At 43.8% G+C, this 71,337-nt stretch overlaps 2 protein-coding genes across 4 annotated transcripts; both read left to right on the forward strand.

The window, feature by feature from the left end:
* Positions 1-2,432: 2,432 nt before the first annotated feature.
* Positions 2,433-9,131, forward strand: PEX26 (peroxisomal biogenesis factor 26). Its single transcript, XM_058559182.1, has 5 exons — positions 2,433-2,910; positions 3,993-4,133; positions 4,594-4,889; positions 6,144-6,290; positions 8,784-9,131. Exons 1-5 carry the CDS (start codon positions 2,681-2,683, stop codon positions 8,885-8,887), a joined length of 918 nt encoding a protein of 305 aa, XP_058415165.1. The 5' UTR covers positions 2,433-2,680; the 3' UTR covers positions 8,888-9,131.
* Positions 9,132-10,255: 1,124 nt separating this feature from the next.
* Positions 10,256-43,058, forward strand: TUBA8 (tubulin alpha 8). 3 transcript variants are annotated; one of them, XM_058559180.1, is made up of 6 exons: positions 10,256-10,984; positions 11,857-11,936; positions 35,683-35,905; positions 37,701-37,849; positions 39,303-39,983; positions 42,747-43,058. In XM_058559180.1, the coding sequence occupies exons 2-6, from the start codon at positions 11,901-11,903 to the stop codon at positions 43,038-43,040; spliced, it is 1,383 nt and encodes a 460-aa protein (XP_058415163.1). In that variant the 5' UTR covers positions 10,256-10,984; positions 11,857-11,900; the 3' UTR covers positions 43,041-43,058. The 3 variants fall into 3 exon arrangements, with proteins under 3 accessions (XP_058415163.1, XP_058415164.1, XP_058415162.1); XM_058559181.1 differs by lacking the exon at positions 11,857-11,936 and having other exon boundaries at positions 10,935-10,984; XM_058559179.1 differs by lacking the exons at positions 10,256-10,984; positions 11,857-11,936 and adding an exon at positions 25,001-25,451.
* The last annotated feature ends 28,279 nt before the right edge of the window (positions 43,059-71,337 follow it).

Consider the following 71,337-nt stretch of genomic DNA (forward strand, 5'->3'; position numbering starts at 1 on the left):
ATGTCATACCTGTTCACTTTCCCTCAGGGGAATAAATTTACTTATGTTTAGGATTGCTGTGTCTCAGCTTGAGAAATTCTGGGTACATTCAGACATAGAGGAGACGGTGGAGAGCCACAGATGATGTGTTGAGGAACCAATTTGTGGGCACAACAGTGTGCTAAAGGTAAAGTGGTGACATTCAGACCACTATGAAGCCCTGGATAGTCAAAACTTGGGTGAAACACAGAAATAGAACACAATCATATTTTTATATGATTTTTTAGCAACCTCTCACTTCCTTAAAAATCTTGACCTTATTCTGGCAGCCACAGCACTACGTAGGCAAATTTGTTTCCGGCACGTCTGCTTCTTTTAAGGCTGTGCTGCCATCTCCTGGAAAAATTTGGGAATAGCAAGAAACTTCTTTGGGATTAAGGAAGGAGCCTTCTCCAGGCAGCCATCACTTAGAGGGGGTCTTCCTGGAAGTGAAGTGATGTGGTCCTGCCAGTCTCAACTTGCCCAGGCCTGGTCAGGTCTATTTTCTGACGCTCCTACTGCTTTCCTGGTTTTTCAGGAAAGATTTCTAAAGTCAGTTCTGAGAAACAGTTTTTTCTTTTTTTTGCAGTCCAATAATTATGTTATTACTAATGATCACCATCTGATGTCAAATCTGAGGCAGAACTGATAAACTATTTTGGTACCTTCAGCCTTAGACTCATTCACATTTTCCAGAGGTCTCCACTTGCTTCTGGAGTCTGCTGTGTGGGATGAATACTGCCTGGTGAGGAAGAGGGACTTAGGGTACAGCTTCTCACAAATGACACTGAGAATATGTTGGTCCCAAGGGCAGTGTTCCCAAATGAATAGTGATCCTACTGACAGAGGCTAGTCCTGAGCAGGAGGGCTGCATTTTCTCTCGTCTCTGTCCCCAACCCTGGATTTACTGTTAGAAAACGAGGTCAAATCTAGATACCAACCTTATCCCTCCACTGTTGTCACTCCTAATCTCTCTTCTCTACTTTATTTCTCCTTAGTATTTATTGCCATCTGACATATTGCTGTATGTATTTTACTTGTTTATTTTTTATTTTCTGTCTCTTTTCACTATGATTTTAAGCTCCACCAAGGCAGACACTTTTGTCTCTTGTTCACTATGGGATCCTCAGTGCTTGGAACAGGGCCTGGCAGCTAGCAGGTGTTCAAAAAATATCTGTGGAAAAAGTGAAGTCCTGGCTTTATCACCTTATATTGATGACAGTGTCCGTATTTTTCTTTCCCCAGAGTCTGATGGGTTTGATGTTTCTGCCTCAGCTTTCCATGAGGACTTTCTGCAGCGAGATGAAAGCCCTGCAGCTGGGTGTGTCTGCTGAGAAGGGAATGTATGGGGTGAGCAGCCACTCACCTGTGCCTGGCCTGTCTAATCTAATCCCAGGGGGGTAAACAATTCTAGGGAACCTTTGGAGAGAGTTCAAAAGGTAGGGAACTGGGGAGAAGGTAAAGCTGAGAGGGTTTGGTATAAACTTGGAAGGCACGGCAAAGCCCGAGTGAAGCACAGAATATAATAATAAATGTAATTTATGTATGTGTACAATAATTTACCAATTATTACTGTAGCTATAATTTATCGAATAATTTCTCTGCTCCAGTACTTTATTATAAATTGTGATACACACTGTCTGGCCTCGGTTTTCATACTGTCTCTATTTTATATGAGACCACGAGGGCCCAATGAGCTCGTGTCACCTGCTTGTGCGATGCTTGCGAATGCCCCAAATAGGAAGGATAGACTTCGTCCTGTCCTGATAACAGAATAGTGGTTAAATATATGCCTTTGAGCCAAAAGAGCCTTGGATTGACCTCGTTTTTGTCACTTACTAGTTGTGTGACCTTCAGCAAATTATTTAAAACAGCCCTAATTTCCTCCGTCGTAAAGCGGGGCCACAGTCGTCCTTAACTCCCAGGGCCGAGGCAAGAACGAAAGGGGATGGCCGCCCCGCGCCAGGCCCGGCACGCACAGGCAGGGGAGCTGGGCCCGGGACGGCGAAGCGGCCCGGGGAAGGGCCAGCCCTGGCGTCGTCGTGCCTTCCCCGGCCGGCCCTCCGCCCGTCCTCACTGCGATCGCGGCAGACGCTGGGCCTCAGAGCCGTCACGCAGCTCCACTCCCATTACTGGGATTTCTTCTGTCCGGCCCCTGCCGGAACTGGTTAATGACGGGACCTCCTCGTCTCACCACAGCCTCCGCTTTGCTGTCGCCCGATGCCGAAGCGGTTGTGCCCGCTTGTTTTCTCCCGGGACGGTGACGGTTTCTACGGCGCGGCACCGTCGGGGCAGTAGTCCGAACTCCGCCATCGGCATCAAGAGGTCTGCCCCCCGGGGAGCGGGGAACTACAACTCCCAGACTGCCCCGCGCCGCCGCGCCTGCGTTGAGCGGCCCTGTTCGTAGAAGGAACCCGGGGCGGCGCTCCCGGGGCTAGTGGGTATCGGTCTGTGTCGTGAGCCAGAGGTGCTAGGGCGGGTACTGTGTGCTGTGGCTGTTCCGCAGGTCCAGGCTGAACCGTAGACACAGTCCCCTCCTCTTCCTTCCCCGGACGCGGCCTCGGGGAACGCTCGACGAGGAATGAGAACTCCGGCTTTTGTCCTAGGCCGGCGCGGCGGCCGCTCCGACGCGCGGGGAGACGGGGCCTGAGCCCCGGCCGGCATGAGGAGCGACTCCCCGACCCCTGCGGCCCCGCCCAGGGCGCTCGGGGGGCCCCTGCGGAGCAGCGAGCCGGTGCGCGCCGCCCCGGTCCCGTCGGCGGCCGCGGCCCTGCTGGAGGAGGCGGCCGACCTCCTGGTGGTGCACCTGGACTTCGCGGCGGCGCTGCACGCCTGCGAGCGCGCCCGGCGGGCCCTGGCCGACGGCGCCCCGGCGGAGCAGCCCGCGGGCACGTACGTGTGGCGCCGTGCGTTCCGGGACCGTGGGGAGGGACGCGGGTCCGGGAGGGGCCGTTCCCGGGCTGCTCGCCAGGAACCGTGCGCCTGGATTTCGTTAGTGGTCCTCTCGGAAAGCCTGGTTGGTCATCTTGTTTCCATTCTACAGAGGGGGAAACTGAGGCACTGCACAGTGAGGAAGAAGTGGGCAAGTCGTGTGACAGCTTAGTGGCAACCCTGTTCCAGTGTAGCATGGCCTGACGGGAAGGTAGTGTCACATTATTTCAGTAAGCAGCTGGTGCAAGTCCTCTCCTAGGTACACGGCCCTCCCCCGAGTTGTTCGCTTCTGACCTTGGCTGATGAATGGGAATGGGGTAGAGGGCAGGAGTAGTGTTCTGGTCCTGTTGAAGGATTGGATTAAAGAATCCGAAGAAAACCTTGGCCCTGCGTTGCTCTTTCTAACGCTGCTAGCCTCTTCCGGTAGTTGAGGGCATCGTTTCCCTATGGATTGTAAAGTTGCGTTAGGCCACACTAGGGAGGTGGTGGGTAGAATAGCCAAAGCTGACCCCGGAGGCGGAGGAGCTGGGGAGCCCTGGCTGTGTTTTTAGAGGTTGGTAGGGGCTGACGGGGTCAATGCTGAAGGCTGAGATGCTGGTGCCTGGAGGTGCGCACTAGGTGGCGCTGCACGGCCAGTGGTGGAGTTGTTAACCTGCGCCGGGTGCCGGCCTCGGCAGGCTCCGCTGCAGCTCGCTGCGCTCGCGCGCCGGTGCCGCACGGTGTCCTTTTCCCCTGAGGATTAAATGAACCCTTCCTGTTAATTTAAGCCCGATTTTACCTGGATACAAAGATGTGTGTTGGGCAACAGTTGTTTTCCCTCTAGAAGGTTTACAGAAATTTTTAACCCCTGGGAAAAAAGGCAGTTTTCTCTGTGTCGGGGCCCACGAGAGCAATTGAAGTGGTAAGGCCGCTTGAAGCCTGCTGGGGAGGGTAGAAGTGATGGCTGCTGAGTTGGGAGCTGGCGAGAACAGTCGCAGAGTGCAGGTGGGAACGGAAGTGGAGGGGAAACACTGCTAAACCGGAACTGGTTCTTCTGCTGGCAGCTCCTCGGAGGTGAAATGCTCCCTCTGTGTTGTGGGGATCCAGGCCCTGGCAGAAATGAATCGGTGGCGGGAAGTGCTGTCCTGGGTCCTTCAGTATTACCAGGTTCCTGAAGAGCTGCCCCCCAGAGTCCTGGAGCTGTGGTAGGTCCTTATCGCTGACTCGCTGCATCCGTCCAGGAACAAGAGCGTTTTCACACCATCTCCTGAATCAGTGCCTAATAGCTCCTCTCTTCCACTTCCCTGCCGTTTCCCTCCAAATCGAATTCTTTCCTTGTTTTTTTTTGTTTTTTTCCCCAGACCTCAAAACATAGCAATAAAGGAAGAGGAAAGAAGAATTTAAGAGTGGGGTAGGGAAAAGAGAAAGAGAGGGGACACTGGGAATAGATGTGAAGTGGGATGACAGAAGTGGAGTGTGTCAGCTGAGAGAGCTTCTTGCTACTTCTTAGGAGTTCCTAATTTTTATCAGTGTCAGCATCTGATAGGGAAGGGCTGGGGCTGGGGGAGGGGTTGGATAGGAGAAGTGTGGAGGTTTTGAGAGGTGAAGCAACTGTGGAGCACTGACTGTTCTTTTTTTGGGGGATTGTATTATTTGGGGCTGCAGTGTTCTTTTATACAGCAAAATGCAAGAGCCTGGAGCCATGCTGGAAGTGGTCAGTGCCTGGCTCCAAGACCCAGACAATCAGGGCCTTCCAGAATACAGAGCCTTGGCAGAACTTCACCTGCAGCGGGTTCTGCTGCCTCTGGGCTGCCTGTCGGAGGCTGAGGAGCTGGTGGTGGGCTCTGCAGCCTTCAGTGATGAGCAGCGGCTGGACGCACTCCAGGCCATTAGCACAGCAAGGCAACAGCAGGGACACCAATGCTCTGGCTCTGAGGAGGCCCAGAAACTAAACCAGCAAGGTAGGACATTATCCTTCCGTGGCCTCTGTAAAGTGGAGTTGTGGACTTTCCCCTGGACGTTGGGGTCCATCGTGATGTTCTGGGGAGCTTGCCAGCAATTCTTTGTATGAGTAACATCCAAATCACAGAATAGGAAACCTGTTGACTTGCTTAAAAAGCCAAGCCCTGATCCTCTGAACTTGGCATTGGAAGGAGAATCTCCGTATGGGGAGGTGGTGCCTGGTCTCAGAACCTTGACTCTTGTCTCCTGAAAGTCACCTTCTCCTTGGAATCCTCTCATTAGGTCTCTTGCCTCCACCATGCTGGCCTGGGTGGGGTGTTACTCCTCTAAATGCTGGCCCAAAGACAGACACAGCTGAGGTATGCTTGGGGATAGTCAAAGGAAGATAAGCAACTAAGATTATAACTTGACTTATGAGATAAAAAGTACTTTTCCTCAGCTTGGGCCCCCCGTCCAGCATCCTGTCTGCCTGCACTTACTAGACCTCTTGGGTGTCTTCTTCAGTGATTGGTGTCCACCCCGTTCAGAGGCAGCCCACCTCTGCCCGTTAGAGTGCAGTTTTACAAAATGGCTTCTATAGGGAAACCGCTTTAAGACCCACCACCGTACACCTGGCTAGCATCCTACCAGGGTACCTACACAGGGTTTGGTTGGGTGTGGGAGTTGTTTTGTTACAAAGAGACTTTAAAGGTCCTCTACTCCAGACCCTTCCCTGGACCTTGAATCCTTCTCATCGCTTTCCCTCGAGTGACCATATGGTCTGTATATGAATACTTCCCAGGACAGAAAATTCACCAGCTCCTGAAGCAGCTCATTCCATCTATGGATAGCTCTGTAGGGAAGTTCTTCCTGATGCTGAATTTAAGTTTTTCTCCTGGTATTTTTTACCCACTGATCCTTGTCTTTTCTCTTGGTAATGTATACAATAGGCCTAATCCCTTTTTTACATGAAAGCCCTTCAGCTATTAGGAGACTGTAATCCTGTTCTCCAAAATGTTTTCTTTTGGGTGCTTAAGAACATGCACTTGTTGAGATAGGATCACTTCTTTGCAAATAGGTTGTTGGCTTCAGGGATTCCCTGTGGCTACCCAAACCCTCTGCCCCTCTACTCCCTGGGGAGGAAGGGGAGGAAAGGGGTTTGATGCCAAGTTCTGTACCTTTTGCTCTACTCTTACCATCAAGCTCAAAGCTCAGAAGCAGGGAAGCTGATTCTCATGACTTCTTCTGAAGTTATGCTCTGTCTCCCTGGCCAGGCTCCTTCTCCCACAAGTTTCTGTCACTATTGCTGTTGCTTCGCCGGCTTTGGGACTTTGCAGTGAGCCACTTCTTTTCCCTGCCCTTCAAAAAGAGCCTCCTGGCCGCCTTGATCCTCTGCCTCTTGGTGGCAAGGTTTGATCCAGGTAAGTGAAGCCTGCCTCCCCTCCCACCTTTCCTGGGGAAGTGGCAGTTGACAGGAGCTGGGCCCATGGGAACCCTCCAGGGGATGGAGCTACCTCCTGAGTCTCTTCTAGAAGGAGCGGTTGCTGGACCCGGACAAGAGTCAGCCCCAGCCCACCTAGAAGGAGTCCGTGAGAGCAATCTGGAGAAAATCCACTCTACCCTGTTCACCCTTGAATGTTGACTCTGGGCTGTTTAGTTATCTACTGTATCCAGGGGTGAACACTGAGTAGAACCTCAGAATTTAAAAGAGAAAATCTTATCATAATGTCTAAAAAAATTTGTGTTAATTTAAAGCATATTAAATTGTAGAAATATGTATACATTTTAGAAAATGTGGAAAATATAGAAAAGTATAAAGAAGAAAACAGAAATCACCTATATGCCTGCTATTGTAATGGTTATACTTTCAGTCTTTTTCTATGGATATAGATACAATTTTGCATGTCATAAATATTCTTTAAAACGTAGCTTTAGGTGGCTAAATAATATTCCAATTTACAGAAGCTTCCATAATTGATTTAATAGCTCCCTATTGTTGGACATTTGATTATTTCTTACTGTTTTCTGCCGTGCTGTGAAGCATGAAGCAGACATGAGCTTCCTAAGTGCTACTGGGAATGACCTTGTTGTTTCCTGAGGATTAACTCCTCAGACGGGTGAGCATTGGGCCAAAGGTTAGGCCCTCACTATTTTAGGTTTTTGTGTGTGTTACTCTGTGTGAGTTATGATCTAATCTCTACTCTTCTCATGAATTTAGATTTAGAATAGAATTGTATAACTTTCAAAACTGAAGGGAAAGGGATCGGCCCCGTGGCCTAGTGGTTAAGTTTGCTGCGCTCTGCTTTGGCGGCCTGGGTTTGGATCCCGGGTTCGGACCTACACCACTCGTCTCTCAGTGGCCATGCTATGGTGGTGGCTCACATAGAAAATTGGGGAAGATTGGCATAGATGTTAGGTCAGGGTGAATCTTCCTCAGCAAAACAAAACAAAACAAAACTGAAGGGAAAACTGGAAACCCTTATTCCAGTCCCTTCATTTTTGTCTTTTGGGTGGGAAACCTCGGAACCAGAGAGAAAAGTGACTAGCCCAGGGTTACACAAACAATTTGTCTATTTTCAAAACTGCTGGTTCTTGGTTTAATCTTTAGATCTTCCCGCGTCCCCATGCCCCTCTCTCTCCTTCCATGAGCTCTTTGTGCACAGCTCACAGTCGTCTTTTAACCCCTTTGCTGAACACTGAGCAGGAGTGCCCACTGAACAGCTCTGTCTGCTTTAGGAAGAGTCCCTCATTAGCTCTCAGGAAAGCTAAGGGTAGTTTGTGTTCATTCCTGTCCACCCTCTAACTTTCTACTTTGTTCCAGAGACTTGATAAAAATTTAGAGAATTTTTTTATGGTTCTTATAAGCCCTTTAGTCTCATAAAATCTGGTCTCCTAAGTGGGGATGGCAAGGGGCCATTTGAACTTGCTGTTTCTAAGGGTGCTCAGAGCTGCTGCTTTTTTTTTTTTTTTGTGAGGAGGACTAGCCCTGAGCTAACATCTGGTGCCAGTCCTCCTCGTTTTTCTTGAGAAAGATTGGCCCCGAGCTAACATCCGTGCCCATCTTCCTCCACTTTATATGGGACGCTGCCACAGCATCGCCTGACAAGCGGTGCATTGGTGCGTGCCCGGGATCCGAACCTGCGAACTCCGGGCCGCTGAAGTGGAGCGCGCGCACTTAACCGCTGTGCCACTGGGCCGGCCCCCTCAGAGCTTCTTGAAAGTGCCCTGGCCCAACGGCCCTGACTGTTGGTGGCAGTCTTGACTTATTGCAGTGGTGGTGGCTTGGGAGTGGAGAACCCACGACTGGGCCACAATTAGAACTTGGTAGAAAGGATATAAAGAGGGCAGATTGTCAATAGCTTTCTGTGAGAAATAACATTTTTCTTTTTAGGAAAGAAAAAAAATCAGTTAAAAAAATCAGTAATTCAAATAAGGAAAACAAACAAGCCAGCTCAGCTTTAATTCCAAAGAGGTAGCTTTTGCTTCATTTTTTTTTCAATATAATTAACTTATGATAAAAATAGGTAATACTGTCACTAGCTCTAAATTTAAAAGATGCAAAAAGGAATGTAATGAAAAGTCTGTTCCCAAATTTACCTCCCAGAGGTAGCCACCATTACCAGTTTTTGTATTTCAAAAAGTTGGATTAAAACATAATAAATTTGGATCAGCAAACTTACGGTCACTGTAATCCAAGTAAAGAAAATATATCCCAGAGGATACATCCTAGAGAAAGTGAAATTCTTTATTGTTGGGGAGGGGAGGAGGAGCAACTATCATTAGGCATCAAAATACGCTTTAAAAAAATCATGCCTTCTCCGAAGGCGGTAGAGTTTCCAAGGGATGGGACGTGGGGCTGCGTGTGGTGGGAGGGAGGGAAGCACACTGACCACAGTCTTTCCTTTTCCCTGCAGCTTCTCCTGCTTCCCTGCCCTTCCTGTACAAGCTGGCTCAGCTCTTCCATCGGATCCGGGAGGCCGTGTTTCCTCCTCTCGGCCAGCTTCCCATCCATGACTGAGGGGTCTTCCTCACTCACCTCACCTCTCTGCCCCTCATGTCTGCGACGACAGAAGCAGAGTAACTCATCCGTGTCAGCCTATTTGTTTTGCTGGCTGGTTCCCTGTAGGAGTGGAGCCAGCCTGATTCTAGAAAGAGCTGATCCAGTCAGGTGAACTGTATCTTGCTGCCTGAATGCTCTCTCCCTCGCACCACACTTTGGCTTGTGTTGGTAGGTAATGTGGAAACAGAGTGGGGCCAGAGAACACAAGTCCTCCAGAAGAGTCCCCCCCCCCATATTCCCAGAGGCCCCTTGTGAAGGAGGAGTTCGGGAAAGGAGAGTGCGTTCATGAACATTCCATCTTCTTGGCAAAGGCACAGGGTGGATTTTTCAGGTCAGGGTGTTAATGAAACTGGAAGTTCAGGAAGTCCAGTCTGATGGAGTGATCCTTGGCCTTTCACTTCCTTGAAAAACTTACCTCTGAAAATCGCCCTACAGGGCAGGCACTTGAGTAGTCAGAGTGAGATCTGAGAAAGCCTCTTTCTTTTCTGTGCTCCTCTCCACAGATCTGGTTTAGCTATTTATCAGTATTCCGTTCCCATGGTTTTGCGATAGGCTCGAAGCTGCTTGGGCCCTCTCTCTGTTCAGACCAGGGCCTGGCTTTCAGAACCACCTGGGTGACCGCTGAAAACAAAGTAAGGCTGCTCAGCTCCCCTCACTGGGTAAGTGATCTTGTGTGGTGCCTCTCAGGCTTCAGCTCAGTTTTCCAGGTTGTCAGTGGCCAAGCCCTGCTCTATTACACTCGGTGTGTCTCCTGCCCTTTCCCTGCTGTCAGCCCTTTCCCCCTGCTCTGCAGTAGTAGTTTTGTACCTTGTCTGATAGCTTTTGGACCAGGTTCTGCCTGTGTCCTTGCCTCCTTGGTATGCCTCCTTGGTTGCTGGTTCCTCCCTTTCTATATCCTGTTGTTCTAGTTATATTCTATTGTTTGTATAATGCACAAGTTTTTCTGCTCGTGGGGCCTTGGAAAGTAGGCCAGCCTCAGAGGCTGATGAGCTGAAAATGGAACTGGGTAATCAGGTGAGCTAGAAGCCGTGTGCGGAGGGGTTGGGCAAAGGGGAGACATGGGTTTTGAAGGCAATGAACAATTTTATTCATTGTTGTGGGGAGGAGGCATTGGGGCTTGAGCGTTTGAGTAGCTGAATGTTTCACTGTTTTCTGTCACTGGCTATAAGAGTCTTACATGTCTCTGTGCAAGTAAATGTAGAACTGCTGTCAGGGTGTGAAAGGCTTCCAGCAGGAGCCAGCCTTTCTGCAGCTGAAGGCCAGCAAACTACCCCTGCTGGGACCTCCGGCAGTGTTGATGCCAAAAATATGGGAGGTGCTTGTTAGCTTTTCATAGGCTGAGTTTTAGGAGTTGCAAGTCAACAACTTCTCTTTAGTAAGATGGGTAGAGTAAGTAAACTTCACAGGCCCTTGGGAAATTAAGTCCCTGGGGTGTGGTCCAACTCTGTAGGAAACATATGGGCTTTTAAATAGTTAAGAACCCTGGGGAGAGGAAGGGAGGCAGGTAAGCTTTGAGATCTCTCTCCTTTAGAATGATTTCTTAAAATGAAAATCTGGTCCTGTTCACTACCCTGGATAAAACTCCTTAACGACTTCCCATGGCCTCCAGGGTAAAACCCAGATTCTTCTTCATGGAATTGAAGGCCCCTTATGCACTGGTTTGGGCTGACACCTCCACTTTCATATGGGGCCTCTGATCTGTATGCACGCTGCCCTCCATCTGCTTAGCCAGTCACAGTCTCTGAACACTGTGTGCTCCCCCACACTTCTGTGCCTTTCATACATGCTGTTCCCTCTGGAAGGTCTGGCCTCCCTTTTTGCTTGGTGAGCTCCTCAACCTTCCAGACTTACTCAAGGGTTACCTCTGGGAATCCTTTCCCCATGTCCCCTGCTTCCAGGCCCCTATTTCATATCCCTTCTGTGATAGTGACCCAGTGGCCTTATAATTGTGAAATTCTTCGTTGCCTCCAGTAACTGTGAGCCCCCTGAAGCGAGGAGTGTGGCTTGTTGCAGTGTTTGCGGTCGGGTCTGGATCCCTGCTCCGCCTCTCACAAGGTGTGTGGCTGCTAGAAAGGGATTGCACCTCTCAGCCTCAGGGTTCTCATCTGTAATTTAGTTCTTTTCTCATAGGGACTTTTGGATGAGTAAATGAGATCTTTATGAAGTGCTTAGTGTGTTATCCTGCCCCAAGTAAGAGCTCCTGTGAGGGCTAGCTGTATCCCCATTGCCCAGCCGAGTGCCTGGGGATTAGAGGTGTTCAGAGGTGTTTAAATGAATGAGTTGATATGACTGACATGACAAGAGATCTGTGTGCTTTTGGTGAGCGTGTGGATTTTGTATTGTGAAACTCGGAGGATACAGAAGACCTGGCTGCCCAGCTCACTTTTCTGTTCTCTGCCCTGAAGTTCCCCAGTACTGTTCTGCTAGGCCTCTAGGTCCTCCGTTTTACGTTTGTCTTGAACTCTTCAGAGTTGTCCTCCTAGTCAGACAAGGAACTCAGAGCCAAGACTGCTCCGATGATGGTGCCCTTTCCTGAGGATGCACGCTGGTACTCAGATCAATATCTTTAATTCTGGGCTTAATGGGGTCAGGAGCAGAGTGAGGCCTTCCTTGTTAAGACGTTTAAGTGCTGTGCTGTCCACCACGCTAGCCATTGGCCACATGTGGCTTTTGAGCACTTGAAGTGTAGCTGGTCTAAATCCAGATGTCCTGTAAATGTAAAATACACACCAGCTCTCGAAGACTTAGTGCTAAACAAGGAATGGAAACAATAATTTCTATATTGATTGCATGTTGAAATGACAATATTTTGGATATATTGGGTAAAATAAAATCTATTATTAAAATTAATTTCGCTTGTTTCTTTTTTGGTGGGCCTGCTAGAATGTTTAAAATGACATCTATGGCTTGCATTATATTTCTGTCAGACAGCGCTGTTGAACACAGCCAGTACACGTCAAGTTCAGAGCGGATGGAAATCAGAGAGGCACGTGGAATTTTGAGGATGGTAGGTCTGGAACGATCATTTGTTATAGCCCCCTTCTCTTTAAGTTAAGGAAAAAGAGATTTGCCCCAAGTCACATAGCCTGAAGAAGACCAAGGTCTGCTGACCCTCGAGTCTAGTGTTCCTTTCTCTTCTCCACGATTCTGACTCACTTGCCGCTAAAATCAGTCACTCTCTGCCTGAAGTTCATTGTTATTATGCAAGTGTGTCTGGGAGAGGTGACTTCAGCTGGAGCTAGTTGATTACAGGGTTCTGAGAGGATACAACATAGAACAGATACTTTAAAATTTAGGGATGCTAAGGAGAGCAGTAACGGGTATACTCTTCTGTGATCAGACGGGAGGCTGGGAAAGATGGAGTGAGGTGGAGAGCAGAAATTAGGCTACTGTGCGTCATCACAGGGATGGAGGTAGGCGGGCCACAGAACAGATGGTGCTGGAGGAGGATGTCGGGTTCTGCTCCCAGAAAGGGAGTTTGAAGGGACTGAGGAATGATTTCATAGCTTTGTGCAGGTGTTTGCACGTGTGTATGCAGACTGTTTTAAAAATATATTTGAGTTTTATATATATGGTCCAGAATTCATAAGTTACAAGAGGGAAGTCATGGAAAAGAAAGTCTTTTTTCCACTCCAATTCACATCTCCCAGTTTGCTGCCCAGAGGCCACCGCTGGTGCCAGTCTGTTTATCCTTCCAGAGCTAATCTCTGATATTAAGCTTTTCTTTCTCTTACACAAGTGATGGCATACCACACACTGTGCCGCACTTTTTAAAAACGTGATTAATCTTGGATGTTTGTTCCTTATCAACTCAGAGAGAGCTGCCTCTTTCTTATTAGCTACGTGGTATTCCATTGTCTGAGAGGCTCACAGGGTTTGAACCCCTGCACCCTTTCCTTTTTTATATACCGAAACCTCTCTGCCCTCTCCTAAGCTTAGAAGCACAGCAACCCTGGGTTTAAGATTAACATGTAATGGTCATGCCTCTTTACTATGCTTCCTGGCAAACACAGCAGTCTGTTCAGCCTGCCTGGTCATTACTGCAGCCAAGTGGGGAGATAAGAGCCGGCCCTTTCACGGTCTGAACACTCCATTTTTTTCTTAGTCTGGAATGGCACTCAAGCAGCCTCTGCCATCTGGTTAAATCAGCCAGAAAAAGGGCAGAAAGAAAGGCCTGAGATGAATTGCAAATAGGGCCCCTATCCACTAGCTCAGCCTCTTCCCTTGCGTGAAGCCTCTGGGCTAGTGGACTTGTACCTCTGGCACCCACAGGTGGGGCCTGCTGTCATTCTGCTAATTTTACTCTCTGGATTAGTTAGGCAAGCTTCCTGCAGGCTGGCCAAGGCCTCCCTCACCACCCTGGCGTAGCACCTCTTTGGAACTTAACACGTGGAGTGTTTATGGTAGGGCCCTTTTACTTCTCTGCCTCTAGAAACCTTAGTGTTTTGGACTGTAAGAAGCTAAATTAAAGGCAATGGGCACAATATCTTTAGCAGCCTATGAAGTCCCTGTCTGTGCCATTCCTCCAGTGATGAAGTAGGGATCCAGATATTGTTTTCCAGCCTCTCGACCTGTTGATAAATATTTTTCATGTCTTAAACCAGTGCATATATGTTTTAGAAAATACTTAAAAATTGCCTAAAAGCAAATATGGGACTTGTGATCCCACCACTCAGAGATAACTACTGCTAATATTAGTTGATTTTCTTTTAGTTTTATTTTTTTAAATATCCAACCCTCTTGGTAGCCCCGCTGCTTGAGAACCTGTGAAAAAAATGGCTGTTTGCAGATGATAAATAAATGGCAAGCGATAAGATATATTGGAGCACCTGAGGAAGCCATTTGGGGTAAAACTAATTCGGCCTGAGTTTGTGTTTCCAACAGGGCCTGTTGCCTTCAAGCATGCGTTGTGTATCTGCTTTACCATGTCCCAAAGAGAAGAGTAAATGCCCTTAAGATAATGATGCAACTTTCCCCCACGTTGGTATTTCCTTAAGGATAAGCATTTCTCCCTAGGCTAGGATTTGATTGCTGCACTCATCCTGTGACCACCCAGCTCGAGACAACAGACCTGACACCAGCCACGCCCATCGAGACAGCAGAGCTGCTCCCTGCTGTGTCCATCAATAGCTATATATAGGACAACCTGGCAGGGTGATCTTGTGGCTATTGTAAAAGGGACACTGCAATCTGATGTGATACATGCTCTTTGACGGTATATAACCGCTCTGTACACCCTACTTCTTTGGTGCCTTTCCTTCCTTAGGGAAGGAAGGCCCAGGGCCATGGTCCTCAAAAGTTGGCTCATAATAAACTCACCCCAATTTTGATTTATAGATTGGTTATGGATTATTTACATCGACACAGACAAACCTGTTTGTGCATGAGAGGGACTAACTGGCTCAGCTAGAAGTCCTCTACTAAAGAGAGGAGATGATCTAGGAGAGGGTGGGTTGGGGGACAAGAGACTGGAGCACTCTGTTCTTTTTCTGTGGTGGCTGAAGAGCTGGAGGTATAAGTAGAATGTGGAATGCCTACTGGTGCCCACTTTCCCCAACAGGGCCAGATCCTAATAGGTGGGGTTGGGGTTTTATGACCCATTTCTAATTTTTATTTTTAAGAAATGCTTTTTTTTTTTTTTGAGGAAGATTGGCCCTGAGCTAACATCTATTGCCAACCTTCCTCCTTTTTTTTTTTTTTTTTTTCTTTTTTCTCCCCAAAGCCCCAGTAGATAGTTGTATGTCATAGTTGTACATCCTTCAAGTTGCTCTGTGTAGGACGCCACCACAGCATGGCTTGATGAGTGGCGCATAGGTCTGCGCCCAGGATCTGAACCAGCAAACCCTGGGCCGCCGAAGCGGAGCACACAAACTTAACCGCTCTGCCACCGGGCCGGCCCAGACCCACTTCTAATTTTAATCCTGACCCGAGCTCCTATTTAACACTATTTCCCACCTCCTATTTTTCAGCAGTCTTTTTGAAACTTTTAACATCTCCTTGTCACTTTTGTACTATCTGAGGCAGGAACTGATAAGTATAAGATAATGTTTGGAGACTTGGTTGAAAAACAAAAGGATTTTTGCCGAAGTATAGAAAAAAGTCACTTTAACAATAACATCAACATTATATATATGGAGAAGTTCCTTGGGTAGAAAACCAAATTGTATGGTCTTTACAATGTAACCAACAGGTTCTCACCCTCAGAGATACATTAAGTTCTAGAAAAAGACATTCATCCTTTTATGTAAAAGGCTTGTTTTCCAAATGTGGTAGAGCATCATCCCTTCTTTGGCTCCTTGCTCTGTCTCTAACTTCTCTGACTCCTTTTCTGTTTCTTCAGCTGGCTTGTCTTTTTCTTTCGCCTTCAGACTTGGAGTGAGTGTACCCTTAGGGCTCTGCCCACAGCTCTTCTCTTTGTACCTGTTCTCTCTTGGCAAGTTTTTCTCGTTTCATGGATTCAACTATCTCCTTTATCTGAATGACACCCAGTCTCCAACTCCATCTCTCACCTCCAGGGTTTGTCTAATTATATTTCCAACTGCAGAGAAAACCTGGATCCACATTCCTTCTCCCCTCCTGAAGTCCCCTACCCAGAGTCTTGGCCTTCGTTCTTATTGCTGATTGGCTTCAACCCCCAACCCACTCAAGCCCTATGTTCTCCCTTGTACTTCGTGTTTCCCTAGTCGGTTTATCCTTCAGATCTCAACTTACTGCTCAGTCAGATGTCTCCATCTATGAAGCCTTCACTGGCCACTCGCACTCTTACAATGATATTTCTCTTTTTAGCCAGTCTCTTGCACTTAATAGCCAAACGTTTCATTTCACTAAGTCAGTAGATACTTGTTTTGTTCTTTAACCGTTTTAGGGGGTCATAGCTTGTCTCTCCAAATTGATAAAAGCCTTTTGTGTGGGGCAGGGACCATGTCTTCAAATGCTAATAACAATAGCTAACATTTGTAAGGTACTTACAATGGGCCAGGCACCATTCTAAGCACGTTACATATATTAACTAATTGAATCTTATAACAAACCAACGAGATAGATATTATCATATCTATTTTAGAGACAACAAAACAGACACAGAGGGGTTAAGTAACTTGCCCAATTGTCCCACAGCTATTAAGTGGTAGAGCTGGGATCTGAACCTGGGCAGACTGGCACCAGCATTCATGTTCTTATATCCCCTACAACACCTAGAATGAGGCGATGCATGTAAGAGGCCATGTACTGTAGGTTTGTTGGATGAACTTGGATTTAGCCTTGGGAATTAAGGAAGGAAGAAATAGAAGCATCAAAAGTTGGTGAGCCCAAGGCAAGTGTCAGGGCTGTGGAGGTGGAGGTTGGGGAGGAGGAAGGACACAGTGCTTTGGCATCTGTTTTAGCTGTGTCATTGCTTGGCTCATTGTGGAGGGAAAGAGCAGGCAGTGTTCGTTTTCAAATGTACCAGTGATGACAAAGACAGCCAGGTGGGTGTCCTTCGGTGTAGATATAAGTACAAGCTGGTGGTTCCATCGGATGATGCATGGTAAGACAAGCTCTTGGTTACCAGCAGCCTCAGCCAGATCCCAAGGAATGGAGTGCTTTCTCTGAAAGGAAGCCACTCTGTGTCTCTGACCCCTTTCAAAGTGTTGTCTGAGAGTTCTGCTCACCCTTCCTTGTCCATTGCAAAGCTGGAGAGCAGCTAAAATTGCCTTGTTACTCTAGAAGGGTCACTCTACCCATTCCAAGTCTCCCTGCACATTTGGGCTCTGGGAGAAGGATAGCAGCCTACTCCCAGCAGGTACCCACTGCTCTGGAACATTCTGAGGATTCTACCCCCTCTTGTCTTAGGACTAATTACTGTTCTGTCCCGTTCGCGGATTTCATGATCTCCTGGGTGACAATTAGTTGTTTCAGAGGTGCTAAAGACAATGGCTGAAAGACATGCCCTGTTAATGCTCCCAGGAAGCACATGAAGTTTTACAAGGCTTTTTTGGAGAAACAAGGTCTAAACCCAATGGAGTAATTTTGCTGTATAAGTGGGAGTGTGGACCCTGGGACCATGATGCCTGAGTTCATATGTTGGCTCCCCTACTTTGACCTTGGGCAAGTCATCTTTCTTGTGCCTTAGTTTCTTTATCTGTAAAATGAAGATAATAATTGCATTACTTCATGGGTTTGTTGTGAGGATTAAATGGTACTAACATGTGAACACTTAAAGTGCGTGGCATAGAAGGAGCAAGTGCTAGCTGTTATTATTGTTGCCTTTGATTAAGTGTGGGATGTGGGAGGGGAGAGTCAGGAGTGCTAGAATCCAGAATCACATATACATCGTACCACAAAAAAGGTAGCCTCCCGATTGCCAGGTTCTCAGCATGGGAACTAATGTTTGCAGATGACTCTACTTACTTAGAGAAGCACTAAGCCTCTTTTGTATGTTCATTGAAGAATATATTTAATTTGCTGAACATGCAGTACATTCATATAGTTTTTAGAGAAATTCTTTTATTGAGAACATAACAGATTATAACATTGTGAAATTGCAAGGGTACATTATTATTTATCCGTCACCATACATATGTGCCCCTTTATCCCTTATGCCTATCCCCAACCCCCTTAGCCCCTGGTAACCACTAACCTGTTCTCTTTATCCATGTGTTTGTTATTCTTCCACATATGAGTGAAATCATGTGGTGGTTGTCTTTCTCTCTCTGGCTTATTTCTCTTAACATCATACCCTCAAGGTCCATCCATGTTGTTGCAAATGAGATGATTTTGTCTTTTTTTATGGCTGAGTAGTATTCCATTGTATATATATACCACATCTTCTTTATCCATTCATCTGTTGATGGCCAGTTGGGTTGCTTCCACGTCTTTACTATTGTGAATAATGCTGCAATGGACATAGAGGTGCATAAGTCTCTTTGGATTGTTGATTTCAGGTTCATTGGATAGATTCCTAGTAGTGGGATAGCTGGATCATAGGGTATTTCTATTTTTAATTATTTTAGGAATCTCCATACTGTTTTCCATTGTGGCTGCACCAGTTTGCATTCCCACCAGCAGCGTATGAGTGTTCCCTTTTCTCCACATCCTCTCCAACATTTGTTACTTTTTGTCTTGGTGATTATAGCCATTCTAACGGGTGTAAGGTGATATCTCATTGTAGTTTTGATTTGCATTTCCCTGATGATTAGTGATGTTGAACATCTTTTCATGTGCTTGTTGGCCATCTGTATATCTTCTTTCGAAAAATGTCTGTTTAGGGGCCAGCCCAGTGGTGTAGGAGTTAAGTTCGTATGTTCCAATTTGGCAGCCCAGGTTTCACTGACACGGATCCCTGGTGTGGACCTACGCACTGCTCATCAAGCCATGCTGTGGCGGCATCCTATATACAAAAAATAGAGGAAGACTGATACAGACGTTAGCTCAGGGACAGTCTTCCTCAAGCAAAAAGAGGAAGATTGGCAATAGATGTTAGCTCAGGGCCAATCTTCCTCACCAAAAAAAAAAAAAATCTATTCATATCCTCTGCCCATTTTTTCTTTTTGCTGAGGAAGATTTGCCTTGAGCTAACATCTGTGCCAGTCTTCTTCCACTTTATATGTGGGTTGTTGCCACAACGTGGCCAATGAGTGGTATAGGTCCGCACCCAGGATCTGAACCTAGGCTGCTGAAGTGGAGTGCGCCGAACTCAACCACCAGGCCACAGGGCTAGCCCCCTCTGCCCATTTTTTCATCAGGTGGTTGTTTTTTTTTTTTGTGAGGAAGATCAGCCCTGAGCTAACATCCATGCCAGTCCTCCTCTTTTTGCTGAGGAAGACTGGCCCTGGGCTAACATCTGTGCCCATCTTCCTCCACTTTATATGGGACGACGCCACAGCATGGCCTGACAAGTGTGCATCGGCACGCATCCGGGATCCGAACCCGGGCCGCCAGCAGCAGAGCACGCGAACTTAACCACTACACCACGGGGCCGGCTGCTGCTTGTTTTTTTGTTGTTGAGTTTTATGAGTTCTTTATATATTTTGGAAATTAACCCCTTGTTGGATATATGATTTGCAAATATTTTCTCCTAGTTGGTGGGTCCTCTTATCATTTTGTTCATGGTTTCCTTTGCCTTGTGGAAGCTCTTTAGTCTGATGAAGTCCCATTTGTTTATTTTTTCTTTTGTTTCCCTTGCCTGAGTAGACGTGGTATTTGAAAGGATGCTGCTAAGACTGATGTCAAAGAGCGTACTGACTGTATTTTCTTCCAGGAGTTTTATGGTTTCAGGTCTGTAAGACAGGAAATGCTTTCTATTCATTCAAACAACCCTGTTAAAGAAAACCCATGAAAGTGAAATTATCTCTATTTTCTCTTCGATGTACAGTCATATTTGTTCATTATAAATCCATATCTACTACTTTGAGTTCTGCGGTTTTCCAGCTACTATCATCATCTATTCAGTGTCCAACATCGTCTACTTCCTTACTATATGTATTTGTTTCCTGTGGCTGCTGTAATAAATTGCCACAAACTGGGTGGCTTAAAACAACAGAAATTTATTCTCTCACTGCTCTGGAGGCTAGAAGTCCAAAATCACGGTGTCTCCCTCTGAGGGCACTGGGGAGAATCCTTGCATGGGGTCTTCCAGCTTCTGGTGGCTCTAAGCATGCTGGGCTTGTGGCAGCATGACTCCAGTCTCTGTCTTCATCTTCACTTGGCCTTCTTCTGTGTCTCTGCGTCTTCTCCTTGTCTGTCTCCTATAAGGGCACTTGTCATTGACTTTAGGACCCACATTAATCCAGGATAATCTCATCTTGAGATCCTTAATTACATCTGCAAAGACCCTTATTCTAAATAAGGCGACGGTCTGAGGTTCTGAGTGGACATATCTTCTGGGGGCCACACTTAAACCCCTAACTCCCTGTGCAGTATTTGTCAGCTGTTTCAGTTTTTTTCCAGCTTTTTGCTTATATAACAGCTCTAACAGATTGCATATGAAAATGCCATAAAATAGTACCATTATTTTCCTTGTGGGTTATTTTCTTGGGATAGTTTTCCCAAGGGGATTTGCAACATAAATGGTGAGAACAGTTTTCTAGTTTGTTTAACATACTGCCAGGGTGTGGTCCAGAAAGACCGGATCACTTTGCATTCCCATAGCAATACGTGAAATAATTGAAAAAACAAAAAAGAGATAATTCAACCAATTGTTTCAGTGTCTGACAGGAGGGAAATAACCAACAAGTGAAGAATTAACTCTATACAGAATGCCAAGGCCTTGGAGAGAAGAAGATAATGACCCGACTGCTTCGTCTTTCCTCCGGTGCCACTTTATCCCACAAGATCTTTTGGTGCTGTCTTAGGAGCTGGCAGCTGAAGCAGGTGGTTACTTGGTCTGTAACAGAGCCTTAGAGGCAGTGAAGGTAAAGGCTTCAGCGCTGGCCTCTGATCAGCTTGGGCCAATTTATGAAGGAGATGAGTTTTTTCTTAGTTCCCCAACCTCAGCATTCTCTGCACTTTGCTAGTCTGTCCTGGACCCCCAACCTAAGCACGCACTGCCTCATGTTCTCACTGCCTTCTCTTTCTGCTGAGTTCTACGTGACCCACTGATGTTAGCCTAAAGGGTTGCCCCCTCCCAGGGGAGGTGAGTTTAACAAGGATCAAAGGTGAAGCTATAGAGACAATGCTCTGAAATGTGCCATTTCTGACATCAACCCATTGGGAGGAGTGGAGGGAAGAATCACGGCCAGTAGGAAAATATTGCCTGCCCCAACTGAAGACAAAACAACCCAGACTCTCCAAGGTTGGTTTTGGAAGGAGACTGGCCTGGGAGAAGGGCCAGCTGGATTGTGTGGCTCCAAATTTGTCCCAAGATTCACCTTTTCTCTGGTGGTCTCTTGATGATTATGGCTGCTGCAACCATGCAGCCCTCACTTTATCTGTGATTACTGTGGCAAAAAATGCCTACCCTCCCTTTCTCTTAGTGCCCTGCAGCATATGAGAAACAAGCTTGGCATATTAATATTTAAATGTGAGTGTACTTAGGGCTAGGGGTAACCAAAGTTAAATAAATACGGCAAGTACCTTGATAAATAAATGACAAGCAATAGGATATATCAGAATATATGAGGAAGCCATTTGGTATAAAACTAATTCGGCCTGAACTTGTTTTTCCAAAAGGGCCTGACATGACCGTTGAGCATGCATTGTATATCTGCTTTAAGTATTTACTGTGTCACAAAGACACGAACAATGCCCTTAAAGATAAGGATGTAAATTTCCCCACATTGGCATTTCCTTAAGGACAAGCATCTTTCCCTAGGCTAGGGATTGATTGCTGACCTGCTGTATTCTAGGAAATGCCAGCACAGCAATCTCGTGATTATTGTAAAAGGGACATTCCAATCATATGTGATACATGCTTTTTGACGGTATATAACCACTCTGTACACCCCACTTCTTTGGAGTGCTCCCTTCCTTTGTGAAAGGACTCTCCCGGGCTATATGGTCCTCAGATCTGGCTCATAGTAAACTCACCCCAATTTTGATTTATAGATTGGTTATGGATCATTTGCATTCACAACCTACATTCAGATAATCTGATTATAAAATATAGTTTGCTCTTTGGAATTCCAGGCTCACCCCAGCAGTGTAGGTACCTGGAAATTAACAGATCTTTCTTGTGTCTCTTCCACTGGGCTCCCAGTTTCCCCCCACCTGGTAAACTCTGTCTTTAATACCCACCCACTAGAGCACCACCCTAGGAATGTGGACTCTTGAAGTCTAAGATAAGAGAACGAAGACAAGCCCTCCGTATCTCAGGTTTGTCCTTCCAGTTCCAGTTTACAGGTGATGATTAAACATCTGAGCTCAGCCTCTGGCGTCAGACTCCCTGAGTGCAAACCCCAGCTCCATCTCTTACCGGTTGTGTGATCAGGAATAAGAGTTAACATTTATAAATATCAAAATTCTTCATCTGTAAAATGGGGATAATAGAAATTTTAATTTCACAGGTTTGTTGTGAGGACTAAAAGAGGTAAGCCCTTAGCACAGTGTTTAGCACATAGAAAGTGCTCAGTGTCAGGATAGTGTATAAATAATAGGTATATAAATATCATGAAGACCAACTCTTCTCCTGGGTGATTGATAGAAATTACATTACCCCCTATGCAAATGGGTGTGGCTCAACTTTTTAGGCTATCAGTATACTGTATTTGAGAATGTGACCCCACAGCACAAAAACTCATGCAAGAAGAAATATGTTCACACATAGTACCTGGAATGTAGTGGAGGTGGAGTTATTTCTTTACAAGGCCTAAATCACATTGTATGCGATTGCTTTCTCATAAATAGCCCAGATTTGACTTCAGTTTTACCACCTGCAAAAAGGGGACTGTATTTGTCAGGGTTCTCCAGAGAAACAGAACCAATAGGAGATATATCCTATTCTATATGTATATGTATATGTGTATATGTATATGTATATGTATATGTATATGTATATGTATATGTCTATCTATGTCTAGAGAGAGGGAGAGAGAAGCAATTGGCTCACCTGATTATGGAGGCTGAGAAGTCCCAAGATTTGCAGTCAGCAAGTTGGAGACCCAGGAGAGCTGAGGGTATAAATTCCAGTCTGAGGGCAGGAGAAGACTGATGTCCCAGCTCAAGCAGTCAGGCAGGCAGCCATTCCCTCTTACTCAGCATTTTTGTTCTATTCGAGTCTTCAACTGATTGGACAAGGCCCACCCACATTACAGAGGGCAATCTGCTTTACTCAAGTCTGTGATTTAAATGTTAATCTCATTCAGAAATACCCTCACAGACACATCCAGAATAATGTTTGACCAAATGTTTGCTCTTTGGAATTCACAGGCTCACCCCAGCTGTGTGGGTGCCTGGAAATTAACAGATCTTTAAAGTTGACACATAAAATTAACCATCACAGGACTAAAAAAACATGTCCTTCCTTCTTTCCAAACTTCTACTCAGGGAGAAAGGCATAGGATGGAGGTGGAATGGGAGAAGTATCAATGAGATCTGGGTTGCCACAAGTCAAATAATTGTAAGACAGAGGGCTTAAAAACCAAAAAGAAGTAAACCTTTTTTTATTCCAAACTCTAAGGCTCCTGTCTTAGTCTGCTCCAGCTGCCATAACAAAATACCACACAGTGGGTGGCTTAACCCACAGAAATTAATTTTCTTACAGTTCTGGAGGCTGAAAGTGCAAGATTAAGGTTCAGCAGGGTCAGTTTCTGCTGAGGCCTCTCTTTGTGGCTTGTAGACAACCACCCTCTCTCTGTGTTCTCACATGGCCTTCCTCTGTGCACGTGCACTCCTGGTATCTCTTATAAGGACACCAGTCCTATTGGATCAGGGCCCCACTCTTATGACCTCATTCAACCTTAATTACCTTCTAAAGACTCTGTCTCCAACTACAGTCACACTGAGGGTTAAAGCTTCAACATATGAACTTGGGGGGACACAATTCAGTCCATAACAGCTATCCTTCTTCTTATCTCCCTGGAACCAAAAGATGCTATATCCCGCATTTATGGTGTAGTCATGGCTCCCTCCAGCCCTAAACACCATATACAGAAAGATGATGAGGTTCAAAGGGCATCATCATAATGATAGGCAATTGAATACAATCATAATCACTAGCATTGTCCTTATCATTTTTATCCCAAGACATTAAGAACCTGTTCATAAGGTATTTGCTGGTTCACAAAGAGAACTCGAAAAATCAGTTTATTCAGCAATGTTTACTGAGTAACTTTGATGCACTCAACTAGCTACTTTTGATGGGAGGGCACTAAGATGAGTAACACAACCCCTGCCTTCAAGGTGTCCCAATTTTGGAGGAACACTTGGACACTCCCGCATATCTAGAATCCGAAGTAGAAAGTGATAAATGTAATGGAAGAAGTAATAGAATGTGCTACAGGAGTTTGGAAGAGAGATACATATACAGTTAATAATAGTCATTATCCCTTATTGAGCATGTACCATTTGCTTGGCAGTTAGCTTAATCATGATTCTCAATTTTCAGGATCTTACATTATAAGATAGACAAGAATTCAACTCATAATTTATGAAGTACTGTATGTATCAGTGGGTAAAGCTTTATGTTTGGTACTCTCTTAGATGCAAAGATGATTAAGACATGTGCCCTGTCCTCTGGAAACTCATAGTATAAATAAAAAAATATACAAAGGGGTGGTTAGCAGAACAAATTGCTACATAAATAAAGAAAAGAAGTGTTCTCATTCTCCACTGGCCAGAGATAGGCACCTCTTAGGAGTGGGAGAGAAGGTGAGTCTGTGTCTGTGGCTTGGAGACTTGGAGCGTCACCATGTCTGGTCAAGGCAGCTCTATGCAGTAGCGTCTGGCAGAAAAGCCAGGAATTTGTCTGGAGTGACTTGGTGGTCCGTGGTCAGGGGCCTGAGGAGAGTGGGAGAGAAGACAGAAGCTGGGTTACCTGTTGTGGGTTGGCCCTGGTGTGGAATTTTACAGTGAGACCCAAAGACCATAATCATCCAGCCCACCATGGAGCTGGGCGGAGGGGACAGGGAAGTGGAGAAAAGTTTAATAAAGTGGCCAAAATTGCAAGTGTGAAGAGAGGAGCTCTTACCCAGGCCAGACCCAGCTCCCCTCCCCCTCTCAGACTAGAGGGAGAGTAAGGGAATCCCTTGCCCTTCGGCATCATTTGTGTCAAGGAGGCAGCCAGAACTCTGAGATCATTCTGTACATTCTGGGCTTAAAAGTAGGACAGGGAGTAATGTAATGATAAGTGGATCAGGAAAGAGATTGGAAAATAATGGTGGAGGGTGGTGGACACCCACAGAGTAGTGGAAACGCGAACAGCTGACATAGAGCCCCTGCTGTGTCCCAGGAGCTTTATGAGCGTTGCCTCCTTTAACTCGGGGTGACCGGGTAGGCCTTGAGGGAGGCAGAGACAGGCCCCAGAGCAGAGGCTGGGCAAGTGGCTCTCGAGCTGAGCCTGGAGCCGGTTCCTCCCGCCGCGAGCCGGCACCGCCCCTGCGCTCTCCCGGGTGGAGGGTGACCGCGGTCGACTAAACCCAGCAGGTGCCTTTCCCGCCCGCCCGGGCCAGGCCTTCCTGGCTCAGCTAGTGTTTGGGAGCAGGAAGAGAATGAAAGTTTGGGGAGCAGCGAACATCTTGCCTAACAACGTGATTACATTTCTTTCCTAAGCAGCTGGAACGATAATGGCCCATCTCCCGGGGGCAGGGGCGCGCTCTGGTGATAGGACTGCCTCCCGGTGGAGGCGAGGAGCCCGCCGAGCAATTCCCACCGCGCGGCGCCCGAGGTGCGGAGAGCTGAGCCGCCGGCGGGGGGGGAGGAGCGATTGTGACCCGCCGGGTCCCTCCCCTCCGCGGGCACTGTGATGCTGCAAGGCAGCTGCTGGCCTGGCTTGTCTGTCCCCGGCCCCCTCCCGCCCAGCGTGTCACAACAGCGGAGGCGGCCTATCTGGAGCAGTTGGGGTGGGCAGGCCCAGCGGGGAGGCGAGCGGGCGAGCAGAGCGGTCGCGATGGTGAGCCTTCCGGGTCTGGGGCGGGGGCCGGGGGCCGGGGGCCGGGGCCCCGGGGCGCGGGGCGAGCGCCCAGCCGAGAGCCGAGACTACGCAGGCTAACGGATCCATGGCTTTGGATCTGCAGAGCTCAAAGTCTCCTGGGGGGCAGTGTCAGTTCAGGGTTGAGGGGACAGAGGACACCTGGTGCCGTTACCCTTTACTGTAGAGGGAAAGGAGACACCTGGGGCGAGTTGCCCCTCGAAAGGACCTAAGGGAGATCTGCACAAGCAGGCGAGTGGAGGGAGGACATGGGGAGGCCGGTGCAGAAGAGGTGAGATTCTGAGGGATCCCCAGACGGGCAGGCTCCTCAGTGACCAGAGTGGGGAGAAAAGGGGGGCACTCCGGGGATTCCAGATGGGTGGGCTGGGCCCGGGGGGCTGGGGGAGTGGGTGCAGTCAGGTCCCCAAACCCAGACAAATGTGACAGGGGACTTAGAGCATCACAGTTCCCCCAGGCTTGGGGTCGTTCTCCTTTCCCGTCCCAAGCCGTCTGCTTGGGTTTGGGGCTCTTAACAGCTCGAGGTCGCCCCGCTTTCCAGGCACCTGGCACCCATGGCAAGTCCCCAGTTTCCAGCCGTCAAAGTCAGAAGGACTCTGGCACACAGAAGTTTCCCTCCGGAAGGCCAGGGGACTTCTGACTTCTCATTTTGTTTCCTACCTGCCTTAGGGGGCTCTGCAGCGACTCCTTTCCCCCACCCCTGCCTCTATCTCCTCTCCCAGATGCAGATCTTACTTGCCAGAGAGGGCCTCGCCAAACTCCGTAGTTCCACCCTCTAGAATCCCCCTGTCACCCTCCTCGTCCCAGGGTGGGTAAAATTCGCCTCCAGTCCACTTCTCGGGGGGGTCTGGAAAGCCGGAGACCTCGCCCAGAGTCCTGGATTCCGTAGCCGGAGGTGGGTGGGAAAGGTTGGGTGGGGGAGGGGAGCGGAATGAGCACGTCCGGCAGGCCAAGCTCAGGTTCTCTGGGCACTCTGGCTGCAGGAGTCAGTGACCCAGCAGGCCAGGCGAGAACCTCCCCCCTCCCCTGGCCTCTGCTCATTTTGGAAAGTGCCCAGGGCCCTCTGGCTCTGGCCCCAGCTCTGCTGGTTCTTGCTCCAGGTCTGGCCAGCACTCTCCCTCTCTGGAGCATGCTTCCAGACACACCTGGGAGCTTGAAGTACCTGGGGAATACTGGGGAGAGTGGCCAGAGGAGTCCACGCCTGCCTGAGGTCCCTGGTGTGGGGCTGTAGAAGGTGCCCAGAGCTGGGAGTTCAGAATTTTGGCTCCTGGCTCTGCAGTTAGCTGTGTGCCTTCAAGAAGGTCATTTAACCTCTCTGGACTGGTTTTTCTCATCTACAAAATGAAGAGAGGTTATAGTTCAAATTTCTAAAGCTCTACCTAGCTTTACGGTTTTAAAACTTTTTATTATAAGGAATTTCAAACATATACGAAAGGAGAGAGAATGATATAATGAACCGCTGTATATGCATCATCTAGTTTCAACAATTATCTACTTAAGATGAGTCTTGCTTCATTTATTCTCCTTTCCCTCTCTCCCCATTATTTTGAAGCAAATCCTAGGCAGCATACTCAAGACTTGATATTTAATATTTATAACATCTAGCACGTAGCTAGTGCTTTGTAATTTTCAAAGTGCTTTCTCTTGCATGTTTTGATTTTCACCCTAATGCCATAGTTGACTGTCAGAGTGGAGCCTAAAGGAGGCTTATAGGGGAGCCAAGCGTCATAGTTTGCCCTCTAAGTGAACTTCAATGTGTATTCAACAGGCAAGTTTCTGAAAATACCTGGTAAATCAAAAACTTAGACAGTAAAACCTTATTTTAAATGTGCTAAAGAATTTGGATGTTTAATTGAAAACCTATAGTTGAATATTTTGAAAAAAGAGTATCTTTTATTTATTTTGAAATACTGAATTTTGTATAGCAGGTTCTATTTAGAACATGTACTTCCATGGGCAGCATTGTCTTGATGGGAAAACATTTTTTTTATTTTTTATTTTTTTTTATTTTTTTAAAGATTTTATTTATTTTCTTTTTTCCCCCCAAAGCCCCAGTGGATAGTTGTATGTCGTAGCTGCACATCCTTCTAGTTGCTGCATGTGGGACTCGGCCTCAGGATGAACGGAGAAGTGGTGCCTCGGTGCGCACCCGGGATCCGAACCCGGGCCACCAGCATCGCAGCGCGCGCACTTAACCACCAAGCCACAGGGCCGGCCCGGGAAAACATTTTTTATTGAACATTTACCACTCACAGCAGCTCTTCTTAAAAATCCCTTGACACATTCCTAAAGGCTGGAATGACACGTCTATAAACCTAGACCCAAAGAATCCCACCCTTGCAGAAAGGGCTTTACTTCCTCCAGCAGGTTCAGTGTCAAGCAGCCATCCCCCACATTCTCTTTTCCTTGTGGGGTTGGGGAGACGCTGCCTCTGTGTTAGGGAGAATTCGATTCAGCATTTCTGTAGGTTCTAGGTAAGAAATGTATACCTAATCCTATAACTGAGCATTCCCGTCTGCTCCCCCTGTCCCTCTAGTAAGCAGTTCTCCTGGGAACTGAAACTGTGACACCTTTTTTGGGAGGTGGTGTGGAGAATCCTGGCCAGGTGCCCCAAGCCAAGCTCATATCAATGATACCAGGCTAGAGAAAGTGTCTGTGGTTTATGAGGAGGTGAGAGCATCTCACACAGCCTCCTCAACTGCATTTCTTCTGGATTGCAGAGCACCAGTTGAGTTCAGGTGGGAATAGGCATCAAACGGCAACAAAAAGTCTGTCTTCCCACAAAAATGGGCAGCTAGAGAGGAGGGGAGAGTGTTCTGGAGGCGAGATGGATGCAAGTTTCTATGTCTGTTGTCCTCTGCAAACTGCCCTTGTGTTGGCAGGCATGGCTGAGCTCTGCAGGGTCCATACTTACATGCTGACCTCAGAGCACTGCTTGGGGTACCCAAGGGGCTGCAGGTCACTGCTCCCTCCTCCCTCCCATCACTAAGTGCAGGTTCCCCCAGAGGTCATTGAGTACACGCCTCTGAGCAGTGGAGGAGTCCTGATGAGCAGAGCTCCCCCAGGCTGGGGCTGGGGCAGAGGTGCTGGGTACATGAGAGGCAGCTGGTGAGTTTTCATAGGAGCTTCCAGACTCGGGTCAGGCCCAGCAGAGCTAAGGGTTAGTGCTGTTGCTGCGTGTCCTTTCTGAGGGGGATCCTGAGTGACCTTGAAAGGAAGATGAAAAGTTAAAAATAATTTTTGAGGAGGAAATAGCTGGTGAATACAGGGTTGGTGAAGGGGTGGGTGGGAGGAGGTGGTGCTCTTGGGGAGCAGAAGCGGACTAACTGCTCCTTTTTCCTTTGGCCACCAAGGGACCAACAATACTATCTGTGGCCTTTGTGGTTGACATTTCGCCTGTCGGTGTCTTCCTGTTAGAATTTCTCCCAGGTGATGAGCTGAGGAAGAGAACAGGAAAACGGAGTAGGCACTGTGCATAGGATTAAAACTCCTTAACTATCTCTCACTCTTGCCTCTAATGTCAGCTAAGGCTCAAAGCCTTTTGACATCAGAGGGTCTCTTACGCTGGGACTCTCCTTACCAACCCCTCGCCATTCCTGAGGTGGCCTCACGGCACCTCGATTGCCGCCCTGACTGCTTTGCCGATAACCTGAGCCCCTCCTGAGCCGCCTGCATGCGCGTGTGTGAATCTAGGTCGACTCTTTGTTCCTGCTGTCTCTGGCTTCTATCCATTCTTTGTTGGGAGTGATTCCAAATATGCTCTAATTGATGGGTTTTGAGCAGAGATAATTCAAACAATCTTTCGTGAATCACATTTGCTCTCACTTTAATTATCCCTCTGTAACACTGTGGAGCTACTTTTTACTTACCATCTCTGACCTAGATCCTAAAATGTATGTGATTTATTATCCGAGCCTGACAACTAGAAATAATTTGGTGCAATAAGAAAGTGACAGTGTAGCATCAGACCACACAGGTGGTCGGGCACTGGTCTCGGGGTTTCATGTGGCATACACTGTTGGCCCTTGAAGAAAGTTCCTTTCCTAGATAATATGCCAGTTTTACTGTTTTGTGATACTTCAAAATGATTTTTAAAGCTATGAAGCCTCCTTTTACAGAGGATTGTGATTAGGGGATCTTAGTCCTCTGAGAGCAAAGCAGCAGGAAATGACTAATATTAAAATAGAAATAATATAAGATTGACATAAGGAAAGATTTCTTGCAGTGGAATTATAATGGCTGTCAAGTTCTAGAATTTCTTTTTTTGATGTTCTGCAAAACACAGGCTCCCCTCCCCGTGGAGGACGGGTGTAGGTGGCACAGGTGTCTCGTCTGCTCCGCCCTGCGTGAGCCCACGCTTCAGACACACTCAGCAGTTTGTGGGGCCTGCCCTGGATTTTCCTGCCTCTTGTTCACACCACTCCTGAATCCAACAGAAAAGATCGTGTCGGCACGTCTGCATTCCTCAAGGTCTCCGCAAATATTCTTCCTCCAGGAAACCAAGCCAGAAGTTGTTTTTTTCTCCTTTAAACTCCTGTTGCCTCTTAGGCACCAGCCACTCTCCTCATTAACTAGACTGTAGCCCTCAGGGCAGGGTTTTCATTCCCATCATCCCCGTGACGGGGCACCGGCTGCCGTCAAGCTCTGTGCTCGACACCGGGGGCTCGGTGAGGAAACAAGCGTTCCTTGCCCTCACAGGACTTACTTTCTCTTCTAGGAAAGTCAGCAAATAGAACAAGTGACCGTAGTGTGGTGTGACAAATGCAACGATAGGGAAGAAGGGGATTGTGGGAGCGCACAGTAGGGCCTATGCTGGTTGTGCTGGATCCAGACTTCCTGTACAAAGTGACATTTAATGAGAGACCTGAAGGATGAAGAGGAGTCAGCGCAGTACCTTTCAGTGCTTTCTTGCACATAATAACACAGTCAATGTTTGTTGTAGGAATGAACAGAGGAGGTACCTTTTGTAGTTCTCCCAGCACTAGGTCTGTGTAAGCAGGTGTCATACTTCTCTGTTAGTCTCTCTATCTCCCTCATCTTCACCCCCTGGACTGCTGGGCAGAGAGGCTCCAGCAGCACACGGGCCCCTCGCCTCACAGACCCAGCTCACTGGTCTGAGCTCTACAAGCCCTGATTCAAAATAGAACTGAGAGAGAGAAATAGTGTGAGAAAGTATGAGCTCTGACTGGCTAGAAAAGGGAATCTGAAATATGAGTTTGGAGCAAATGTATGACTTAAATACCCTGTGCTGGGTCAACTTGCTCTCTGCAGCCCGCCTCCCCCACAACACGTACACACCAGCCCTGAGAAACAGATTCCTGGTTCTATCAGAGAAGGATGACCCATTTTCAAAGAGGCTACCACCATGAGCCACACTCAGTTTCTCTCTGCACTGGAGCTTTTCTGCACAAGTTTGGCCTTGCTGTACATCATCGGGCTGCCTGATGTTGTGCCGGCACCCCAGGGCCCTGGAAGTTCAGAGTGCAAGTGAGGCAGGAGGTTGTGTGGTGTAAAGGATAGAACTCAGGCCGAGGTCAGAAGACCCGGATTCCAGTCCAGGCTCTGTGCTACAGAGCTGTGAAATATTGAATCTGTCCCTTTACCACTGTGAGCCTCAGCCTTTTCATCTTTACAATAATGGGCAGGGAATCCTATTTGGTGATCCACGAGGCCAGTCCAGTTCTAGTGTCCTAAGCCCTCTGAGCTAACATAACAACCCTGCTTATGACAGATGGACGGCCTCTCTCAGGCAGGAGGGCTGGCCTCCCAAGCCCCTCAGCACTGGGTCTGCTCTGTGTTGATCTGTGTAGAACTTCCAGGCAGGAGGACGGGAACGGTGGTCAGGCAGAGCGGCTGGAGAAGGCTGGCTCAGTGCTTCTTGCTTTGAGTGAGGAGCTTTGCACTGCTCTTCATTCCCCTACTGGGAGCAGGTGCAAAAGGTGTGTTGCATTGGAATGCTGGCCATGTGCATAGATCTTAGTGCCCATGAGGGCTTATGTAACTTTTAATTTCACTTGTGACTTCTTCATGTAACTTTCAAATTCTTGTTTGCCTTGATAAATTAGGCTCTTAGTAAATGCTGGTTGAATAAATGACAGAGTGAAATGGGACAGGAAGAGCGTGGGCCCTTCAGGGATGAGGTAATTATGGTGGATGGCATCCTTATTGCTGTTCTTCCTCTATTTCCTATCTTTAATTTTTTTCCTTTCAGTATGAAAAATTTCAAACTTTCAGAAAAGTATAGTAGTGTAATGCCACCCGTATATCTATCATTTAGATTTGATAATAATTATTTTCCTGCCATATTTACTTAACTGCTGTGTTTGTTGAAGTATTTTATTTTATTTTATTTTTATTTATTTATTTATTTTGTGAGGAAGATCAGACCTGAGCTAACATCCATGCTAATCCTCCTCTTTTTTTTTTTTTTTTTTTGCTGAGGAAGACCGGCTCTGAGCTAACATCTATTGCCAATCCTCCGCCTTTTTTTTTCTCCCAAAGCCCCAGTAGATAGTTGCATGTCATAGTTGCACATCCTTCTAGTTGCTGTATGTGGGACGCGGCCTCAGCATGGCCGGAGAAGTGGGTGTGTCGGTGCGCGCCCGGGATCTGAACCTGGCCTGCCAGTAGCGGAGCGCTCGCGCTTAACCACTAAGCCACAGGGCCGGCCCTGTTGAAGTATTTTAAAGTAAAATAGGGACATCATGACATTTTATCACAAATGCTTCAGAAGCAACTCTAAAAGGTGAGGACATTTTCATACTGAACTACACTTTCATTATCATCCTTAACAAAATTAATCACTTTCTCTATTTGTCCCCCAAATATTTTGATTTGTTCAAACCAGAATTCAAAGTCTGCGTACTGCATGTGGACGTTGTTTCTTTTGATACGGAACAGTCCCCCTATCACCTTTCTTTTTCATGAATTAAAAAGATTGGACCAATTGCCCTGTAGAAGGTCCCACCTTCTGCATTTATTTTATTGTTTTCTCATGATGTCACTTAACATATACCTCTGCTTCCTGTGTTTTCTATAAAGTAGAAGCTAAGTCTAATGGGTTGAATAGATTAAGGCTGAGTATTTTTGACAAGAATTCCTCATGGGTGGTGTTGTGTGTGTCATATTGCATCACATCAGGTGGTCCTTCATGTCTGCTTTTCTCAGTATTAGTGGTGTTAAGATTCATCCGAGTGTTAGGCTGGTGCCCATTGTAGTTGCTTTTTCTCCTCGTGACCTGTAAGCAACAGTGATTCTTTGGTGCTATGTGACTATCCAGTTCCCCATTAACTTTTCACTTACTGGTGGTGGCATCCTTGTCCAAATCAATTATGTAATTAGAAACTGTAATATGGCAGTATGTTTTAATATATCCTTCCTTCTACATTGATTAGCTGACACTCTTCTGTTAAAAAAAAGAGCTTTCTCTCATCAACAAGGCTATTTGGATAGGGACAAATACGTGTTTTTTTTTTTTTTTTCTGGGGGTTTTCTCTTTTAACAACACTAAGGACTTGTGGATTTTTATATATACATCCTATTTCAATCAAGTACCGTTATTATTCTTTTTGATGTTCAGATTGTTTCATCTTTGGCAGTGGGAGCCTCTTCAAGTTGGTTTCTGAGATCTTTTGACATCATCCCAGTCTGTGTTATCTTCTGTGCTTTCAGGCACTATAAGATGTTCCAGGCTCATCTTGTACATTCCTTGCCCCAGACCTAGAAACTTCCATTTCTCCAAGGAGCCCTGGATCCTGTTAGCAGGGAATGGTGTTAAGAGCCCTTTCTCTTCTCTTGACTGGTGTAGCCACTTTTGGCTTTTGGAAGCACCTATCAGTTATTTCTGAGTCTATTTTATACCTCCAGTTACTCTTGTGAATTAGTTTAACAGGGAAAATAGCTCTTCCTAAGGTGTGCGTGTGTGTGTGTGTGTGTGTGTGTGTGTGTGTGTGTGTGTGTGTGATACAGAAAGACAGAGGGAGAGAGAGAGGGAGGGAGAAAGGAAGAGACATTGATTTTGTCTGTGAAGACTGGCATATTTATTAGTGTGAGATTAAAGGGAGTATCAAAAGGGACTAAAAACATTGATGTCACCATGTTGGTGGTTTTCAGATCCCCAAGACCCTTCACTCTTCCTCCTGTGACCTTTGATCTTCCTGAAATTTCCCTGCAGCTGCACTGAAAAGGCCAGAGTGTTCGAGAGGGAGGGCTGATTGGAGACGAAGCAACAGCACAGACAGGCCTGGAGGATGGTTGAGGGGTGGTGGGGGTGGGCGGCCAAGGCTCAGAGGGAGGGTCAGGGCCACAGAGGATGTCCTCACCTAGAAGGACAATATGTAGGATCAGGCTCCTTTTAGGCCTCTCCAATGTCCCCTCAGCTTTGGACACCTCCTTAGGAAGCCACGGCTGTAAGCTGGATGTGAAGCTGTGGTCTGGTTGATAACATGCTGGTCGTGGGTGGTTCCTGGGTGTAGGACACTGCTTTTCTTGGGCATGAATTGAGTCCTAAGGCGAAGGCAGAAAATAGGCCTCACAATCAAGGTGAGTGGAACTGGGACCCGAGGTCTCTAACTTCCCACATGTGCCTCTTCCAGGTGGAGAATAAAGCTACAAGGTAGCATCATAATGAAAAGAATGGTAAAGACAACAACAGCAATAATTGTGGCTAACATATTATTTTCAGATGAGGGGAGGTTAAGTAACTCAGCCAAGGTCACACAGCATAGCAAATAAATTGAGGAGGCAAGACTCAAACCCTGCAGTGTGGGCAACTTTGTGAGTGAAGTCTTTCTCTGGGCAGCAGGGTCATGGAAATACAGCCAGGTTGTATTCCGGGCTAGGGCTCGGTTATATACTGGCTGCTGTGAACACCTGTATTCCATCCTCTCCAAAGGCAAGGGCAAGAGACAGGGATAGAGTAGGTGCTCAGCTGTAAAACTGAATTCTGGAGCAATGGGTCCTGACTCCTCTAACCCTTTGAGATGTTACTCAGGGCCGCTGCCCTGCTCCCATTCTCAAAGAACCTCCACGTTTCCAGGAGTCCCATACTCTGACGTGGACTCGATGTATTTCTGTGCCCAGCCATGCTCTCTGGAGGCTCTGCTCCTGGCTTGGATTACCCAGAACTGGAAAATGCCAGATTGGGTCATGGATAAGAATAGAAACTCACAGACCAGGCACATGCTTCCCCGCTGGGCTCTGGCGCGTGTCATGGGCACAGAGCCACCTTGTGCTGGCTACTGCTTCCCCACAGGTAGGATGTGGTGGGGATGATGAGGCCATCCTCCCAGCAAAATGCCATGGTCAGTTTGTATTCACACACACACTCACACATTCACACACACACTCACACATTCACACACACACGTACACACACACACCCCCCTCCCCATCCTAAGCTATTAGTACTAGGACCATCAGGTAATTGTAGCATCACACCAGAGTAACACAGAGATAAGGACACTCTAGAGGTCAGCTTTATTTAACGCTTGGCCTGACATAGGCAAGGGAGCAGGTATGGCGGCTACAAAGAAATTTTCCAACCTCTTGGCATTTAGGAAGAGCCTAATTTATATGCTCCCAACCCTCCCTTGCTGCTGTACCAATCCATCTTGTTCCTTTGTAACCAGAACACTAATGACACCCGTGATACATACTTCCAGAGCCAGTTCTTTCCATGAGTGTTTATCAGCTCTAGGGTATTTTGAGACTTTGTGTGTGTGTGTGTGTGTGTGTGTGTGTGAGACTGTTGTCTAGGAAAGTCAGGGTCTAGGCATGAATAGGACTGCTGCCCCTGTGTCTGGGAGTGACTTTAGGGGTGCTGTCTGCTGTTATCACTGGTTCTTCCTTTGATCTCCTTCATCAGCACAGGGTTTCATGGTTTGGAATGAGCTCCTGCTTCCTCTGTCCAGCAGCCCTCATTTTCCTTTTCCTAGTGCAAAGGATTAACCCTGGAAAGCACCCTTTAGAGCAAACCACAAAACCATGGTTCTTTGTGGAGTCGGCACCAGATACAGTGGTGCCCAGACACCAGAAACCTCAGCCCCTACCTGGTTCTGGGATGGCATGGCTGGAGGGGTAGATGTCCTGCTAGTGGAAAGTGAGGGAGGGACAAGTGCTCACATGCGCGGACAAGGGCCAAAGGCATGGCCAGGGGCCCAGGACTCTCTAACCTCGACTCTACAACTCCCCACAGCGGGAATGCATATCTGTCCACGTGGGTCAAGCGGGAGTTCAGATTGGCAATGCTTGCTGGGAGCTCTTCTGCCTGGAACATGGCATCCAGGCGGATGGCACCTTTGGTGTGCAGACCAGCAAGATCGACGACGACGACTCGTTCACCACCTTTTTCAGTGAGACTGGCAACGGGAAGCACGTGCCCCGGGCTGTCATGGTAGATCTCGAGCCTACTGTGGTGGGTGAGTATGGGCTAGGATCCTCTCCACGGAAAACACCCGTGAAGCTGCAGAGGCTTGGGCTCGTGATTGCTACGGAAGCAGAATCTCTAATTGGAAGGACTCAACTAGAGTTCCCGCACCCCACCCCTGTTAGCTCCTTGAATTCTTCACGGTCTGGGGACTCTTCCAGTAGGGATCAGGGATCTCTGCTCCCACTATAGCTCTAAGCTATGCACAACAAAGCGCACTCTGCTTAAACTCCTTAAACCTGCTGAGACAGACCGAGATTGTCAAGATTCTTTACTAAATACTAAGGGCAAAAAATATAAATAATTTTAGAAATTATAAGAAGCCTCCACATGGTCAATTTCCCAAAGTATAGGTTTCTGATTCTATAATAATTGCGGTCTGTTCTCACAGGTCTGTATCTTGCACATGAAATGGAGTAACAGTAGGCACATTCTCTTATAGCCAGAGGTTGCTGTAGTTCTAGAATATGCCTCATTAGGATCTTGGAAAACAGGAATTCTGACTTGTGTTGGGACAGGATTCTTGCTGCTTTCCCTCTTCCCCCTCTCCCCCCTGAGTCCCCTCCTCCCAGGGCCACTTCCTCTGGGTGTGGCCCCTCGGTCAGTCCTTAGCTTACATCAGGATATCCTCAGCTTCAAGGCTGGCTCACCAAGCAAGGGGTGGACAGGCTCCACAGAGCATTTGGGCAAATGCCTGTCATGCCTCTATAATAATTTCCAACAGACTACAGGTACCCACCCCTTGGATACTCTGTACAAATACAAGAAGTGCAGATTACTGCGGCCGGCCCCATGGTGTAGTGCTTGGGTTCGGCACACTCTGCTTCAGTGGCCCGGGTTCGCGGGTTTGGATCCCAGGCATGGACCTACACCACTCGTCAGCCATGCTGTGGTGGCAACCCACGTACAAAATAGAGGAAGACTGGCACACCACGTTAGCTCAGGGACAATCTTCCTCAAGCAAAAAACAGGAAGATTGGCACAGATGTTAGCTCAGGGCGAATCTTCCTCAGCAAGAAAAAAAAGTACAGATTACCTTCCCAGGCCATGGCACAAATGGGTGATGTCCCTGGGGGTGGTGGGGAGAGTGACCATGAAGAGAAGAATGGATGTAGTTGGGGCCAGATGCATCTTGGTCAGGCACATGCCCACTTTGTGTGGACCCTGGGAGGTGAGCAGAACACCCTTGACAGCCTCTCTAGGGCTCCTGCTCTTCTAGAACCTGGAGCATAGCTTTGCTTCCAAGTCATTGTAAAATATCTCTACTGCCTGACATACATTATTGCCACCTTGAGGTGGAGGTTAAGGGTGGGACAATTCCTGGGAGAGCCTAGGAACTGGGCAGATCACCCTGAATCTTTCTCTGTGTCCCTAGAACATTTTAATGCAAATGAAGTGGGGTTAAATTTTTGGGTAACCTCACAGCATGAAAGAAGAAAAAAAAAGAGAAGCCTAAAGGGGTCAAGGTAGAAAGGAGAAGCATTCAACTTTGGTGTGTGGTGAGCTCTGTAAACCTAAGACTTTTTAAGGTTCCAGCCAGCAGAGTAGCTGACTTCTCACTGCCTGCTTCAGTCACAGACTTCAGGCTCTCTTAGTGCCTGTGTTACCCCAGAATTCTCCTAACCTTTTGTAGATTTATTATAGGGTTGTCTGGTTTCACCTCAGTGGAGTTTTACAGGTAGGGGAAATGGAGACCCAGAAGCGTGTCATGTGGTATTCTAATGGGGAGAGAGGCATCTCCTCTGGAAACCAGGAAGTAAGACCTAATGGTCCCCTTCTCTTGGTAGATGAGGTTCGGGCAGGAACCTACCGCCAGCTCTTCCATCCAGAGCAGCTGATCACAGGAAAGGAGGATGCAGCTAACAACTATGCCCGTGGCCACTACACGGTAGGCAAGGAGAGCATCGACCTGGTGCTGGACCGCATACGAAAGCTGGTAAGAGTTAACAAGGACAGGGGGTTGGTGAGTCAGGCTCAAGTGGACAGGCTTGGACTCAAACCCCTCTGAACAGGCTTGGTAGAGGCACGTGATCCTTGGCTACAGCATAAAGTTCCTAAGATTTGAGAATTTCTGCTTATGTTCTGAAAGAAGCATTCACGGGGATGGTGCCCCTTCCTCTGCCTGGACATTATGGACTACCCTATAGGCTGATGACCTGTTAATACTTATTGATACTCTGTGGTAGTATCTGGGCGAGATTCCAGGTATAAGGAAGGCTGAGCTCTTTGTTTGTTGGAAGCATAGGTTAACAAAGCATTTAACTTGGAAGAGAAGAGGAAGAGATTGTTGATATATTTCAGCACTTACAAATGCCATTACAAAGTCATTAAATACATGCGTTTATTTAATCCCCTTCATGATGATACGAAGGAGCTCTCTTCTCTCTACTTGAAAAAGAAATTGAGGGCCAGCATGGTTTAATAACAGCCCAGGTCACACAGCTGGAAAATGGTAGAGTTAGGATTTGACCCAGGTTGGCTTGACCAGAAAGCTCTGAGGTGTAGGGTGGGCCACTTTATCTATTTGAGCCCCGTTTCCTTATCTGTACGGTGGAAAAGGTTGGACTTGATCAAGGGTTCTTCACTTGGGAGCTAAGGATGCCAGATTTTTGTATATGTTCACCTTTTATGTTTAGAGGAGGGCTCATCAGTCTCAAAGCCATCTGTGCTCCCCAAAAGTTCAGAACCACTGGACTGAATGATCATAGATCACATCCAGTGGGAAAATTCTATGACTATGAATTCTCTGGAGTTCTGATAAGCACTAACATTGAGTGCTTACTCCATGTCAAGTCCTTGCTCAGCACATTATGCTATCTCATTTAATTATCACAATAACCTTAAGAAATGAGTATTTTTTATTGTCCTCCCTTTAAACAGAGGAAACAACAGTTTGGAGAGGTTCCAGTTTTTACAACTGGAAAATGGCAAAGATGATATTAAAACTCAGGTTCTCTGACTCCATTTATATTTCTGAAATTGGTACCCTGAGCCACCTTCCAAGGTTGGGCTGAGATGTGCAGGTCAGCAGTTCCCACAAAATCAAATGACAACTACAGGGGAAGTGGGCAAGGAGTTGGGGCTTTCAAAGGGCAAAGTCATTAACCACTGTGGTTCTGCAACTCTCATTCCTGGTTCAACCAAGCCACTGGGCTGGAGCTTTCATGTACCTAGAGGCATCTGCATGTGCAATTTGACACCCCATATTTTGGCTAGTCCTCCTAAGATCAATCTAATTCCCTTTCTGTTTCCTTGCTCCTTCAAGGCTTATTTTGATTTCACTCCCATAAAAGTGTTGAGGGATGGGGTGGCATTGCCTGCCTTGGTCCACCTGAGGGTATTCTCAGAAACTCGTCTTCACGGTTTCCTCTCATGTCCTACTCTCCTAGACAGACGCCTGCTCTGGCTTGCAGGGCTTTCTGATCTTCCACAGTTTTGGTGGTGGCACTGGCTCAGGCTTCACTTCTCTGCTGATGGAACGCCTTTCCCTGGATTATGGCAAGAAGTCCAAGCTAGAGTTTGCTATCTACCCGGCCCCCCAGGTCTCCACTGCCGTGGTCGAGCCCTACAACTCCATACTGACTACCCACACCACACTGGAACATTCAGATTGTGCTTTCATGGTGGATAACGAAGCCATCTATGACATCTGCCGCAGGAACCTAGACATTGAGCGCCCCACATATACCAACCTCAACCGCCTCATCAGCCAGATTGTGTCCTCCATCACTGCCTCTCTCCGCTTTGATGGGGCCCTCAATGTGGACCTCACTGAGTTCCAGACCAACCTGGTGCCCTACCCCCGCATCCACTTCCCCCTGGTCACCTATGCACCCATCATCTCTGCCGAGAAAGCCTATCATGAACAACTCTCTGTGGCTGAGATTACCAGCTCCTGCTTTGAGCCCAACAGCCAGATGGTGAAGTGTGACCCGAGACATGGCAAGTACATGGCCTGCTGCATGCTCTACCGGGGGGACGTGGTGCCCAAGGATGTGAATGTCGCTATTGCCGCCATCAAGACCAAGAGGACCATCCAGTTTGTAGACTGGTGTCCCACAGGTTTTAAGGTGAGAGCTGATGACTTAGGCAGGAGACAGACAACTAGAGAAGCAGAGAGAGATTACCAAGGATGGGGGACAAAGATGTGTAAATTCCAGGGTCTTGGACTGATATACAATTCCATGGGGGCTTCAGGTTTTATGAGATGATATGGGAAGAATGGCTTAAATCAAATGTAACGTTAATTTCATTCATTCATTCATTTAATTTAGGTAAGGAGAGACTTCATTTGAAAGGATTATTGAAAGAAGGGGAGGAGGACTATTGCAATAGGCAGATGGGCACTACTGCACTAGGGAAAAGGCTTCCACTTCTCCTGCCCTAAGATCCGCAAGCATCTCAAAGATCAGGTAGAAAAGGGCTTTTCTTTTATAAGGAGGAGTGAACAAGGCTAGAAAGAACCTGTGTGGGCAAGTGGGATGAACAGGCCAAATGGGTGGAGGTGGCCGTGATCTGATGATAGATCAGAGAACGGAGTTAACACAGAGAGGTATAATTTCCTCCTCTAACAAAAGATGTGTTCTTCTCTCAATTTATTTTGAAAAGTTAAATATTCACCCTGTAGCTCTTAATCAATTTAGAGTAAGGATAAGAAATTTTATGGTTATTATATGATTGTGAATCACTTATATTATGAAGCCCTGACATTTTCCATTGACCAGGAGTAAGCAGGAGCTGAGGAAGCCTGTTGTAGATCAGGAGAATGCCAGACTCGGAGGGTTAGAGGGGAGATATAGAACAGCCAGGGAAGACTTTGGGATCCCAGGACTAGTGAATGTTGACTGTTAGCAACATTGTGGCTAACAATGGCACTGGCCGGGCAGGCAGCGGCTCTGCACATGTGAACTGCTTGACCACTCTGTCCTGTGTTCCTATGGATTTTAATTAGATTTCAATATCAAAATAACTACCACCATTTACATTAATTAGTACCCCCCAGTCATGCCTTTAATAGTTTAGAGGTTTACAGAGCACGAGGGGTGGTTGTACCATTTTCTGGAGATACAGAGATGAGCATGTCTCAGTTTTTCATTGGTGGGACTTACAAAAACAAGGCACCATGTGCCAGCCTCTTGGCTGATCTATTTGCATATGAGGCTTTGACCCAGCTGATCTGCTGAATAAGGAAGCATAGCATTCTTCCTCACTGCTCTACTCTTAGCTACATATATAATCTTTTCCCCCTAGACTATGCCTATTTTTTCTTTTTCAAATGGAAAGAAACAACAAAACAAGCTATTAGGAAAATGAATAGGAAAAAAGTTAAAATATGACATACGAGGCTTGTGGGAGAGTTAACAAAAAGGAGATGCTGCTTCACACTCTCTCCTTCATTTTAAGCTGAAGCTCTGGTGTTATGTCCAGAAAGATGATAAGGTAGTACTAGCATCTTTAGCTGCTTTTCAGGAAAGCACGTGCCATGGGGGTGGATGTTGTTGAACTTCATCCTCTTGCATCCTCCCCAAGGATGTTTGTCCCCACTTGACTCAGGTCAAGAGATACTACTGTTCAAGAAAGAGGAGAGTTGGCTCTAGGCACAAAGTTTTTGCTAGTCAGGGCCAGATCTAGTAATATATATGATGTGGCAAAGTTTATATTCATTGCCCTTCCCCTTCTCATTTTTGGTCCCTTGCCCCGTCTCAGCATCCCTTCCACCACTAAGATGCCCCTTTGTCTAAGAGGAATGATAGACTACTGTGAATTCATGTAATCGGTTACCCACCTTGCTGTATAGCCTGCTGCAACTCCCACCTCCATCTCTCAAGAGGACATGCATTTTAAAGCTGTGAATTTCAGAGACTGATAATTAAGGCATGGTGACCTGGGTAGGAGAGGTATTTTTCAGACAGTACCATGGTTCTCAGTGTCCCATAAATATTATCACAGTGTGTGACCTTAGACTTTTTCCGGTTTCCTACAGTTCCTGGGGTTTGCTTTGGTTTATGATATGTGTGTGGGGAGAAGGGAGATTTCTAGAATAGTAGCCCCACTAACAGATTGGGCTAGGGTTAGCTCGGAGGACCCTGTCACGCCACCAGAACTTGGGAAATTGGCTCGTCCAGACGAGAGTTTTAACTAACTTTCTTTGACTAGAGTCCTTGCTTTTTTCCAAGAAGCCCCACTCCCCAGAGACATAGGGCCCGGTTAACACTAACACCATCCCCAAGATCCTCTGGATCTTTTTATTTATTTTATTTATTTTTCATTTATTTTTCACGGAATATCTCCATGACCTTTTACATAGCCCTTCACCCTTGGCAGAGAAACTTCCCTAAATTTATTGACAGCGTAACTAAGAGGAATTTCAGATAACCATTTGGGAAAGAATAAACTTTATAATAACTTCAAGTTTAGAAATTAATTTGCCTCTAAAAGGAATCGACTTCCCTTTTACAGATAAACATATATTGTACACCTCCCTCTTAACAATCTCATTCATTACCCTCCTTGGTCTGCTTGAGTCTCCCCACTAACATTTCTACTTATTACCAGCCCTGTTCTCCTCCTTTTCTTCTCCAGTCTTCAGATTCCCCAGCCCCTCCTCTTGAATTTGCCTGTACCCAATCCCACTCACTTTTACTTTCTCTTCAACACTCATCTCTCTAGCTGCCTGCTTTCCCAACCTCCCGATGCCCGCTTTTCCCATCCAGTCCTGTTCTCACACACGACCCTGTCTGCTACCAACCTGTTACCAAGAGCCCCCATCTTGAGTTATCCTTTGACTGCCTTGCATCTTATTTTGTTGCTCCTCTTCTTTCTCTGTTCCTCAGGTGGGCATCAACTACCAGCCACCCACCGTGGTGCCAGGAGGGGACCTGGCCAAAGTCCAGCGGGCTGTCTGCATGCTGAGCAACACCACGGCAATTGCGGAGGCCTGGGCCCGCCTGGACCACAAGTTTGACCTCATGTACGCCAAGCGGGCCTTTGTGCATTGGTATGTTGGAGAGGGAATGGAAGAAGGAGAATTTTCCGAGGCCAGGGAAGACCTGGCTGCCCTGGAGAAGGATTATGAAGAAGTGGGGACTGATTCATTTGAAGAAGAAAATGAAGGGGAGGAATTTTAAATATACACATTCCTCTTGGCCATGTCTCTTTATTTATGCTGCTCCACTCCAAGCACATTTACCTATTCCAAGAGTAATAGGCCATACTCCCAACCTCAGCCTGATTCCTGTCTCACATAGGAGGAGGGTGTCTGACACCAGTACTCATGGGTACTGGCTGAAAATTGATGCTGAGCTCTGTCAGACCCTCTCCTGGGTAAGAACAGCTTTGTGTCACTAAAGAAAATGAGGATCACTGTCTCTGGGTTAGAGTAAAGCCAAGTTACACACGTGAGGAGGCCTGATCAGCATTTTTAATTCTAGATTAGGCTGTGTCCCCCCTCCCCTCCTCCCCCTGCCCCAACACAGCCTGTTGGCTAGGGAATGGTAAAACACTCAGGAAAGGAAAGACCTGGGCATTGGGAAGATTCCAGGAGGGGAGTGCCACTGTTCTAAGAGCTAGAGAGTTAGTGAGAAACAAGAGAGACACATTTCCTGCTCTCGTAAATACACAAATAAATGAATGAGATCATTTCAGATAGTGCTGAGTGATGTGAAGTAAGAGAACAGCGATGAGAAAGTGCTGGGGGAGTGCTCCTTTAGACTGGGGGTCAGAGAAGGCCTCATGGAGACCTGAAGGAGAGGAAAGAGCCATCATGTGACGAGCTGGAGTCAGAGGGTGCTGTCAGGCGGCCACATACATGTGGGAACAAGCTTGGAGGATCTAAGAACAGAAAGGAGGTCAACGTGCCTGGAGGACAGTGAGAGATGGAGATGAGACCCAAGAGCCAAGAGGGACCAGAGCATATTCAGCTTTATAGACCATGGTAAGGAGTTTCGACTTTTTTCTAAGTGAAACAGAAGCATTAGGAAGGTTTTAAGCAGGATAGCTACCATACTTTATGTACATATATACCTTACCTCTGATCCTCCCAAATATCTCAAAATGGATATTCTGCTCATTTTACGGATGAAGAAACCGAGGTTTAGAGAGTGTATGTCTTGGAGACAGTAAGAGATGGAGCTCAGATAGCAGGGACCACCAATTCTATTCTTTTCTCGACCGTACATTGTTTCTATCCATTGGCGTTTGTGCCAGGGTCCAACTGCTGCCTCATAAAATGACGGATAGAGGAAAAACAAAAGTCTATATCGTTTACAAAGGAGAGGACCAGTTAATGAATCTCTTCCGTGAAGTTGGCAGCTCTGGTAGGATTTTAGGAAAAATCAAAAGGCTGCTTTAAAAGTACTGGTAAGATAGCCAGGGTTAGGCCCATAGTACGTCCCTATGCATTAAATGTATACCTCGTTAATTGTTGACTTCCCCTAAATGTTTCTATTCTATCCTTAGAAGCCCTGAGAAAAATAGAATAAAATGTTCCAAGAAAAGGAAGATTAGGTAAGAAGTGATGCTAATCACCTTTCCTCTAGATTTATGTGAATTAGGTTAAAATAAGCACAAATGGCAAAGTCACAGAAGTGACGTCTAAGAAGTACGAGTAACGGGGGCTGCAGGCAAGTTGAAGAGATGCTGATACACAAGGGCCTTGGAGGTCTTTTCCCCCAGTGTCTCCTCTCCCATTTTTCCTCATTTGGTCGAGTGCCTGTCCAGTCATGGGGTTGGGCACCTCTAGCCCTGCTCAGCTTTTATGGCTCTGTTCATGAAGGAGGATTGTGGAATTTTAGAACTGGCGATAAGTGTCCCCACAAAGGGGGTAAATAGGAAAGTGGGTAATTCTCCACCATTCCCCATGATAGGCAGCTTTGTAATCCTTTCTCCAGCAGAGGGTTGGTTAGAGGTTTCTTAAGACTGGAAAGCAAGTTTGGCAGACACCAGATAAGAGAGGTGTGGCTTTGGTAGGCTGCTGGTGTAGCTCAATGGGTTTTAGCCTGGATTATCCAGTTTCTTGAATCCTAATGCCAGCTCTTAGGGACACCTAAGTCATTTTCATCTACAGAGAAAAAAAGTAATTTTTGCTTTTTTATACTTTACTCCAGGAATTAGAAGAGTCCATAGTTAACATAATATCCAGTGAAATCATCTTTCGTTTTCTGCCCCACTTTCTCAATGTATTTCTTGGTTCTTTCTGGTTTGGGAGCATGGGTGTTCATATGCATCCCTCACCCCAGCGTTTGCAGTGCTGGGTCCTGAATGCTCGACAATGGAGACAGATCTCCAGCCTTGTGACAGCATCAGCTTAGGTTCCAAAATGAACCTTCTGAGAAAGAAGTTAGTATGCTTATTTTCTCCAAACTCCTGATTCTATCAGCAATTTGATCAGCATTTAACTTTTCTCTAACACAAAATTGCCACTAGCCCCACTATCCTGAGTTTTTAAGGGTCACTGAGTCAACCTAGTGGAACTGCTTTTCCTATTACAATGGAAAGCTACTAAAAGGATCAAAAACTTCCCTTTTTGTGTTGTGAGTCCAAACTGTCTACATTAAAAAAAAAATAGTGCTATAATTAGCTTTTTTAAAAGACCTTGTGACAAATTTATGATGTTGACCATTTTAGGGATGATGCATGCGAGTGTGAGAGAGCCAGTGGGGCAGAAAGGGAGGATTATCAGTGCTGATGGGTAAATTGTGTAGTGCTTAGGATAGCCGTCCTTTTCTTATGCAACAGAATCCTCAAGAGGAAAGGTGAACTCTCACTTATGCACATTTTTTCATGAGTATGTAGAGTGGAACTCCTTATGTGACCTTCTATATGTTGTCTTTGGGGCTTAGACACTGAAGTCTAAACCGTAAGGCTGCTGGTTTGGCTCATGGTCAGTGAGGCAGAACATGGTCTCCCTAAGCAGGTTCCATTATCTCGCAATGGGGAAAAATAAAAACACATAAAATGGCCTTCCTTACAAATGCCAGTGCAAAAATTACTAGTAAAATATTAGTAAACAGAAGTCATACCACACTAAAAAAATACAGCACAACCAAGAGGGATTTATTCCAGGAATTCAACCATGGTTCAATATTAGGAATTCCATCAGTCTTAAAGCCAGCATCTTAATGGGGAAACACTAGAGGCATCCCACTAAGGTCAAGAACAAGGCAAAGGCGCAGGATGCCTGGTGTCTCCACTCCTCTGTAAATTGTACTGGAAGTGTTAGCTAATGCAATTAGATAAGGGAAAGCCATTAGAAGAAGAATAATTGAAAGTGAAGACATAAAACTATCTCTGTTTGTAGATGATCTGTTTGTACATTTGGCAAATCCTGTGCAATAAGAGTGAAAAACAAAATGTGTCGGAAAAGTAGCAGGATATTAACTTCCAAGAATTAATAGCCTTCATTTTACAGACACAATAATCAGTTGGGATTATTGTGAAAACCTCCATTAACAGCAACAAAAAGAGAAATACTTAGAAATTACAACTTAACAAGAAATATTTAGAAGACTTTATAAGAAAAACTTGAAACTCAAAGACACAAAAGTAGACAAGAAAATTTAAAGACATTCCTTATTATTGGATAGTAACTCTCAACAAAATAAACATATTATTCTCACTAAGTTAATTTATAAATTTAATGCAATCCAGTAAAAATGCCCATGACCTTTTTTTTAAAAAAAATCTTTTATTGTGAAATAATTATAGATTCATAGGAAGTTGCAAAAACAGTACAGAGAGGTTGAGTGTACCCTTTACCCAGTTTCCTCCAATTATTGTATTTTACATAATATCAAAACCAGGAAAGTGACATTGACACAATGTGTGTGTATCTCTATGCCATTTTATCACATGTAGATTTGTGTAATTACTACTCCAATCACGATGAGGAACTGTTCCATCACCATAAAGCTCTCTCCCCTGCTATCCCTCTATAGTCACATGCATCCCCTCCCCCAACCACCCTTAACCACTGTCAACCACTAATTTGTTTTCCATCTCCATAATTTGTCACTTTGAAAAAGTTATATAAATGGAATTATATAGGATGTAAGTTCCCTTCTATTCCTAGTTTTCTAAGAGTTTTAAATAATGAATAGGAGTTGAATTTTGTTAAATGCTTTTCTTGCATCAGTTGATATGATTGTGTGATTTTCTTCTTTAGCCTGCTAAAATGGTGGAGTACATTAATTTTTGAATATTCAACCAACCTTGAATCCCTGGAATAAAACCCTACTTGGTCAAGGTATATAATTCTTTTTATATATTGATGAATTCTATTTGATAATATTTTGTGCAGGAGTTTTGCATCAATATTCATGAGGGACATTGGCCTGCAGTTTTCTCTTTTTTGTATTGTCATTGTCTGATTTGGTATCGGGTAAGCAGGTCTCATAAAATGAGTGGGGAAGTGTTCCCTCTTCTTCTATTCTCTGGAAGTGTAGAATTGATGATAATTCTTAAAACACTTCGTAGAATCCTACGGTGAAACCAACTGGGCCTGGACATTTCCTTTTTTGGGAGTTTTAAAAATTAAAAGTTCTATTTCTTTAAAAGTTATAGGGTTATTCCAAGTATTTCTTTCATATTGGTGAGTTGTGGTAGTTTGTACTTCTCAAAGAATTGGTCTAGTTCAAATAAATTGTCAAATTTATGTGTGTAGAATTGTTTGTAGTAGTCTCTTATTATGCTCTTCTATCTGTAGGGACTCTAGTAGCATCCCCTGTTTAATTCCTGATATTGATAATTTGTATCTTCTCTCTTTTTATCTTTGTCAGTCTTGCTAGAGGTTTGTCAATTTTATTGATCTTTTCAAAGAATAAACCTTCTGTTTCTTTGATTTTTTTCATTGTGTATCTGTTTTTTTTTTTATGAATCATAATTTTTAGCTTAGCTCTCTCTTATTGTGTATCTGTTTTTAATTTTATTGGTATATGTTCTTATCTTTATTCTTTTCTTCCTTCTGCTTGCTTTGGGTTTATTTTGCTCTTGTTTTTCTAGTTGCTTTTTTTTTCTTTATTGTGAAATTTTTGTTGCACATGACTGTTTGTCAGTCACCATATAAATGCATCCCTTCACCCCTTGTGCGCACCCCCCACCCCCCTTGCCCCTGGTAACCATCAAACAGTTTTCTCTGTCCGTGTGTTAATCTTCCATTTATGAGTGAAATCGTGTGGTGTTTGTCTTTCTCTTTCTGGCTTATTTCGCCAGGTCCATCCATGTTGTTGCAAATGGGACAATTTTGTCTTTTTTATGGCTGAGTAGTATTCCATTGTATATATATATACCACATCTTCTTTATCCACTCATCAGTCGAGGGACGCTTGACTTGATTCCACTTCTTGGCTATAGTGAATAATGCTGCAATGAACATAGGGATGCATAGGCCTCTTTGGAGTGTTGATTTCAGGATCTTTGGGTAAATGGCTTCAGGATCTTTGGGTAAATGGCCAGTAGTGGGATAGCTGGATCATAAGGTATTTCTATTTTTAACTTTTTGAGGAATCTCCATACTGTTTTCCATATAGGCTGCACCAGTTTGCATTCCCACCAGCAGTGGATTAGGGTACCCCTTTCTCCACAGCCTCTCCAGCATTTGTTGTTTTTTGTCTTGGCGATTATAGCCATTCTAACGGGTGTAAGATGACAGCTTATTGTTCCTTTGATTTACATTCCCCTGATGATTAGTGATGTTGAACATCTTTTCATGTGCCTATTGGCCATCTGTATATCTTCTTTGGAGAGGTGTCTGTTTGTTTCCTCTGCCCATTTTTTGATCAGGTTGTTTGTTTTTTTGTTGTTCAGTTGTGTGAGTTTTTTATATATTATGGAGATTAACCTCTTGTCGGATATATGATTTGCAAATATTTTCTCCCAGCTGGTGGGCTGTCTTTTCATTTTTATCCTGGTTTCATTTGCCTTGTAGAAGCTCTTTAGTCTGATGAAGTCCCACTTGTTTATTTTTTCTTTTGTTTCCCGTGTCCGAGTGGACATGGAATTCGAAAATTTCCCCTATGACTGATGTCAAAGAGTGTACTGCCTATATTTTCTTCCAGGAGTTTTATAGTTTCAGGTCTCACCTTCAGGTCTTTGATCCATTTTGAGTTAACTTTTGGGTATGGCCAAGGAAGATGGTCTACTTTCATTCTTTTGCATGTGGCTGTCCAGTTTTCCCAGCACCATTTATTGAAGAGAATTTCCTTTCTCCACTGTATGTTCTTAGCTCCTTTGTCGAAGATTAGCTGCCTGTAGACGTGAGGTTTTATTTCTGGGCTTTCAATTCTGTTCCATTGATCTGTGTGTCTGTTTTTGTACCAGTACCATGCTGTTTTGATTACTATCGCCTTGTAGAATGTTTTGAAGTCAGGGATTGTGATGCCTTCAGCTTTATTCTTCTTTCTCAGGATTGCTTTAGCTATTCAGGGTCTTTTGTTGCCCCATATGAATGTTAGGATTCTTTGTTCTATTTCTGTGAAGAATGTCCTTGGGATTCTGACTGGGATTGCATTGAATTTGTAGATTGCTTTAGGTAGTATGGACATTTTAACTATGTTTATTCTTCCAATCCATGTGCATGGAATATTTTGCCATTTCTTTATGTCATCATTGATTTCACTCAATAATGTCTTATAGTTTTCATTGTATAGGTCTTTCACTTCCTTGGTTAAATTTATTCCTAGATATTTTATTCTTTTTGTTGCAATTGTAAATGAGATTGTCTTCTTGAGTTCTCTTTCTGTTAGTTTATTGTTGGCATATAGAAATGCAACTGATTTTTGTACGTTGATTTTGTACCCTGCAACTTTGCTGTAGTTGTTGGTTATTTCTAACAGTTTTACAATGGACTCTTTAGGGTTTTTCTATATATAAAATAACGTCATCTGCAAACAGTGAGAGTTTCACTTCGTTGCCTATTTGGATTCCTTTTATTCTTTTTTCTTGCCTAATTGCTCTGGCCAAAACCTCCAGTACTATGTTGAATGAGTGGTGAGAGTGGGCACCCTTGTCTTATTCCTGTTCTCAGAGGGATGGCTTTCAGTTTTTCCCCGTTGAGTATGATGTTGGCTGTGAGTTTGTCATATATGGCCTTTATCATGTTAAGGTACTTTCCTTTCCTTCTATTCCCATTTTCTTGAGAGTTTTTTTAATCATAAATCGATGTTGGATCTTGTCAAATGCCTTCTCTGCATCTATTGAGATGATTATATGGTTTTTACTCCTCATTTTGTTAATGTGGTATATCTCTTTTTCTAGTTTCTTATGGTGAGAACTTAGTTTACTGATTTGAGACTTTTCCTCTTTTCTAACATAAGCATCTAAGTCTATAAATTTCTTTCTCAGTACAGCTTTAGCTATGTCCCACAATTTTGATATGTTTATCAGTGGTCTGAAATGGTCTTTCTTGGTAAATGTTCCATATGCACTTGAAAAGAATGTATATTCTGCTGACGTTGGATAAGTGTTCTAGAAATATTGATTAGATCCTGTTGGCTGATGGCATTGTTGAGTTCTATTATCTTTGCTGATTTTCTGTCTTGCTCTCTATCGACTATTGAGAGAAGGGTGCTGACATCACCAACTATAAATGTGGATTTGTCTATTTCTCCTTTTAGTTCTATTAGTTTTTGCTTTACATATTTGGCATCTGTACTTTTTTTTTAAAGTTTCAGTGCATAGTGGTGCATCTAGTTGTTAGTTTTTAGTTCTCTATGTGAGCTGCCACCACAGTATGACAACTGACAGATGGGTGGTGTGGTTCCACGACCGGGAAATGAACCTGGGTCATGGTGGTGAGAGTGCTGAATCTTAACCACTAGACCACCAGGGCTGGTTCGAAATCTGTACTTTTTGATGCATATGCATTTAGGATTTCTGTGTCTTCTTGGTGGATTGATCCTTTTATCATTATATAATGTCCGTTATAATTTTCTTTGCTCTGAATTCTATTCTATCTGATATTAATATAGCTGCTGCTGCTGTTTTTGATTATTGTATGCTTGGCAAAAATTTTTCCAGTTTTACTATCAATGTACTATATCATTACATTTGAAGTGAGTTTCTTGTAGACAGCATATGGTTGGTTCATGTTTTCTTTTAATCCACTCTGCAAATCTGTCTTTTAATCCATGTATTTAGACTATTTACATTTTTCTTTCTTTTTTTTTTTGGTGAGGAAGATTCGCCCTGAGCTAACATCTGTTGCCAATCTTCCTCTTTTTGTATGTGAGCCACTACCACAGCCTGGCCACAGATGAGTGGTGTAGGTCCGCACCCAGGAACTGAACCTGGGCCACCGAAGTGGAGTGTGCTGAACTTAACCACTAGGCCACTGGGGCTGGCCTGCAGACCATTTTCATTTAATGTAATTATTATTATGCTAGGGATTAGGCCTGCCGTTTAATTTTTTTATCTCATTTTTTCCTCTGTTCTTTTATTCTCTGTTTTCTTTTTACTGCCTTCCTATGGGTTATTTGTACCTTTTTTTAGAATTCCATTTTTATTTATCTATAGTGATTTACAGTATATCACTTTGTGTAAATTCTGTAGTGGTTGCTCTAGGTGTTACATGATATTGGTATCACAGTCTACTGGTATTGGCATTTTACCAGTTTAAGTGTAGAAATCTTACATTCTTTTAAGTCTTTTTTACCCTCACTCATTTATAATATAATTATGTTAAATATTTCTTTTAGATACTTTGAGAAGCACATTACACCATGTTAGAATTTTTGCTTCAACCGTCAAAGATACTCTAGAAAACTGAAGAGGAGAAGGAAAGTCTAGTGTATTTACCTATATTTTTACTCTTTCTGTTGTTCTGTATTCCTCCCCAATGTTCTAAGAGTCTTTCTTTTATCATTCAATTTCTTTTCTTTTCTTTTTTTTTGTGAGGAGATCAGCCCTGTGCTAACATCTGCCAATCTTCCTCTTTTTTTTGCTGAGGAAGACTGGCCCTGGGCTAACATCCGTGCCCATCTTCCTCCACTTTATATGGGACGCTGCCACAGCATGGCTTGCCAAGCAGTGCGTCGGTGCGCGCCCGGGATCCAAACCGGCGAACTCTGGGCCACCACAGCAGAGTGTGCACACTTAACCGCTTGCGCCACTGGGCTGGCCGCTTATCATTCAATTTCAAGAACTTCCTTTAGCAATTCTTTCAGGGTAGGTCTACTGGTGACAGATTCTCTTGGTTTCCCTTCATCTGACAATGTCTTGATATCTCTTTCATTCTTGAAGTATATTTTTCACTGGATAGTAGAATTCTTGGTTGCCAGCTCTATTCTTTCAGCACTTGAAAATGCTGTGCCACTTCTTTTTGGCCTCTATGGTCTCTGAGGAGAAATCCATTGTCATTTTTTGAAATGCTTTTCCCTTACAGAAAAGGTGTCTTTTCTGTCGTGCTGCTTTCAAGATTTTTTCTTTGCCTTTGGTTTTCAGAAGTTTGATTATGATGTATATTGACATGGATTTCTTTGGCCTTACCTTGTTGGGAGTACACTCACTTTCTTGAATCTGTAGGTTTATGTCTTCTGCCAAATTTGGGAAATTTTCAGCTATCATATCATTGAATACTTTCCAGCCTCACACTTTCCTCTCTTTTTTTTTGGAACTTGATGACATGAATGTCAGATCTTTCATTATAGTACCACAGGCCACTGAGGCTGTGTTAATTTTTTTCAGTCTATTTCCTCTCTGCTGTTAATATTGGGTAATTTTTATTATTCAATCTTTAAGTTCACTGATTTTTTTCTTCTGCCATCTCCATTCTGTTGGGCCCACCCAGCAATTTTTTTCCTTTTGAACCTTGGGACTGACCAAAAAATTTTTTTCAATAAGCTTCTATTTGCACTGATTTTAAATGCAGCTTTTATTTAATAAACGGCATTTTCCACTTATAACACAATGCTAATAAAATGCAATGTCATTTCCTTTTCCTGTGCACACTGTCCCTATTCAAGTAATGAGAATGTCCAGTAATTTAGTATAGTAACTCACCTTTAAAACTGTCTCTGAATTTGCTATAAATTTGGCTCCTTTACTTTTTTAGTGTGCAACAATGCTAAGGTATCTATGCTCAGGTTGACTTAATTAACCTCTTCCTCGGTGGGCCCAGAAGAGGCCCCACAGATGCAGGAGCTCCATTACGAGGGAAACCCCAGGTACACTGGTATAACTTAATAAAGTTGCATATTTTTTCCAGCTCTTCCTGCTGATGTTCAATGTCTTCCTTCTCTGCAGTCCAATGCTTATCTAGCCAGTTGATAATTTCACTATACTTATCAAGAATCTTCTATTTGTCCTCATCTTTGATCTTGCCTTGAAGTTTCTCATCATTTTTTTTTTGGTGAGGAAGGTTGGCCTTGAACTAACATCAGATGCCAATCCTCCTCTTTTTGCTTGAGGAAGATTGTCCCTGAGCTAACATCTGTGCCAACCTTCTTCTATTTTGTATATGGGATGACGCCACAGCATGGCTTGATGAGCAATGTGTAGGTCCATGCCCAGGATCTGAACCCATGAACCCTGGGCTGCTGAAGTGGAGCACACGAACTTGACCGCTATGCCACTGGGCTGGCCCCAGAGTTTCTCATCTTTAACCACTGTTTCATGTTGAATGCATAGTTCATGCATTCAAGGTGTCTGGAAGACACTTTGTTCCTCTGCTTCTCATATTCAGCTTTGTACTTCTCAGCTTCTTGGACCGTATGCTCAATGTCTTCCTTGCTCAAATGGCCCCTGTCATTTTTTATGGTAATCTTGTTCTATTTTCCTGTGCTCTTATCCAAAGCAGAGACACCAAAGATGCCACTGGCTCCTGACACTACATCATACAGAAACACATACACTGAACTGTATATCCAACGAATACCATAACCACATATATGGCAAAAAATCTAATCCACAGCATTGAACATAATACTCTGACTGTATATCTTCCGTGTAAAGATAAAGAGAATGGCAAAGAAATCTTGAACTTTATTTAGTAGGTTTGCTATTGGTAGGAGTATGGGTGTAGCTATTCTGAAACAACTGTGTGTGTGTTGTCAGATTAAACAAGCAAACAAGTAAATAAATTGATACTTATGGGAGCCAAGGTTCTCACGGTAGAAGAAGGAATATACAATTATGGAATGGGATAAAGTAAGGAATCACCCTGTAATATTGGGTAATATTGTAAAATTGGGTTGGAATTGGAGGTTTCAGTATGAATTCATGTTTGTTTGTTTGTTTGTTGTTTTTGTGAGGAGGACTAGCCCTGAGCTAACATTTGATGCCAATCCTCCCCTTTATTCTTGAGGAAGACTGGCCCTGGGCTAACATCCATGCCCATCTTCCTCTACTTTATATGGGATGCTGCTACAGCATGGCCTAACAAGTGGTGCATCGGTGCACGCCCGGGATCTGAACCTGCAAACCCGGGCCGCCGCAGCAGAGCGTGTGCACTTAACTGCTGCACCACCAGGCGGCCCCTGTTTGTTTTTAATAAATTCTATTTCCTAGCTCTGCCACTGAAAGGACCTAGAAACAATGACACCCCAGTGGTAATGAGAACATCTAGTGCCTAGATCTTGGTTTCTAAATACCATTCCCCTCTAAAAGTAACCATGAGGGCCAGCCCAGTGGCGTAGCGGTTAAGTTTGCATGCTCCACTATGGTGGCCCCAGGGTTCACAGGTTCGGATCCCGGGCGCGGACAGACGCACTGCTTGTCAAGCCATGCTGTGGCAGGTCCCATATAAAGTAGAGGAAGATGGGCACAGATGTTAGCCCAGGGCTAATCTTCCTCAAAAATAAATAAATAAATAAAAAATAAATAAAAGGAACCAGAGTGATTGTAGAACTGGCTGATTTCAGGGCTGAGGTAGGAAAAGTACAAAATGAACCTAGAACATCTTGTACCAGAAAGTAAGGAGGTACTTAAAAAATGATGGAGAACATGTCATAAGGACACAGGAGCCAGTTTAACAGAGCTCCTATTGACCAACTGAGCATCAAAATTAATAATGACAGTACACATCGAATATAAAAGTTCTTGGGTCCATACTTATGTGAAGAAACAAGCAAGCATAGAGGAGGGGGAGAAGGGAAAGCTCTTCTTTTAGGCAGAATGCAAACTAATAAACATAGAAGGGCCATGATAGGATCATTAGGGGAAGCTAACATCATTAGATGAAAGTTTCTTGGCTGTCAAAGATAAACAAAGCCAACGAACTAATAAAACAGATATTAGTTAAAGCAGTGACAACAGACCTTATTGAGTGACTACGGACAGTAAGGGAAAGAGCTGAGCTCCATTCTGATTTGTACAGACAAGACTGCATTTCAGAGGGAGAATGAGGTTGTGGGAAGGAGGGTCGGAGTCGGGCTCAAGTGAAAGGCTAGAAAGAGCTGGTCAGCGTTAATGGGACTAGGCCAGCTGTGTCTACTATGTGGAAATTAATGAAGTGAGGATTTTATCCTCCCACAGAGACTGGGAGACAAAGGCCATATCCTTCCTGATGAAGCCATTTCAAAGGAAAGGCTTTCACGTCCTCGAGAAAGATGTTCCTGAGTTGTAGGACATACATATACATTTTGAAGGGACAGAGAAAAGATTCACAATTGTAAGCAATTTTTACTAAATGCTTTAAGAAAGGGACACCAAGGGCCTATCATCAGGTGTTGGTTAGAACACACAGTAAATTATTTGTCCAGACAGGAACTCAAAAGGGGGCCGTTCTGTCCCAGGGATGCAGCCTTAGGCTGCTAGAAGCCACGTTAAAATTTGGTTGAGTCTGTTAGTGCAGGGGTGTGAATGGAGTGTTTGTGTGGAAAGTTTTTGCAGTTCTCATGGGTTAAAGAATGTTTACACATTCTCAAGTAATTCCCCTCAAATTACTTATTAATTAAAAGGGAGAAACAAGTACCTTTATAGTGGAGAAATCTGGTAGACGCTACCTTACCTGGGTGATGAGAGTTATCATCACCAATAATGAGGCAAACTACACAATGAGACTCCTGAAGGGATGTGCAGAGACCCCAGCACCGTGTGCACAGTGCTGTTGTCAAAGATGCAGAGTCTGACTCAAATCACGAGGAAACAAGCTGACATACCGAAACTAAGGGACATTCTAGGAAACAACAGGCCTGTACTCTAAAAATGTCAGGGTCATGAAGGACAATGAAAGGTCAACTCCAGATGAAAGGAAACTAAAGAGACATTAAAACTAAATGAAAAACCACAATGAGATGTTACCATACTCCTGTCAGAACGGCTAAAATAAAAAATAGTCATAACACTACATGCTGGCAGGGATGCAGGGAAACTGGATCACATATACACTGGTGGTGGGAATGTGAAATGGTACAGTCACTCTGGAAAAGAATTGACAATTTCCTAAAAATTAAGCATGGACTACCATACCACCTATAAATTGCACTCCTGGGCATCTATCTCAGAAAAAGAAAAACTTATATTCACACAAAAAACTTTTATACAATTGTTAATAGCAGTTTTATTTGTAACAGGCAAAACCTGTAAATAACCCAGATATTCTTCAACAAATGAGATGTTAAACACACTGTGGTACATTCATACCATGGAATACTACTCAGCAATAAAAAGGAACAAACGATTGATATATCCAACAATCTGGATACCTCTCCAAAGAATTATGTTGTGTGAAAAAAAGCCAATCCTAAAAGGTGATATACTGTCTGATTCTATTTATATAAAATTTTTGAAATGATAAAACCATAGAAATAGAGAACAAATTAGTAGTTGCCAGAGGTTAAGGAGGGGTAGGGTAGGAAGAAAGTAGATATGGCTGAAAAAGGGCAACATGAGGGATTCTTGTGTTGGTGGAAATGTTCTGTATTGACATTGACTGCACCAATGTCAACATCCTGGTTGTAATATGTACTATAGTTTTACAAAATGGAAAAACTTGAATCTCTGCATTATTTCTTACAACTGCATGTGACTCTACAATTATCTCAAAATAAAAAGTTTAATAATAAAAAACCTAAATGAATGAGATTATGGCTTGGATTCTGTATTGGAAAAAAAGAGTTAATTCAAAGGGCAATATTGGGATAATTAGCAAAGTGTGAATATTGACTGTATATGTTGGAAAATTGTATTGTATCATTATTAAATTTCCTAAACTTTATAATAACTGCACTGGGGTTATGTCAGAAAATAGCTTTTATCCTAGTAGATACATTGAATTATTTAGGGCTGAAGAACCCTAATCCCTGCAATTTCCTCTCAAATAGTTCCCCCCACAAAAAAACCAAACTGATTTAATATATATACATATAGGTGGGGGGTGGGTGTGTGTGTGAGAGAGAAAAGCAATAAAGTAACTGTGTCAAAAGGTTAATAATGAGTGAAGAGTATATAGGGTCATTGTAATATTTTTATAATTTTTCTGTACGCTTAAAATTTACTTTCAAAAATAAAATATTTACTTTAAACAAAAGTCCTCCATTAAGTCAACAAATTGGCAGAGGATAGAGAATGACTAGGAAAAGTAACAGGCGCCAAGCTGCAGTCTGTTTTAGTTCTACCCTGAAACCCACGTCAGGCTTAGAGTTCCGTTTGACTTGTCCACTTATCACCACCCTCTCCTCCTTAGAAGACTGTGTTTACCCAGATGAACATTTTGTGAGGGAGATTCAATCTACATACCTTAAAAGCAAATTTAGTATTTATTTTTGGAACCATGCAAAATAAAGTAAAATTTAAAATAAAAAAAGCATATCTTGACAAAATGCAGAGAGGAAAATAGGCAAGAGAAAAAGTTTGGAGAAGGAATGAGCAAACAAGTCACATGAAGCCACATGAATTTGTGGAGAAATGAGCTTTGCAAAGATGTACTAATACTTTATTAGTCATTGACTTTTTTTCTTTTCCTTAAAACACCACTTGCCCTTACTCCATGCAAAAAACCCTGCCCTTTTCCTAGAACAAACACCAGCACCAGGTTCTGTAAATGGTTCCTCACCTTGGACAAACAGCTTTTCTCTCGAGTAGCCCTCCACTGTGGAGGAGAACTCGATCACCCAGGAAGTCAGCCACGCGTCCTCCTCTGTGACAAAGTTTTTAGGCAGAATTTTCAAGTGAGGCAGTTAGGTGTGGCTTCTTGCCTCACACTTCAAACTGAAAAAAAAAAAAAAAGGAAAAAAGAGAAAGAAATTCAGCTGATGAAAATTTCACTGACACTGAAAATATCCCAAATAGGCAGAAATACTATGCAAACAGAAAATGCTTCTCAAGGCCCAAATATTCTTTTGAAATAAGTATTATGCAGTTTCCATTTAAACTCTTTCTTGCATGGTTTTGAGACATCTTTCAACCAATGCTTTCAAAGAGCACAACTTTGTTAATAGTCTTCAGAAAAAAACTACCAATTCATATTATTATTTTGTTCTAGTTTTTTAAATTGATGCCATAACAGTGTGTAACATTGTGAAATTTTAGTTGTACATTATATTTTGTGGGTCACCATATAAATGCGCCCCTTCACCTCTTGTGCCCACCCCCCAACCCCCTTCCCTGGGGTAACCACCAAACTGTTCTCTCTGTCCGTGTGTTGGTTTTTCTTCCATATATGAGTGAAATCATGTGGTGTTTGTCTTTCTGTGTCTGGCTTATTTCGCTTAACATAATATCCTCCAGGTCCATCCATGTTGTTGCGAATGGGACGATTTTGCTTCTTTTTATGGCTGAGTAGTATTCCATTATATACATATACCACATCTTCTTTATCCACTCATCAGTCGAGGGACACTTGACTTGCTTCCGCTTCTTGGCTATAGAGAATAATGCTGCAATGAACATAGGGGTGCATAAGTCTCTTTGGATTGTTGATTTCAGGTTCTTTGGATAGATACCCAGTAGTGGGATAGCTGCAGCATAAGGTATTTCTATTTTTAATTTTTTGAGAAATCTCCATACTGTTTTCTGTAGATGCTGCGCCAGTTTGCATTCCCACCAGCAGTGAGTGATGGTTCTCGTTTCTCCACAACCCTTCTAACACTTGTTATTTTTTGTCTTGGTGATTGTAGCCATTCTAACGGATATAAGGTGATATCTTAGTGTAGTTCTGATTTGCATTTCCCTGATGATTAGAGATGTTGAACATCTTTTCCTGTGCCTATTGGCTATCTGTATGTATTCCTTGGAAAAATGTCTGTTTATATCTTCTGCCCATTTTTTGATAGGGTCGTTTGTTTTTTTGTTGTTCAGTTGTATGAGTTCTTTATATATTATAGAGATTAACCTCTTGTCAGATATATGATTTGCAAATATTTTCTCCCAGCTGGTGGGCTGTCCTTTCATTCTGATCCTGGTTTCATTTGCCTTGTAGAAGCTCTTTAGTCTGATGAGTCCCACTTGTTTATTTTTTCTTTTGTTTCCCGTGTCCGAGTGGACATGGAATTCAAAAATTTCCCTCTATGACTGATGTCAAAGAGTGTACTGCCTATATTTTCTTCCAGGAGTTTTATAGTTTCAGGTCTCACCTTCAGGTCTTTGATCCATTTTGAGTTAACTTTTGGGTATGGCCAAAGAAGATGGTCTACTTTCATTCTTTTGCAAGTGGCTGTCCAGTTTTCCCAGCACTGTTTATTGAAGAGACTTTCTTTTCTCCATTGTATGTTCTTAGCTCCTTTGTCGAAGATTAGCTATCCGTAGGTGTGTGGTTTTATTTCTGGGCTTTCAATTCTGTTCCATTGATCTGTGTGTCTGTTTTTGTACCAGTACCATGTTGTTTTAATTATATAGCTTTGTAGTATATTTTGAAGTCAGAGATTGTGATACCTCCAGCTTTGTTCTTTTTTCTCAGGATTGCTTTAGCTATTTGGGGTCTTTTGTTGCTCCATATGAATTTTAGTATTCTTTGTTCTATTTCCATGAAGAATGTCATTGGGATTGCATTGAATCTGTAGATTGCTTTAGGTAGTATGGACATTTTAACTATGTTTATTCTTCCAATCCATGTGCATGGGATATCTTTCCATTTCTTTATGTCATCATCAATTTCTTTCAATAATGTCTTATAATTTTCATTGTATAGGTCTTTCACCTCCTTGGTTAACTTTATTCCTAGATATTTTATTCTTTTTGTTGCGATTGTAAACGGGATTGTTTTCTTGAGTTCTCTTTCTGTTAGTTCGTTATTAGAGTATAGAAATGCAACTGATTTTTGTAAGTTGATTTTGTACCCTCAAACTTTGCTGTAGTTGTTGATTATTTCTAATAGTTTTCTGATGGATTCTTTAGGGTTTCCTATATATAAAATCATGTTGTCTGCAAACAGCGAGACTTTCACTTCTTTGTTGCCTATTTGGATTCCTTTTATTCTTTTTTTCTTGCCTAATTGCTCTGGCCAAAACCTCCAGTACTATGTTGAATAAGAGTGGTGAGAGTGGGCACCCTTGTCTTCTTCCTGTTCTCAGAGGGATGGCTTTTAGTTTTTCCCCATCGATTATGATTTTGGCTGTGGGTTTGTCATATATGGCCTTTATTATGTTGAGGTACTTTCCTTCTATACCTACTTTATTGAGAGTTTTTATCATAAATGGATGTTGGATCTTGTCAAATGCTTTCTCTGCATCTATTGAGATGATCATGTGGTTTTTATTCCTCATTTTGTTAATGTGGTGTATCACATTGATTTGTGGATGTTGAGCCATCCCTGTGTCTTTGGTATAAATCCCACTTGATCATGGTGTATGATCTTTTTACTGTACTGCTGTATTCAGTTTGCCAATATTTTCTTGAGGATTTTTGCATCTATGTTCATCAGTGATATTGGCCTGTAATTTTCCTTCTTTATATTGTGCTTGTCTGGCTGTGGTATCAGGGTGATGTTGGCCTCGTGGAAAGTGTTAGGAAGTGTTCCATCTTCCTCTATTTTTTAGAATAGTTTGAGAAGGACAGGTATTAAATCTTCTTTGAATGTTTGGTAGAATTCTCCAGAGAGCCATCAGGTCCTGAACTTTTATTTTTTGGGAGGTTTTTGATTACTGTTTCAATCTATTTACTTGTTGTTTTTTTTTTTAAGGAAGATCAGCCCTGAGCTAACATCCATGCCAATCCTCCTCTTTTTGCTGAGGAAGACCAGCTCTGAGCTAACATCTATTGCCAATCCTCCTCCTTTTTTTCCCAAAGCCCCAGCAGATAGTTGTATGTCATAGTTGCACATCCTTCTAGCTGCTGTATGTGGGACGCGGCCTCAGCATGGCCGGAGAAGCAGTGCGTTGGTGCACACCCGGGATCCAAACGCGGACTGCCAGTAGCGGAGTGTGCGCACTTAACTGCTAAGCCACGGGACCGGCCCCTCAATCTCTTTATTTGTGATTGGTCTATTCAGATTCTCTATTTCTTCTTGATTCAGTTTTGGGAGGTTGTATGAGTCTAACAATTTGTCCATTTCTTCTAGATTATCCAATTTGTTCGCATACAGTTTTTCCTAGTATTCTCTTATAATCCTTTGTATTTCTGTGGCATCTGTTGTAATTTCTCCTCTTTCATTTCTAATTTTATTTATTTGAGCCTTCTCTCTTTTTTTCCCTAATGAGTCTGGCTAAGGGTTTGTTAATTTTGTTTATCTTCTCAAAGAACCAGCTCTTTGTTTCATCGATCCTTTCTACTGTGATTTTTCTTTCAATTTCATTTATTTCTGCTCTGATTTTTTTTATTACCCTCCTTCTGCTGACTTTGGGCTTTGTTTTCTCTTCCTTTTCTAATTCTGTTAGGTGTAGTTTAAGATTGCTTATTTGGGATTTTTCTTTTTTGTTAAGGTGGGCCTGTATTGCTATGAATTCCCCTCTCACGACCACTTTTGCTGCGTCCCATATGAGTTGGCATGATGTATTTTCATTTTCATTTTTCTCCAGATATTTTTTGATTTATCGTTTAATTTCTTCATTGGTTGCTCAGTAGCATGTTGTTTAGTCTCCACATCTTTGTCACTTTCCCAGCTTTTTTCTTGTAGTTGATTTCTAGTTTCATAGCATTTTGGTCAGAAAAGATGCTTGTTATGATTTTAATATTCTTAAATTTATAGAGGCTTGCCCTCTTTCCCAACATATGGTCTATCATTGAGAATGTTCCCTGCACGCTTGAGAAGAAGGTATAATCTGCTGTGTTTGGATGGAGTGCTCTCTATATATCTATTAAGTCCATCTTGTCTGGTTTTTCATTTAAGTCTACCATTTCCCTATTGACTTTCTGTCTGGATTATCTATCCAGTGATGTAAGTGGGGTGTTAAGATCCCCTACTATTGTTTTGTTGTTGTTAATATCTCCTTTTAGGTTTTTTTTTTTAATAATTTATTTTTATTCATTTATTTATTTTTGTGAGGAAGCTCAGCCCTGAGCTAACATCTGATGCCAATCCTACTCTTTTTTTTGAGGAAGCTTGGCTCTGAGCTAACATCTGTGCCCCTCTTCCTCTACTTTATATGGGACACCTCCACAGCATGGCTCGACAAGCAGTGCGTCAGGGCACACCCGGGATCTGAACTGGCAAACCCTGGGCCGCTGCAGCGGAGTGCATGCACTTAACTGCTTGTGCCACCAGGCTGGCCCCTCCTTTTAGGTTTTTTAATAGTTGTTTTATGTACTTTGGTGCTCCTTTGTTGGGTGCATATATATTTATAAGTGTTATGTCATCTTGGTGGGGTGTCCCTTTATCATTTTATATTGCCCCTCTTTTTCTCTCATTACTTGTTTTATCTTGAAGTCTACTTTGTCTGATATAAGTATGGCAATACCTGCTTTCTTTTGTTTGTCAATAGCTTGTAGTATGGTCTTCCATCCTTTCAATCTGATCTTCAGATTTTGTCTTCAGAGCTGAGATGTGTTTCCTGGAGGCAGCATATTGTTGGGTCTTGTTTTTAATCCATCCCTCCACTCTTTGTCTTTTGATTGGATAATTCAATCCTTTTACATTTAGAGTGATTATTGATATATGAGGGCTTAATGTTGCTATTTTATTGCTCATTTTCCAGTTCTTCTGCATTTCCTTCGTTTCTTGTCCCATGTATTTCAGACTAACAATTCAGTTTGGTAGTTCTATATGATGGTTTTCTCTTTATTTATCATACGTGTCTATGTTCTGTTTTTTTTGTTTAGTGGTTACCATGAGGTTTGTATAAAAAATCTCACAGATGAGATAGTCCATTTTCTGTTGGCCTCTTATTTCCTTAGACTAAGTCGATTCCATACATTTTCTCTTCCCCTTCTAAGTTATTATTGTCTCAACTTGTTCCATCTTGTGTTGTGAGTTTGTGGTTAAAGTGATGAGGTTATATTTATTTTTGGTGTTTTTCTTCCCTTTATCTTTGATGTTATAATTAAGTGTTTGCTAACCTATTCTGATAGAGAGCTGCAATTTTTGTATCCCCTTTCTCTCTTTTTTTTCCTCAGGCATGAGGGCCTTCTTGCGTATTTCTTGTAATGGGGATCTTGTGGCAATGAACTCCCTTAGCTTTTGTTTATCTGGAAAAGTTATTATTTCTCCATCATATCCGAAGGATATTTTCACTGGATAGAGTATTCTTGGCTGAAAGTTTTTGTCTTTCAGAACTTTGAATATATCATTCCACTCTCTCCTAGCCTGTAAGGTTTCTGCTGAGAAATCTGCTGAAAGCCTGAGAGAAATTCCTTTGTATGTTATTTTATTTTATTTTTTTTGTCTTGTTACCCTTAATATTTTTTCTTTGTCATTGATTTTTGCCAGCTTTACTACTATATGCCGTGGAGAGTGTCTTTTCATGTTGATATATTTAGGAGACCTATTGATTTCATTCACACGTATTTCCAGCTCCTTTCCTAGGTGTGGGAATTTCTCAGCTATTATTTCTTTGAACAAGCTCTCTGCTCCTTTTTCTCTTTCTTCTCCCTCTGGAATACCTATAACGCTTATGTTGCATTTCCTAATTGAGTCGGATATTTCTTGGAGAATTTCTTCATTTACTTTTAGCCTTAGTTCTCTCTCCTCCTCCAAATGGAGCATTTCTGCATTCCTATCTTCAATATTGCTAATTCTTTCTTGCGTATTGTCAGCTCTGTTCTTTAAAGATTCCAGATTTTTCTTTATCTCCTCCATCGTGTTTTTCATCTCCAACATTTCTGATTGGTTTTTCTTTATAGTTTGAATCTCTTGTGAAGAAGTTACCAATTTCATTGACTTGTCTATCTGTATTTTCTTGTGGTTTGTTGAGCTTTTTTATGATAGCTATCTTGAATTCTCTGTCATTTAGGCTATAAATTTCTGTGCCTTCAGGATTGATTTCAGGGTGCTTGTCATTTTCCTTCTGGTCTGGAGATTTCATATATTTTTGCATACTGTTTGTTTCTCCTCATGCTGATAATATCTGCTCACAGCTTCCACCTGCTGCCACTCAGGGGTGTCAAGAGCTGTGTATTCTAAGCATGCCACCATCTGTGGATGCTCTGGCTGACTGGCTGAGCTGAAGCACAGGGCAGGAGGAGGGGTGCTTTCTTTTGCCTGCCTGATCCTGGGTGCTTCTCACTCTTCCCTCAGTATCTACTTTCCTGGGGTGCTAGCTTGAATGAAGACACCCCCACAACAGTTCATTGCCCTCCATATGGGAATTTCCCATTGGCTATGAGGGAATGTGGAGAGTGATAGTGTTCCCGAGGAGGGCTTCTCCTCCCCCCACCTGAGAGCCGCATGGTCCCAGTCCTGGGGTTGCTGCCATTGGGGATGGAAAGGAGTTCACCTTACCTCCTTCCACTTCCTCCAGGGGTACCAGCACCTCCACTTTCAGATGTAAGGCTGTGTGGGTCTCTCAGATGTCTTTTGTGTTGTGTGAGTGTCCTTTGTTGGTATATGAATGTCCTTTTTGTTGTATCCTGTGGGGGGGAGTCTAAGGGGAAAGCTCACTCCACCATGATGATGACATTACTCTTTCAATTCATATTATTTTTTACATTAAAAATATTTGAAACAACTTTAAAATTACAGAAAAGTTGCAAGTACAGTACAAAAATTTTTTCTTGAACTATTTGAGGGTAAATTTTTCATGATGCATTTCCCCCTAATACCTTAGTATGAAATTACTACTACCTAATCCTCAGACCACATTCAAATGCACCAGTTGCCTCAATATTGTCCTCGATAGCAAAAGGATCCAGTTGTAATTATCTCTTTTGTCTGGAACAGTTTCTCAATCCTTTCTTTGATTTCCATGACCTTGATGCTTTTGAAGATTACAGGCCAGCCATTCTGTAGAATGTTCTTCAATTTGGGTTAATCGGATGTTTTCTCATGAATGGATTCAGGTCCTGCGTTTTTGATAGGACTATCACAGAAGTGATGCTGTGTTCTTTTCATTTCATTCTAACAGATGGCACATAATTTCAATTTTCCCATCACTGATGGTGTCCACCGCTAATGTGAAAGTACTTCTTTTCTCCTTTGTAATTAATATTTACATTATAATGTACTATTACATATATGTAATATTATTAGTAATAATATATATTTTGTGGGAAAGTACTTTGAAATTGTGTAAATATTCTATTCCTCATGAAACTTTGAATTTATTCAATTATTTATTTTTATTGGTATGGACTACGGTTTCCTATTTTATTTAATGGGTTATAACCTGTTACTATTATCATTTATTTTGATGCTCAAATTGTTTCAGATTTGGCCAATGGGAGCACTTTTCATGCTGGCTTCCATGTCCTTTTGACATGTACCCATCCTTCTTTGAGCATTTCCTTACTTTCTGGCAGAACAAGATGTCCTAGGTTACTCTGGTTACTTTTATTAGAGAGTGGTAATTACAAGCAAAGATCTGGGTGCTAGATATACTCATTGCTATTGAGATGTCACTACTTCCAGGCCCTCTCAGTGGACAGAGTTAGGGAATATATGTATGCATACACACATTTTCCTCTGTATTTACTTATCTATCTCCATATACACACTGAAAATTATGAATCCACACTAATAACTCCAATCCCAAATCAACATTACAGGGTTCATTCTTTCTTTATTTCTTTGCAACTCCCTTCTCTGACAGTGACAAACTTGGTTCCAATTATCCTTATATATTTACTTATTTATTTGATCACTCCCCCGTATGTAACCAATCTCTCATCTCCAACAGGGTCCTCTCCTGCATGGACACCCTCCTGACCCTGTCTATGCTCCAACACCACATATTGCACCACCCTGCCACATAGACATCCTCCTCAAATCACTTGGGCTTTGATGCTTAGGTCAGGCTGCACTTCTCCCACGTGAATGTTCTCCTCACCCTATTTAGGTTCTGACACCCACACTTGGCAGCCCTCCTGGGCTGACATCCTCCTTACCATGCTTGGGGTATGATACTCTGTGCTGGGCTCTCTCCTCAACCATGTGTGGACACCTTTTTCATCCTACCTGGGGACTAACACCTTTGCTCAGGCAACTCCTCTATGTGGATGCACTTCTTATCCTGCATGGGTTCCAACACCCTGCTCTGGGTTACTGTGGAACCCTACTGCACAGATGCCTACTTTGCTCGGCCCACTGAATTGTTTAGGAAGGTAAGGTAAGGAAAGGGAAGGGGAAAAGAAAGGGCCCTCATAATAATTGTGATGGATCCTTACATTACGTAGCCCAGTCTCCAGCCCCAAGATTGGTCCTTATCCATTCCACACTGTGATAGCAATGCCAATTATTTTTTCCACTGCATTCCTAAGATTTAAATAGAATGAGCTTATTGACTGGAAATAGCCATCTGCTAACAATCACTGGGAGCAAATACAACTTGTTCCCTAGAATTCTACTGACTTGAAATACTTAGCAAACTGTATAAAATTTTGCAACATCCTTTCCCCATTCCTCTCACTTCAGAGTTTATGAGGTTCCTGTTTATCCACAAGACTTAATAGATATATGATGTTGGTTATACAACTGATTGGTCAGCAAATATATGGAGGACCTACTCTGTGCTCACCATTATGTACCTGTGTAAACACCATGTTGTATACACTCAAAGTTCCAGAGAGAATGTGTGGTGCTGTGCACTATACTGCTTTCTATTCAGTTTGCAAGGAAAGGGGAGCCTTAGCTTATGTGAGAGGGTATGCATGCATTCATGCACATGGAGGTATGTGGTTTAGCATGTACATATGTGTCTATTCTCATGCTTCTAACACACACATCCACATATATTATGAACACATATATCTTCACACCATGAGAGTTTGAACAAAATATGTACCTTGATGGAGATGGTGTCAAGATGGTGGCATAGGCAGACTCTGAACTCACCTCCTTCCATGGACACAGAGAATTTACAACTATTCTTGGAACAATTACCCCTAAGAAGGAATTGAAAACTGGATATAAAGAACTCCCACAACAAGTGATAGTGCTGACTGAGGTGGAAGAGGCAGAAATTCCTTTCTGGAGAGAAAAAAGCCACCTTCTAGCAGTGAGGCTTCACAGCTGGCTGGGAGCAACCTTAAGGTGTGAAGCCTTCCCTGGAGGAGTGAGGGATCTGAGCGGGGGAGCCTTACCACAACAAGCAGCTTTTGGACTCAGCACAACTGAGATAAGTGTCATAATACCTGGCTTTGCTGGCTATTAACTACAATGGGGAATACCGCCAGAAAAGCTATCAGGTGTGAGGGGAAAAAAACCCCCTGCTCTTAAAGGCCCTATGCATAAATTCATCCATTTTGGAAAGCAACCTAAAATCACCAGAAAGAAAGGTGCACAATCCTTTGGTGAAAAGAGATTCACCTGATAGGCTCTGGGTGCATCTCGGTGAGAGGTGAGACCTCCCAGAGACTGAGACATGGCAGCAGCCATTATTGTGACCTGGTACAGATGTGCTGACACAGACACTGGCAGATGCCATTGGAGTTCTTCCTCTGGCCTGTTAGTGCAGAGGTCTGCCCCACCCATTGAGCACTGATTTAATCCAGCTTATCCAGGGCAGGCAGCCTGCCCTAAGGGTTGGCCTCATCCAAAAGCAAGCCCTCGGGCAACTTGTGGGCCTGTGTATGCAGGGTGCCTAGATCCTCTACAGCCGGGCATGTGGGTCCACATCTGCAGGGCAGGGCATGCACGAGGGGTGGGACAGCATTGGTTCAGTGTGTGGGGCCTCTACATCAGGGTGACTGGGTCTGCTTCAGTGGGTTGGGGCACACGCACGGGGCAGGACTGTGTTGATGGGGTGGGTGGCCCTGTGGGCAGTGGGGCCTATCAGCTGCAGCAGACTTGTGCTCCTCAAACAGCCACATAGGGGATTGGCCCCACCTTCCAAAGCCTGCAACAACCAGGTGCTCCCATCCCTGGGGTTGGCCCCACTCAGCTGCAACCCTGAGAGAGCTGACAACAGCCTTGCAGGCCAGAGGCCCCTGAGCCTACCAACTAGCCATGCTGGGGGCCTACTCACTTAACAGAAAAACTGCAACAGGAATGTGCTATTAGACCCTGCAGCCAATTGTGCTGGGGGGTCCCCACACCCAATGAAGTGACTGAAAGGACAATAGCAGTCACATGCAGCTGAGCATTACAACCAGACAGCCTAGCCTCCCTGGGCACCTGCAGCAAGAGCAACCCTGCCACAACAGAAGGACACATGTAGCTCACATAGAGGACACTCCTGGAGCATTTGGAACTGGTGAGAGGGAAGTACACTGCTGGGCATCATAAGGCATCTCTTACATAAGGCCACCTCTCCAAGATCAGGAGGATGACCTACTTAATACATAGATATAAGCACAGAGAAAGAGGCAAAATGAGGAGACAACATGGAAACAGGACAAAACCCCAGAAAGAGAACTAAAAAAATCAGAAATAAACAATCTACCTGACAAAGAGTTCAAAAAGTCATAAGAATGCCCACTGATCTTGGGAGAAGAATGGATGAACTCAGTGAGAACTTCAACAAAGAATTGGAAAATATAAAAAAGAACCAATCAGAAATGAAGAATACAATACTGGAAATGAAAAATTCACTAGAGGGACTCAATAGCAGAGTAGATGATACAGAAGAACAGATCAGTGAGCTGGATGAAAGACTAGAGGAAATCACCCAAGCTGAACAGATAAAAGAAAAAAGAATTAAAAAGAACAAGGATAGTCTAAGGGACCTCTGGGACAACATCAAGTGCACTAACATCCATAGTATAGGTGTCCCAGAAGAAGAGAGAGACAAAGGGGCAGACAATCTAATTGAAGAAATAATAGCGGAAAACTTTCCTAATCTAAGGAAGGAAACAGACATCCAGGTACAGGAAGCACAGAGAACACCAAACAAGATAAACCCAAAGAGGCCCACACCAAGACACATTATAATTAAAATGTCAACAATTAAAGATAAAGAGAATTCTAAAAGCTGCAAGAAAAAGGCAACAAGTTACATACAAAGGAAACCCCATAGACTATCAGATGACTTCTCAGCAGAAACTGTATAGGCTAGAAGGGAGTGGCATGATACATTTAAAGTGCTGAAAGGAAAAAAACCTACAGCCAAGAATACTCTTGACGGCAAGGTTATCATTCAGAGTGGAAGGAGAGATACAGAGTTTCCCAGACAAGCATAAACTAAAGGAGTTTATCACCAGGAAACCAGCTTTACAAGAAGTGCTAAAGGGACTTATTTAAGTGGAAAAGAGAAGACCACAAATAGGAACAAGAAAATTATCAAAAAAAAAAAAAAAAGCAATAAAATCACTGGTAAAGGCACATATACAGGAATGGCAACAGATCAACCACTTATGAAGCTAATATGAATGTCAAAAGACAAAAGTACTAAAATTATCTATTTCCATGATAAAAGGGCAACAGACACACATGCACCAAAAAAAGGGTCAGATATGATATCAAAAACATAAAATGTGGGAGGAGAAGAGTAAAAGAGTAGAGCTTCTAGACAGATGTCAAAGTAAAGAGACCATCAACATAATATAGACTGCTATATAGGTAAGTTATTATATATGAAGCTCATGGTAATTACAAACCAGAAACCTGTAATAAATACACAAAAAACTAAGAGAAAGGAACCCAAACATAATACTAAAGAAAGCCATCAAACCACAAGGGAAGAGAGCGAGAGAAGAAGAAAGGAACAGAGAAGAACTACTAAAACTCCCAGAAAAAAAGTAACAAAATGGCACTAAGTACATTCTTATCAATAGCTACTTTAAACATCAATGGACTAAATGATCCAATCAAAAGGCATAGGGTGGCTGATTGGATAAAAAAACAAGACCCATATATATGCTGCATGCAAGAGATACACTTCAGACTTAAAGGCACTCACAAACTGAAAGTGAAGGGACGGAAAAAGATACTCCATGCAAATGGCAATGAAAAGAAAGCTGGGGTAGGAATACTTATCGCAGAAAAAACAGACTTTACAACAAAAACTGTAACAAGAGACAAAGAAGGGCACTACATAATGATTAAGGGAACAATCCAACAACAGGATATAACACTTGTAAATATCTATGCACACAACTTAGGAGTACCTAGATATATAAAGCAATTATTAACAGACATAAAGGAGAAATAGACAATAACACAATAATAGTAGCAGACTTGAACACTCCACATACACCAATGGATAGATCATCTAAACAGAAGATCAATAAGGAAACATTGGCCTTAAATGACACATTAGACCAGTTGGACTTAGAAGATATATACAGAACATTCCATCCAAAAACCACAGAATACACACTGTTTTGAAATACACATGGAACATTCTCCAGGATAGATCACATATTAGGCCCTAAAACAAGTCTCAATAAATTTAAGAAGATTGAGATAATACCAAGTATCTTTTCTGACCACAATGGTGTGAAAATAGAAATCAACTACAGGAATAAAATCATAAAAGCCACAAATATGTGGAAATTAAACAAAACACTACTGAACAATGATTGGGTCAATGAAGAAATCAAAAGATAAATAAAAAAATACCTGGAGACAAATAAAAATGAAAATACAACATGCCAACCTTTATAGGATACAGCAAAGCAGTTCTAAGAGGGAAGTTTATAGCAAATACAGGCCTACCTCAACAAACAAGAAAATTCTCAAATAAACAATCTAACAGTGCACCTAAAGGAACTGGAAAAAGAACAACAAACAAAGCTCAAAATCAGTAGAAGTAAGGGTATAACAAAAAATAGAGCAGAAGTAAATGAAATAGAGACTAAAAAAACAATAGAAAAATCAATGAAACTAAGAGCTGGCTCTTTGAAAAGATAAACAAAATTGACAAGCCTTTAGCTAGACTCACCACGAAAAAAAGAGAGAAGGCTCAAATAAATAAAATCAGAAGAGAAAGAGAAGAAATTACAACAGACACCTCAGAAATACAAAAGATTGTAAGAGAATACTATGAAAAGTTATACGCCAATAAATTGGATAATCTAGGAGAAATGGGT

This window comes from Diceros bicornis, chromosome 17, assembly GCF_020826845.1.
Source record: "Diceros bicornis minor isolate mBicDic1 chromosome 17, mDicBic1.mat.cur, whole genome shotgun sequence".
Classification (NCBI taxonomy): domain Eukaryota; kingdom Metazoa; phylum Chordata; class Mammalia; order Perissodactyla; family Rhinocerotidae; genus Diceros; species Diceros bicornis.

Excerpts from the sequence above, each read along its gene's own strand:
- TUBA8 (XM_058559179.1), top strand. The coding sequence starts at position 25,305 with ATGCTGCAAGGCAGCTGCTGGCCTGGCTTGTCTGTCCCCGGCCCCCTC. Across the intron at positions 37,850-39,302 it reads TGGACCGCATACGAAAGCTG|ACAGACGCCTGCTCTGGCTT; the intron begins GTAAGAGTTAAC and ends CTACTCTCCTAG. Across the intron at positions 39,984-42,746 it reads GGTGTCCCACAGGTTTTAAG|GTGGGCATCAACTACCAGCC; the intron begins GTGAGAGCTGAT and ends TCTGTTCCTCAG.
- PEX26 (XM_058559182.1), top strand. The coding sequence starts at position 2,681 with ATGAGGAGCGACTCCCCGACCCCTGCGGCCCCGCCCAGGGCGCTCGGG. Across the intron at positions 4,890-6,143 it reads CCAGAAACTAAACCAGCAAG|GCTCCTTCTCCCACAAGTTT; the intron begins GTAGGACATTAT and ends CTCCCTGGCCAG. Across the intron at positions 6,291-8,783 it reads GGTGGCAAGGTTTGATCCAG|CTTCTCCTGCTTCCCTGCCC; the intron begins GTAAGTGAAGCC and ends TTTTCCCTGCAG.